Source organism: Suncus etruscus, chromosome 4 (assembly GCF_024139225.1).
Source record: "Suncus etruscus isolate mSunEtr1 chromosome 4, mSunEtr1.pri.cur, whole genome shotgun sequence".
Lineage (NCBI taxonomy): Eukaryota > Metazoa > Chordata > Mammalia > Eulipotyphla > Soricidae > Suncus > Suncus etruscus.
The window spans coordinates 87953906-88025994 of NC_064851.1; the positions used below are offsets into that span (position 1 = coordinate 87953906).

At 39.0% G+C, this 72089-nt stretch overlaps 1 protein-coding gene and 2 non-coding genes across 3 annotated transcripts; 2 read left to right on the plus strand and 1 right to left on the minus strand.

Annotated features, from left to right (window-relative positions):
• Window positions 1–16153: 16153 nt before the first annotated feature.
• On the plus strand, window positions 16154–45203 carry NUS1 (NUS1 dehydrodolichyl diphosphate synthase subunit). The gene is made up of 5 exons (XM_049771370.1): window positions 16154–16565; window positions 33480–33605; window positions 34768–34917; window positions 39389–39488; window positions 44429–45203. Exons 1-5 carry the CDS (start codon window positions 16163–16165, stop codon window positions 44517–44519), a joined length of 870 nt encoding a protein of 289 aa, XP_049627327.1. The 5' UTR covers window positions 16154–16162; the 3' UTR covers window positions 44520–45203.
• On the minus strand, window positions 25890–25994 carry LOC126007490 (U6 spliceosomal RNA). The gene has a single exon (XR_007495055.1). It is a non-coding gene; the product is annotated as a U6 spliceosomal RNA (small nuclear RNA).
• A 21523-nt stretch (window positions 45204–66726) lies between the features above and the next one.
• Window positions 66727–66859, plus strand: LOC126007859 (small nucleolar RNA SNORA51). The gene has a single exon (XR_007495336.1). It is a non-coding gene; the product is annotated as a small nucleolar RNA SNORA51 (small nucleolar RNA).
• Window positions 66860–72089: the final 5230 nt, after the last annotated feature.

The window sequence follows — 72089 nt, forward strand, 5'->3', positions numbered from 1 at the left end:
GTGTGTGTGTGTGAATATATACATATATATGTCTCATTTCTGTTTTTTTCTTCTTCCTTAACTCCACCTATTTTGGTTCTGCTTGATATAACAACCTACCAAAAAAACTCTTGTCAAGGATAATAGCTCAGGTCAAAACTAGGGCACAGAGATGATGGAGCCTGACACTCTCACCCCAAATATACCAGCAATATAATATACCACCATTTCTTCTTGCAAAAGCATACTAAAAAAGGGGAAATTTTACGTATCAAAACAAGCTCTTATCTACTAGGGATAGGAATACATATACTTTACAATACAGGGACATCTCCCACCTTGAACATATGTCATGTGGTCCTAATTTAGACTCCAAGTGATTAGACAGTGACCATTCAGCCCTGAACCCTAGATCTCAAATAAAGAACTGAAACAGTTCTCAGCAACAGCTCCAGGAACCAAACTCCACCTGGGACATTCTTACTACTGCTCTGACACCAACATGCACCTGAGGAAATGGGAACAAATTGGTCTAAGAGCAGGTTGTCTTACCTAACCTCCTAACAATAAGATGAATTCAGAGCACATGCCATTCTTTGATTGGTACAAAAACCAACTTCAATATCTACAGAAGACTGACTGTGATAACCATGACTGGGCAGAACTTATCCTGGGACTAATAAAAAAAGACTCTAGTCTAGGTAGTGGCCTATGATCTGTACAACAACCAAGATCTCTATCTCCAGAGGTTGACTGAAACAACTGCAACTGAGCAGATCTTCTGGAAACATAAGGACTCTATCCTATGCTTTATCCTAGGATCGGGGCAAAACCAAGACCACCAACTACAGAAAGCTATTTAAAACAACAATGATGGAACAGAACTCCTAGAACTGTAAAGAAAGACTCCATTCTAGGCTCCATCCTAGGCTCCATCCTTTGACCTGTGCAAATACCAAGATCTCTAGCTACAGAGGCAGGATTTTATCATCCACGAGGGAGCAGAAGGTTTCCAGACACCACCAAAGGACCAAGGGGAGAGTAAAAGAACATGTATGGAGCCTGTAGTTATTCCCATGACAGTATACTTCAAGGGCAGAGAAACCCTGTATCTCTTAGGCTAAGGAAATTCCCTTTCTAATTTCCCCAATATTTACTGTGCCTATGCAAGAACAAAAAAGAAGAGAGAGAAGCACAAATTGACTTTATTTTTTTGGTTTTGTTATTGTTCTTGTTTGTTGCCCCCCCCATGGGTTTTCTTTTCTTTTCTTTTTTCTTTTTAATTTTAGGACTGTGGTTATTGTGTGATTGATGTCTTTATTGCTATGGTGCTTTTTTGAGTTTTTTATTAAATTTTTTTAAATTTTTTTTTTTTTGGTTTTTGGGCCACACCCGGTAACGCTCAGGGGTTACTCCTGGCTATGTGCTCAGAAGTTGCTCCTGGCTTGGGGGACCATATGAGACACCGGGGGATCCAACCGCGGTCCATCCAAGGCTAGCGCAGGCAAGGCGGGCACCTTACCTTTAGCGCCACCGCCCGGCCAAAATTTTTTATTTTTTAGTATTGTTATGTTTCTTCCTTTTTCCCTTTCTTCTCTTAAATTGATATTTATAGCCTTTAGAAGGACTCCTCCCATTTTTTGCTTGTTTGATTTTTGCCCCATTTAATTTTATATTTTTCTTTCCTTCAAACAGAACCACATAATTTGAATCATCTTGTTTCGCCTCACAAATATTGAGGGGGAAATAATGGAGGGTACCAAGACCAGGCAGTCATATGAACATTAAGTAGAAGTAAAAGAAATGATCAGACTTAAACACCAAATACAAAGCCAACGACAACAGAATCAACATGCTAGACACAGAGGGGACCACTTACACTAGCAACCCAGAGGGTAAAGGAGGGGAATATGGGATGCATGCTGGGAACAGGGGTGGAGAGAGGACAACATTGGTGGTGGGAATGCCCCTGATTCAATGTCATTATGTACCTAAAAATTACTGTGGAAGATTTGTAATCCACTTTGATCAAAATAAAAATTAAAAAATATTTTAAGTGCTGAGAGAAATAACTTACAATTCTAATATTATATATCTTGCAATATTATTTTTCAAAAGTTATAGAGAGACAGACTTTTCAGACAAACAGAAATTGAGGGAATTGTTTCTTGTGGAATATCCTTGCAATGGTTAATTCTCCAAGAGAAATAACAATTCTTAATGCATAAGTACCTAACAACATTGTACAGAGTACCATGAAAGACAATAATGCTTGAAGTGCAAAGAAAAATAGGCAACTCTAGTATCATAGTTAGAAATTTCAATACCTCTCCAGTAGAAGTGACAGATTCATCTGGAAGAAAATCAGTGAAGACATGACTAAAACACCATATATTCAAGGTGGGAGGCGAGACTGTATTATAAAATGTATGGGTTCTTATCCCTAGTAGATAAGAGATTGTTTCTGTGTATAACATTTACCTTTATTTAGAGTGCCTATGCAAAAGGATGACAAATTATATTGCTGGTAGATTTGGAGGTGGGATTGATAGTCTGCACAGTCCCTGTGCCCTGGTTTTGACCTGGGCTTTTATCCCAGGCCAGACTTTTCTTGTAGGTTTTCATACCACTCAAAACCAAAACAGGTTAGGTTGGAAAGACAAAGAGAAAAATAAATATATATATATATTAGAAGAAATAAATAAATTACATTTAAAAATGCGTTCAAAAGCAATGCCACTTATAAGGCTAATTTACTTTTGGGAATAAACAGACTAGGAGGTACGAAACACATAAAGGAAATATAGGCTTCCCCAATGAGTCTTTTGAGGTATTCTTGTGGAGGGTGAAATCCAGGGCAGTTTTTCATCATACATCACATCTTGTTGGATTTGCAAAGTTATTTGTATCCATGAGGGGAGTGTCCTTGAGCTGGAGTCCTTCTAGGTCTCAGTAGAATGCGATAGTCCATGATTAGGAGAGTAAGAAGGGCCATAGAGCATGAGTCAGCAGGTGTGTTGGTTGTAGTTTCTTGCCAAGGCATGTGATGTGGGGCTGGGATAATGTCCTTTTGGTTTGGGATCTTGGTGGTAGTTTATTGGAGCAGGAGGTTGGCCTTGGTACCTAATGGGTCAATAACTGAGGGTAAAGAGGGTTAAATAAGGAAGGGTAATGGGTCAGGTTTAGGGGATGAGAGAATTGAGGAATTTCTGAAGGGGGAGGGGTAATATATGAGAGGGGCTATATACAGTTTAGGCATGGTTTTTTTACACTTTAGGTTTAGCAAGCAGAGAGGAGTCCATTGTTTACAAACTCATGCCCACTTAAAGGTAGAAATTAGTGTTCTATTTCTAGGTTGTTGGAGGCCTGACCCTCATAGGCTGGGTTTGAATTTTTGAGATATGATTGAGGTAAGAAAAGATAAATAATTAGTTAAGATTTGGCTTAGGATAGAAAGGGGAAAAAACAAAAGATTAGAGAGAAGAGAAAGTAAGAATAAGTAAATACGATAAAACAAGTAAAGAGGATTGGGCTAGTGCGATTGTTTTGTATTCTTAATATTGTCATTCTTTATGCTTCAATAGAAAGCAATTGAACTTAAATATGTTTCTCTATCATTTTTACTTGGACTTTTTCATGAGAAAAATATCTATTTTAAGGGTTATTTCTACTAAACATTTTACACACATACTATGGACTTAAACTCTATAGTAATTACATCAATGCAATTTTCCTATACATGGATGTACATGGAATCTATCATGCTCAGTGAAATAAGTCAGAGGGAGAGAGAGAGACGCAGAATAGTTTCACTTATCTATGGGTTTTTAAGAAAAATAAAAGTCATTTTTGTAACAATCCTCAGAGACAATGAGAGGAGGGCTGGAACACCAGCTCACTCCATGAAGCTCACCACAAAGAGTGGTGAGTAAAGCTATAGAAATAACTACACAGAGAACTACCATAATCAAGTGAATGAATGAGGGAACTGGAAGGCCTGTCTGGAGTACAGGTGGGGGTGAGGTGGGATGGAGGGAGATTTGGGACATTGTGGTGGGAATGTTGCACTGGTGAAGGGGGGTGTTCTTTACATGATTGAAACCTAATCACAATCATTTATGTAATCAAGATGTTCAAATAAAGAAGGAAAACAAAAAGAAATGTCATAATGAGATTAGTTCTTTGAATCAGAATTGAAATACTTATAGCTCTTAAACTAAAATAATTAAGAAAAAAAAGACACAAACAGCATCATCCCATTCTATCTTAAAAACGTGTTGAGGGTTTGCTAGAGCCTAGCCTCTTATCAGCCTGTTAGTCATTGGACTATTTTCTTTTCTGTCAAATTAAATTGGCTTTACTTGGCTTGCTAGGCAATAAATTTGGTTGTGAAGATCTGCTGCAGGCATCTTGCATCTCAGCACTATAGTGGGGACAAAATCTTTCTTTCTTTTTTTTTTTTTTTTTTTTTTTTCTATTAGGCTGTGGATGGGCAAGAAAGTATCCACTTAATTTTCCCAGCTTAGCCTGATCCCTTGGTGTTCCTTAAGCTTCTCTTCCATTTTCAGATCCTAGTATAAGGAAACATAGACTCTTATGGCCCTTGGCTAACCAAAGGTGTGTGACTCTCCCTTTAAGCAGTCCACTATGAGGCACCTCTGCTGGGGATCAGTTGGCCTAGGGATATATAAGCCTTGGGGGCTGAAGTGCTGGTGGGAACACCCTTGCCAATTGCTACTTCTGGTTGATGCTGGATAAATTGTTTGCTGGACTCTCTTCTTCTACTGACTTTTGCTGCTTCTGCTACTGTTTCCCTTTCTTTGGTTCTTTTCCTGGATGACTCCTTGCCCTGGTTTCAACCTTGATCCTCCCTAGGTCTAGGGCTGTAGGAGTAAGGTTGTTTTGCCTCTCCCTTAATTAAATCCTGTTTGTAACCTCTTAATGGGGTTTTGATTGGCCCTGACACCAGTGAAAATTAAATTATCTCTTTGAGCCTGTTTTTCCCAAATTTTAAATGTGTATAAAAATGTCAGCGTTAATGAATGTCAATGAATATTTATATATTTATATATATGTATATGAATCATAATCTATTACATATTAAAGTAGTAATTATTATTTCCCTTTTTCTTCAGCTTTTATTTATTTTTTTAAAATTTTTTTATTTTGAATTATGAGAACAAAAGATGCAAAGAAAGAGGACAAGGTAAAGTTACAGTGGAAGGACAATCACCCATAACATAATTCTCAGAAGAAGTCCCCTTGCTGATATCTTAACTTTGAACTTTCAGCCAAAGAAAGTTAAGATAAATAAAACAGAATCCATGTGCAATTACTTTGTCCCTCAAGTCCCCAGATTGTAGCACATTATATTTCTTAACAGCACACAAGGCAATCTAAAGCCATAAAACTTACGTAACTCCTTAAACATTAGAGGCATAGTATTTTTTACATTTCCATGTACATGCATATTAGCTTAAGTTAACCTCAAAATTTAAGTGGGTGCTTTTTAAGGATTAGAGTCAAAGGAGCACAGTAAAAACGGTGTTAGAGTGGCAATTGTTGTTTGCATAGGCCCACCAAAATATGAGAGGCATGGAAAGGAATAACATTGGCCTAAATACAAAGAGATCCTACCCCTGAAGTTTCCAGGCATAAGACCAGCTCTAGGCCTCAGGCAAGTTATCGTCCGATCCAAGACATTGTCCGTAGTGTCAACACACTTTTCACACAGTCGCTGTTGTTGGTATCATGTTTCTGTATTAAAGATTCTGGAATCTGCATGTCCTACATTGAAGTCATGATGTGGAGTGTCTTCTCGTTTCACCTCACCATGAAAGGGCAATGCAGGAAGCCCTGTCCTGTAAGCAGGTTGTTGTTTTTAAGTCTTCTCAGTGTTAAGGGAAGTTTCTTTTGAGCAGGACGATGTCTGAGCAGTGGTAGGGTCTTCCGTGGTGGAGAATTGCTTCCAGGTGATGTTATAGACAAACCTCACAATTAAGGGGCAATACAGCAAGCCCTGTCCAGTAAGCAGGTCATTGTTCTTGTTGTCTTCTCAGTATTAAGGGGTGTCTCTTTTGAGTAGATCGATGTCAGAGCAGCTGTAGGGTCTTCCCTGGTACAGGATTGCCTCCAGGTGATGTTATATACAACCTTGAATGTTTTGTAAATGTCTTCTGTAGATCAAGGGGTGAGTGGAGAATGCCTATTCTTCTGAGGCCTGTGCCAGGTCTTTATGTCAATGTTCAGGGTGTAAGGTCTCATTGCACTACAAGATTTGTGTGTTCCCATCTCTATTAGATAAGAACTTATTGGTATGTATAGTATTTTCCCATTTTAGTGTGCCTAAGCAAACAAAAAATAAAGCCATGTGGTGCTATCAGATATATGGGGGCGTAAGAACATTTCCAACAAGACCCATGACTTGGTTCAAATATAAGTATTAAACTGAGGGATTCTTTCACACCAAATTCCATATCGAGCAGTTCATAAAGAGAAGATAAAAAACATGGGGGGGGGATCGTCACTGTATAAGAAAATATTCAGCAAAAGTTTATAGAAGTCAAAGAAAACACCCATAAAATGTTGAAAATATGTGTCTTTTTTATGCCTTTTAAAATAGTTGGGTGGGTGTTAACTCCAGGGCACCACTTTGATCTGTGACTTAGGGACAAAAATCTTTCACGAGAAGAAAGTGTGTAACACGAGTGGCCAAACGAAATAATATTGAAAAAATGATTACCACACACGAAGTATAAGGACTCACATCTGGTGAGCATGTGACAAGTTTAATTTTTTAAGCAGGGGGATTTATAGGGGTAAAACCAGCCATAGGTATAGAGAAGAATGATTACAATCACAAAGCAAAGTTCAACAGTAACAATGCTTAAGCTATGAGTGTGAGCTGTAAGAATTCCAAGTTACAAAGGAGAAGGTTACATTCAAGGCAGTTCTTTGCAAGCTCATTTCAAATGCAAAATCAAGGATTATTAGGAAGTAGAAAAATCTTAGAACTTGATCTTCACTGAGCTAGGCTCTATTGTTTTAGGGATCAAGTAAAGGAGGAAACCAAATCCCCTAAGATGTGGTTTCCTTTTTCTGAGAAGAGTCAATATCCCAGGATCTGTATTCTGGCTACACCCTTGATTACTAGAAATTGAAGTTGCAAGGACATATTTGAAAAAGAGAAAAATATTGTCTTGCTTTTAGGTTCTAAAATTATTCAGAAAAGGGGTTCTCTTAGTAATCTTTGGTGTTGGATTTTCTGAGCCAAATTATTTGATAGAGGTCATAATTTTGCCTGAGATTTTACACAGGAGAGATAGCCAAATAATGACAGAAAATGTAATACCAAATATAGATTTTTCTCTTCGGGAATTCCTCAACTATCCCCACAAGGAAAAAGGCATCCACAGTGGGCCTTTTGAGGAACCGTATGGGGGTTATTTCAGTTCTCCCCACAAGGAAACTCTGGGGATATATCTGGTGTGCTGAGCTCCCCTAAAAGTCATGCATACCGTGGCAAAGATCAAGTTAAGAGAGTTAAAATAGAAGGTTTGATCCATAGTACTGCGGACAGGTCTCTTACCTTTGATGAGGCCAATCTGTTTGATCCTTGAACCTGATATGGTTCCCTGAGCCCCTCCAGAAGTGATCCCAGAGCAGCTTGAATTAAGCATTGAGCACTGGCATGTGTGATACCCAAAACAAAACAAAGCAACAAAAACATTTTTATAAACTAAAAGTAAATCAAGTACTCTGTCTCTCCTCCCAAAGCATTTGGGGATTTCATATCTTTCTGAGGTAGGCAATTTTTTTTTTTTCTGAATCCCTCTGCCCCTGGTAGAATTTGGGTTCTGAGGTGTTTTTTTGTTTTTGTTTTTGTTTTTGGGTCACAACCGGCATTGCTCAGGCATTACTCCTGGCTGTCTGCTCAGAAATAGCTCCTGGCAGGCACGGGGGACCATATGGGACACCAGGATTCGAACCAACCACCTTTGGTCCTGGATTGGCTGCTTGCAAGGCAAACACCACTGTGCTATCTCTCCGGGCCCGGTTCTGAGGGGGTAAGTATGCTTAGGAAGCTCAAAATCTAGATTATATGATGCACTTCTCTGAGGAAGACCAACAGATGGCCAACAGATACATGAAAAAAATGTTCATCATCACTTATTATTAGGGAAATCCAAGTCAAGACAACAATGAGATATTCTTATACCAGTGAGGATAGTGCATATCAAAAACTGGGAACAATCTCTGTTGGTGGGGATGTGATGAGAAAGAAACTCATTTTTATATAATAATAATAATTTTTATTTTGATCAAAGTGGATTACATATCTTTCACAATAATATTTTAGGTACACATTAACATTGAATAAGCAGAATTCTATCACCAAATTTGTCCTCCCACCACCCCCATTCCCAGCTTGCATCCCATATCCCCGACCCTTACCCCCAGGGCTGCTAGTATAAGTGGTCTCCTCATTGTCTAGCTTGTAGATTGGGTATCTATTCTGATGTTGTTGGCTTTGGATTTGGTGGTTAAGTCCAATCATTTTTGTTACTACTTAGTGCTCATACAACTATTTGGTCTTGGTACCCTCCATTATTTCCTCCTCAATTTGAGAGGCAAAACAAGATGGTTCAAGTTATGTGATTCTGTTTGAAGAAAAGAAAAGCAATAAAATGGGATAAAAATCAAACATGCCGAAAATGGGCGGAGTTCTTAATGGCTCTCAACATCAGTTTGAGAGAAGAAAGGGAAAAAGAAAAACACCTCAACAATACAAAAAGAGAAATCAAACAAAAAATACAATGAGCACTACATCAACAAAGACAAGCACCACATAATAACCATGATCCTGAAATAAAACAAAATAGAGTGCAAAAAATGAGAACAACAACAACAATAACAAAACCAAAAATACATAAAATAAAGATTATTTTGTCCTGCTTCTTTTTTTCTTTCCTGCATAGGCACAGTAAATATTGGGAAAATTAGAAAGGGAATTCCCTTGGCCTAAGAGATACAGGGCTTCTCCACCCTTGAAGTATACTGCCATGGGAATAACACAGGGGCTGTACATGTTCTTTTACTCTCCCCTGGGTCCTTTTGTGATGTATGGAAGACTTCTGCTCCATCATGGGTGATAAAATCAGACCTCTGTATCTAGAGATCTTGGCATCTGCAAAGGTCAAGGAATGGAGCTTATGATGAAGTCTTTCTTTATGGTTTTACAAGCTCTGTTTCTTCACTGTCGTTTTAATCCATCTTCTGAAGTTGGTGGTCTTGGTCATTGCGCTGATCCTAGAATGAAGCCTGGAATAGAGTCTTTTGTTGCATTTCCAGAAGACCCGTTCAGTTGCAGTTGTCTCAGTCAGACCTCTGGAATTAGAGATCTTGGTTGTTGTACAGATCATAGGCCAAAACCGAGGCTAGGAATTTTTTATTGGTCCCAGGATACATTCTGCCCAGTCATGGTTGTCACAGTCATCTGTAGATACCGATCTTGGCTTCTGCAAAGATCAAAGGATGATAAGTCTTCTGATTTTGTCTTATCGTTAGATGGTGAAATAAGACAATCTGCTCTTAGATAAAGTTCTTACTATTTTTTCATTGTCAGAATATCATATCAAAACTGGCACATGTTGGTGCCAGAGCAGTATTAAGTATGTCCCAGAGAGGATTTGGTTCCTGGAGCTGTTGTGGAGAGCTGTGCCATTCTAGGGATCCAGGGTTCAAGGTTGAATGGTCGCTGTCTAATCACCTGGAGTCTAAGTTGGGTCCACATGACATATGTTCAAGGTGGAAGGTGCCCCTGTAATGTAAAAAAGTATGAGTTCTTATCCCTAGTAAATAAGAGTTTTTTTTTTTTCTTTTTTTGGTTTTTGGGCCACACCCATTTGACGCTCAGGGGTTACTCCTGGCTATGCGCTCAGAAATCGCCCCTGGCTTGGGGGGAGCATATGGGACGCCGGGGATCGAACCGTGGTCCGTCCTATGCTAGCTCTTGCAAGGCAGACACCTTACCTCTAGCACCACCTTCCTGGCCCCAAGAGTTTGTTTTTATATGTAAAATTTCTCCTTTTTTTAGTATGCCTTTGCAGGAAGTAATGGTGCTCCATTATATTGCTGTTGCATTTGGGAGTGGGAAGAAAAGAAAACAGAAACAAGATAAAAAGTGAAAATATATATGCTCACATATATGTAAAGAAAAAAAGGATTTTTTAATGAATTTTAAAAAGTAATTAAAGGAACAAAGTGATGCAGGAGACTACCTTACATTTGGGGAAAAACAGGTTAAGAGGTAGTTATATATAGGTATTAAACTTATGAAGGAAGTATAGTCTTCCCCATTGTCTTTCGAGATTTTCTTGGGGGGTGTGGGGTCCAGGATACATTTTCATCACACACCTTGGTCTTCTTGAGATTGAAAAAAATTTGCAATAGAGAGGTCTTGGGTAGAGTTCTTGTGGTGGGGATCCTTTTGGAGCTGAGTTCGGTATCAAACAACAGTCTACGTTAAGGAGAGGTGAGAAGGAAGGCCACACAGGATGAGTCAGCAGGGGTGTTGGTTTTAGTTTTGCCGGGGACAAGGTGTGGATCTGAGTGGGTGTCCCTTCGCTTGGGTGCTGGGTAATGGCTTATTGGGGTAGGAGGTAGGTCTTGATGCCTAATGGATTAAGAAGTGAGGATAAAGAATTTTAATAAGGTGGGAAATCGGGTTGGGATTGGGGGGTGAAGGGATAGTCGGATCTGAAGGGGGGGAGAGAGGATAGTATATGGCAGGGGCTATATACACTATAGGCATGGGTTGTTTATAATTTAGATTTGGCTCTTATGGAGGAGCCCTATCTCTATGTGTTCATGCCCACATAGAAAGAAACAATAGTTAACTTAGGTATAGCTTAAGATAAAGAGGAGGGAAGAGCAGGAAATAAGATGAGAATAGAAAAATAGGTAAATATAGTACAAGTAAGAGAAAGAAACTAATAAATCAACTAAGAGAGGTTGGGCTGGTATGTCAAAGTTGGGAGGTTTTCTCAATTTCTAGGGATTTTGTTAGTGATGGTGTTGGGCCTCCCTGAATGAGGGTTTCAGGATTAGGTGATGACTGGAGCAAATTTTGGATCCACATAGGTTTCGCATCTCCAGTACTAAACAATGTGTTAGTGAGGTTTATCTATAAAGGTGGTTACCCTATGTAGTATTGTCCACAGCACCTTATATATCAAATTTCCTTTCTTAAAGAGGAAGTAACAGTTGTGGTTTTTATTTGACATGAATGGAATTGATGATAATGAGGAAAAGGTAGAAGAAGAAAAGGGAGAAAGAAAAAAGTGGTGAGAAGAAAGAAGCTGCCCCTGCTGCTACTGTTGATTTTCTCTTGGAAGCCCCTTTTCTCCTACTTCCTTTCGCTGTGGACTATTGCTTGCTACCAAATTCGGCTTTTGAGAGATCATCAGCTCAAGGAAATTTCCTGATTCGTGACTGCTGGAAGCCATTTTTCAGACTCCCACAAGATCATGTCGCAGGCTGAAGCTGTGCTCCAAATTTTATGCTCTCCTCTCACTAGACTATTTCAAAAGACTTAAAGGGGATTTGTATATTTCTTTAAATTCTTCTTTATATTATTTAGATTGATTAATATTTATACATTTTGGAATATATAGAATATGTATATATTTCTCTACAGGTATAATTCTTTTTTAATAACAGAATTTAGTCAAGAGACTATATATTTCACTTTTAACCTCTCTACAATCAAATATAATGCATGAGACACATCATTTGAGATAACATTGTACAAAAGATATCATAGGATAGTGTTGTTCAATATCTGAAAGCTTATTTCAAGTACCTTTTCCATTTTTAGGTAGGTTTATAATCTAATTCATATAATTATTTTAAATATATTTTTTATATACGTGACATGATCATAGTTGGGTTACAGTCACAAACAGAACACCCCCCTTCACCAGTGTAACATTCCCTTCTCTCCCCTTCCCATTCCCTGCCTGTATTCGAGACAGACATTCTACTACAGTTATTTGTTTTTAAGTTCAGTAAATTGTAATTTTTTCCTTAAAGAATAAGAGTAAAAATGTATAGTAAAAGTGTGATAGTGGCAATCGCTGTTGTTTGCATAGGTTCAGAAAAATGGGGAAAATGAAAAAAAAATCCTTGACTTGATTACAAAAAGGCCTCACCCCAGAAGTTTATTGGCATAAGACCGACTCTGGGTTCCAGGCATACCAGTCATTCTCCGTGGTCCCAGTGAAACTTTTTCACACTTTAGCTATTGTTGGTAGCAGATTCTCATATTTAAAGATCCTGGATTCTGTGCATTTCTTTCATTGATGTCAGGCTGATGTGGAGCATCCTCTAGTTTTAGCATACCATTAAATGCAGAGCGATCTGCCCTGCAAGCAGGCTGTTGCTGAGTCGTCTGGGTGTTGGGAGCACTCATTGGAGTAAGTCAGTGCCAAAGCAGTGGTAGGTCTTCCCTGGTAGAGGCTTGGATCCTGGTAATGTTATAGACAATTGTGGTTATTTCCATAGATGGTATCCATTGTTCAGGTGTGTGGGGGCGATGTCCATTCTTCTGAGGCCTAAGCCAAATCATTATGTCAATGTTCAGGGTATAAGGCTTAATTACATTACCAAATTTGTGTTCCCATCTCTATTAGATAAGAACTTGTTTGAATACGTATTATTTTCCCATTTTAATGTGCCTATGCAAAAGAGAAGCAATGCCACAAGATATTGTTGGTGCACCTGGGGGCTGACGAATAAAGTCCAACATTCCCCGTAACTTGGTTCAAACATGAAATCTGTACAGAGATACTCTTCTATTAGTATTGCTTATAAAACAGATCTCAAAGGGGGAAAATCAAACAATCAAATAACAAAACCAGTGGGCAAAATTGTCACTATATGAGGATGATTGAAAAGAGTTATAGATGTTAAGGGAATACATCTGAGATATACAAAGGAGATACACGTGTCTCTTTTATGTTTTAGAAATAGTCAAGAGGGAGGGTGTTGTTTCTGAGACACCACTTTGGTCTGTGTTTTGGACAAGTGAAGAGCACATGGAGCCATGTCCTCCCCTTGTTGCTTGCTGAAGCTTCTGACTCCCTGAGAGGCATTTGTTCCTAATTGCTGGAAGTTCACCAGTCCCCTCCCAGTCCCTTGTAGGAACTAGGAAGCCTGGGGCCTCTTTTAAATAGCTTCTCGATGGAACCCACTTGCTGGGACCCTGAGCAGGTGTCCAGGAATAACCCTGGGGACCGGGAGGAAGGAGAGAGAGGCTGTGTGTGTGTGGGGGGCAGCCGAGGTTGCATCTTCCCCTTAGCGTGGCCAAAAATTCTACAGCATGGAGCCATGCTGTCCACGTGTTGCCTGCTGAAGCTTCAGACTCCACCCAAAAAATCACTGTGAAAGATATACAATCCACCTTGGCCAAAACAAAAATCATTAGAACAGAAAAATCGTTAAATGTGGGGTAACAGGAGGTGGGAATGAGGGATTAAAGTAATAAAACGAGCTCCTGGATGGCTTTCAGATTATGACAAACAGATGAAACACAATCCTATCCAAATATTTGTCAATATGTTCCCCCTGAGGGGCACTAGCCCCCGCTTGGTTTCACAATGGGCAGGTTTAGTAAGGAAACTTCCCTGGTAATTCCTGAAGCCAGAATCTATTGTGCTGCTATTCCCACCTCGCTGGCTTTCCCAGGCATGTGTCCCAGGGGAAGCCCTGGAGTTCCGGAGGAAGGAGGTAGAGGGGTGCAGGGTGACCCATGTCCAGCACCTCTTCCTAGGCCTGGTTAAAGAGGCCTTTGGCATGGCTGGCAGAACCTCCCAGCTCCCAGGAAGGAAAGAGATCCTTCAAGAGCTGGAAGGCCGCCGAGGGTCAAAGTCACCACCCCAGACCCTCTCTCTGGAGCCGGGAGGGAAATGGGGAAAGCCTAGGGAAACCAATAAGCTCCTCCAAGGGACTCACCTCGCTGGCTTGCCCAGGCATGTGGCCCAGGGGAAGCTCTGGAGTTTTGGAGGAAGGAGGTAGAGGGGTGTGGGGTGACCCATGTCCTGCACCCCTTTCTAGGACTGGTTAAAGAGGCATTTGGCAAACCCCTGGCAAAACCATGGCAAAAGCCATGGCAAAACCCATGGCTGCCAAACTCCATGCTGGCACAACCTCCCAGCTCCCAGGAAGGAAAGGTATAATTCTTACTGTGTATTTCCTTATGTAGATGTAATTTCCCAGCCCTTTTTTGGATTTGTTTAGTAGGAAATTCTAGTATACAGAATTCTAGAATACAGATAGAAAATCATACATTTTATATTGTGGGGTAGGGAGGCCGTTTCTCCCTGAACATTTGTCACAGTGACTTGACTCAGGCTTCAGTTGATCTGACATTAGCTGTTCACTCTGAAAAATTGGATCCCATCTTTGAACTGGCACAGTTTTTTACAGCAGCACCAGGAGTCAACTTCTACTGGGGAAGGCCCTAATGCCACCCTACCACTGACTTGTTCCAGAGTGAGTTCATATGACATGCTGATGACTTGAAAAATGGCAACAATTTGTTTTCAGGGCAGGTGTCCCTGTATCACCACTTAACAGTGAGATGAAACCAGATGCTCCATGACACTCAGACTTCGACATAGAATCTTTGCAAAGACCAAGATCTCTACAGAAATCTGACTGGAAGAACCTTAAATGAGGAGAACTTTTACTGGGACCATGAAGAAAGACTTTAGGGTTAGACAACTTAGTATGCATGGAGCTTGATCTTATGGAAGAGTGCTTCATGGATGGTGTCTCCCTGTTTTTAGGTCAAAGATTTTTCCTTTTTATTTCCCCCAACTTTTGCTGTGCCTATGCAAAAATCTGCCACCTCCTTCTTATTTTCTTTATTTTCTTTTTTATCCTTTAAGTAGGGGTTCTTGCAATTTTTGTAAAACCTTGGGACACGGATTACTCTGTTTTACCTCATATTTCTGCAATTTCTATAAAATTAAGAAGAAAAGAAAAAAAAAGAATGGGGGTCAGGGGCCAAGTGATGTGAGGTATATTGGTGGAAAAAGAAAGGGGGGGGGGGACAGAATCAAATATCTAAGCCAAAGTCAACAACAACAGAATCAAGAGACCTAAACTTCAACAATCTAACCTTAAATGGGTATGTTATACTGGTAGGCCAGTAAGAAGAAAAACAGAAAAAGATTAAGGTGGAATCTCTCTGTCATAGGTACTTAGATGGGCTGCCAGGAAGAATTCTATTGAGGGGGATGGTATGAGCGGAAATGGATATTCAGGAGCAACATGGAGACCTCTTATAGCATCTCCAAAAAGAATCACTGTCTACAAGATGTGTTCAAATTGGTAACAGTATCTCCCTAAACTGCACTTGGCTGCCCCGCAGACACTTCCTTTGGTGGTGGTGGTGGTGGTGGTGGTCGATCTCCAGCATTACCTCTTGAGGGTCTTCTTCACCTCTAGGTTCTTTCTGGCGTTTGCCATTAAAAATCCACTAGAGCCGGCCCGGAGAGATAGCATGGAGGTAAGGCGTTTGCCTTTCATGCAGAAGGTCATCAGTTCGAATCCCGGTGTCCCATATGGTCCCCCGTGCCTGCCAGGAGCAATTTCTGAGCATGGAGCCAGGAATAACCCCTGAGCACTGCCGGGTGTGATCCAAAAAACACAAAAAAAAATCCACTAGAGCCAAGATGCTCAAGTGTCCCCGACCTCCGTCCACCCAACTTCCCAACCTCAACGTGTCCTGCCTGGGCTGAGGAACATGAAGTCCAAGCTGGCCAAAGGGCATCTTTGGCTCTTTCGCCCTCCGCACCACTAGAGGGCGCTGTAGGGGACTCCAGGTCGGCAGCGCGTGCCGTCCCTTCCACGTGTCAGTCTAGGCCACCACCTCGGCCCAGAATCCCGCAGGGCCAATCGCGGTCGTCCATGTACTAGCAGGGGGCGGGGCTTCCGAGTCTGGAGCAAGATGGCGGCGGGGGCGAGGTGAGGTGTTGGCAGAGCCAAAGGGGGTTCGGCGCGGGGGGCGGGAGAACGCGGCGCGATGGCCCGCGCCCGTCGCAGGGCCGGATAAAGAGACCGCCGTGGCCGGGAGGGGCAGACAGAGCCAAGGAGGCGCCCGGGCGCCGCGAGGAGCATGACGGGGCTGTACGAGCTGGTGTGGCGGGTGCTGCACCGATCGCTGCTCTGCCTGCACCGCACGCTGCTCGCCTTGCTCCACGTTCGCTTCGGCACCTGGAACTGGATCTGGCGGCGCTGCTGCCGCGCCTCCTCCGCCGCGGTCCTAGCGCTGCTCGGCTTCGCGCTCCGCCAGTCCCCGGCCGGGTCCCGGCACCGCCGCCTCGCCCGGCCCCCGCGCGGCAGGAGCGGCCCGGCCCGGCTGCGGTGGCGCGCCGAGGGCCGCGCCCTGGACAAGCTGCCCGTGCACATGGGCCTGGTGGTCGCCGAGGAGCTGGAGCCCAGCTTCACGGACATCGCGAGCCTGGTGGTGTGGTGCCTGGCCGTGGGCATCTCCTACATCAGCGTCTACGACCACCAAGGTGAGCCTGGCGCCAGGTGTGTGTGTGTGGGGTGGGGGAAGGCTCGGGCCGCTCGCCGAACCCCACCGTGGCCGCGGGCGTCTCCGGCCTCGGGAGCCTCCGCAGCACTTCCGGCAGGTGGATCCCGGACGCTTCTCTCCCGCTTCCCTAGATACAAGTCTCGGTCCCGCCACCCTGACTTGAGTGCAAGTTGCGGCGCTGGTGCCGAACGGGAGTGACCCGCTAGAATTCAATACACGATTAGGGGTTCGTTACCAGGCCCTCGCCTGCACCCCGGGGCCAGCAGTCTTCACAGGTATGAGATCAGCCGCACACACTGATTTATGCTGTGTCCACCAGGCATGCACTCTTATCTCGTCCCTGCTTAACAACTTCGTTTGCCCCCCTTGCTAGGCCATGCTTAGCTCTTGCTACATCTGCCTTGCTATGCTCTCTGGAGCTGTTCAAAAACACTTCTTAAGACATGGCCAGACCCTGCAGGGTTTATGCACAAAAGTCAAGTGGTGGAGGCCAGATGGTAATCAGACTGGATTTAGAGAGGCTGAAACTAAAGGTTAAGGAAAATCGTCACCCTCTGTCTTAATCAGTTGGGAATGGTGTGCTAGCCTCGGATCCTTAACACAGTACACAACTCTCAAATTGTCTTGATTGAAGGAATAAATTTCACCTTAAGGGAAATGTTTTTTTTTTTTTCCCCTCTCAACTTTAAACCCAACACTTAACTGGGTGGCTATAATCCACAATTACAAGTGCCAGGCGTATTCATTGGACTCTTACATTAAGTGCCATAGACTCAGACTTGTGGGAAATAGACCCGTAGGTGACATCGTGAATAACTATCAGAGCTAGTTGCAACGATGAAATGGGAAGAGACCTATAAACAGGACTTTGGAGAGTGAGTGAGTAGTAGATCTAGGGGAGGGAGGCTTGAAATACCAGGTTATGTTTTAATCAAAATCTGACAGCTCCTTGATTACAAAGATAACAATGACTTTTTTGGGGGTATTGGGATGGAAGCATAAAATTGATGTTTTTCTTTTCTGTTCAGCAACTTAAATGAGTGATGTACTCCACAGAAGCTAGGACTTGAGGTTTGTCATTTTTGTTTGTTTGATTTTGAGTCACACCTGGCTGCCCTCAGGGATTATTCCTGGCTCTGCACTCAAATCATTCGGGCCAAGCTCGTCGACCTTACAGGATGCGAACTGGTGTCCATCCAGTGTTGTCTCTGTGCAAGATAAACATCTATCACTCTGGCCCCTAGGACTTGAGTTTATTCATAGATATCAGCTCAGTCTGGAGTTTCATCAGAAAGAGTAGGTTGGAGTTAAACTCATTCTTACAGAGTATTAGAGTCCTCTGATGACCTATCACCTTCTTGCAGCAAATAGTCATGTGGTGACTCAGGCTCTTATCATAATTTATCCCATAGGCAAAAGTTCCATATATTCCGGAGCTGGCATTTTATGGAACTTGCCAAAGAACTCAGCAGACTAATAGAAATCATAAGACTCATGGGAGGCAATACAATCTTTGTTTAAACCAAAGTAAATAAGAAATGTAGTCTCCAGGGTGGGAGTGGAGGAGCGAAGCAGAATTGAAATTAGTTTAAACCATTAAACAATATGGTGAATTGACATCTAAGTGAATCACTTGGATCAGGTGATTTCTTTTAAGGCAAATTGTCTGGAAAGGTAGTACTGAGATTAAGGTGCTTGCTTTGCTTGCGACCAAGCCTGGTTTAATCCCTCCCCCAGTATGATTTCCTGAGCATCGCCTCTGGGTATGGCCCAATAACAATCCCCATCTGTTTATGAAATAAATAAAACAAGTGAGTTTACCTCATAATAGGGAAGAAAAATTATAACTCAATTTTACTTCATTACTGTGACTACTAACAAAAGATATTATTGCCACACTTCCTTGTTCTGGAAATTCCTGTTACTGAATTGCTGATATGATTCAGACTAATTCTGTGTCATATTCACTGAAAGATTTGTGCTATGTTGTGTCCTGTTTAAAATATATGGGGAGGAAGGTAAGGTGTGACTGCTAGGTTAGCCCACTTGGCTAGATGTTCACTCTTGAGAGGCTGTGCAGTCCTAGGAATTACCTGGGCCATCGAAGTGCTTAGGAGCCTCCAAAGATTGACCTGGAAATACTTGTAGACCATGTGTAAGGAATCAAACTGAGGTTAGCTGTGTGCAAGGCACTTTCCTTAACCCCTGTTTTGTCTCTCTGTCCTCAGTTTTATTTATCCATTTATTTGTTTTTGAGCCACTGCAGCAGTGCTCAGTGCTTACTGTTGATTGCTCAGGCCTCATTCTTAGTGGGCTCGGAGAGCCATACATGGTGTCAAAGATCAAACTGGGTTAAGTGCTCTACTGTCTCTCCAGCCTTATTTATTTATTTATTTATTTATTTATTTATTTATTTATTTATTTATTTATTTATTTATTTATTGTTTTTGGGTCACACCTGGCATGGCTCAGGAGTTACTCTTGGCTCTGTGCTCAGCAATCTCTTCTGGCAGGCTTAGAATTCTATATGGGATGCCGGGATTCAAACTGGGGTTCATCTTGTGTTGGCCACATGCAAGGCAAATGCCTTACCTCTGTGCTATCGCTCCGACCCCAACGATTTTATTTATTTTTAAGGTACAATTTTGTTGTTTGAAAAACAAAACTTGGGATTTATCTACTTTTATACTCAAGAGATGACAATAGGTTATTTTTAGGTGTAAGTACTTAATAGTATAGGAGATCTACTTAATAGTATTCTTGGTATAGAAGTGTAGTGGTTAACTGAACAAGATAGATGGCAAAAATCTCTTACATCTTGGTGGAAATATGGCAAATTATAAATTATTAAAATATGTGATATATTAAATCATAAATGCTATAAGGAAAAATAAACAGAGAAGGGGAAAAATGTTGAAAGCCAATAGTGGAAGAGGCGATACATGTTGAATAGAGTTCCAGGAAAAGAAAGCTTCATTGCTTTGAAGCTGAAAGAAGTTATGGAGCAAGTTCTGTAAATATATTAGAAATGCCCTTTTTCTAGGGAAAGTATAAATACTTTAACATTTTTAATTTCATAAAGAGTTCTATCTATGTATCATAAAAGACCTTTTGATATACTCTTACATGTTACATTGTACTGAGTACCTATTGTAGCCGAAAGTATTGGAATATAGAGTAGAATAGTAATATTGTCTTCTTAAGGAATCAAGTTATCTCAAGTTATAGATATCTTAAAAATTAAACCTTGCACACATCTGATCCAGGTTCCAACCCTGGCGTCCCATATGGTCCCGAGACCATCAGGAGTGATTCCCGAGCACAGAGCCTCTGAGCACCACCAGTATTGGCTCAAAAATGAACAACAATAAAAAAAATTAAGCTGGTGAGGTAATGCAAGTTGGTAGTAGAGATTGAGAGAAAGCTGTTTCATATTTCTGATCACTGAAATTTGAACCTAACGCGAATCAAAGAATATTACTTGTCTTAACATCAAATTATTCATCTTCCATGTTTCTTTTTTTAATGAGTGAAGATAATCTGACTAGATTCTTTTATTTAGTTATTGTAAATCACAGTTATTCATGATTGAGTTTCAGGCATGCAATGTTCTATTATTAGTCACTTCACCTGTGTCAATTTCCTTCCATGAAGGTTCCGTTTCTTACCCATCAACCTGCCTCTATGACAGACATTTTTTAATAAATTTTTGTCACCATGGCTTATATTATTGCTACTGATAGTGTTTCATACCTAATACTACTTATCATTCAGCACCTCCTCTCAGTTGACCATTTCCCTTCACTATTGTCCTAACCTCACCTACCCCCTATGCTACATACTAAATACTAGTTCTCATGTTCTTCACTTAATGATTTAAGGCATTTGTTATTTCCTTGTTGTTTCTTTATGAGGTAGAGAACATTCTAAGTTGGTCTCTTTAACTTCACTCATCATAAGACCAGATCTGTCCATGAAGCAGCAAATTACTGATTTTATCTTTTCTTAAAACCAAGTAATCAATTGTGTACGTAGTTTTATTTCTTAATAAATTCTTTATCCAGCCATCTATTCTGGGCACTTTGGTTGTTTCCAGATTTTGTCTGCTGTGAATTGTGTTTTTGAGGCCAGAGGGTATATTTATATTCCAAAAAGTGGGGATTGCTGACTCAAATAGAAGCTCAATTTCTAGATTTTTTTTTAGGAATGTCCATTTTTTAAAATATATTTTTATTTAAGTAATATGATCATAGTTGGGTTACAGTCATAAACAGAACACACCCCTTCACCAGTGTAACATTACTCCTTCCCCCCTTCCCATCCCCTGCCTGTATTCGAGACAGGCATTCTACTACAGTTATTTGTTTTTAAGTTCAGTAAATTGTATTTTTTTTTTCCTTAAAGGATAAGAGTGAAAAAATATAGTAAAGGTGTGATAGTGGCAATCGCCGTTGTTTGCATAGGTCCAGAAAAATGGGAAAAATGGAAAAAAAAATCCTTGACCTGATTACAAAAAGGCCTCATCCCAGAAGTTTTTTGGCATAAGACCGACTCTGGGTTCCAGGCATTCCAGTCTGTCCAACCCGCGTCATTCTCCGTGGTCCCGGTGAAACTTTTTCACACTTTAGCTATTGTTGGTATCAGATTCTTATATTTAAACATCCTGGATTCGTGCATTTCTTTCATCGATGTCAGGCTGATGTGGAGCATCCTCTAGTTTCAGCATACCATTAAATGCAGAGCGATCTGCCCTGCAAGCAGGCTGTTGCTGAGTCGTCTGGGTGTTGGGAGCACTCTTTGGAGTAAGTCAGTGCCAAAGCAGTGGTAGGTCTTCCCTGGTAGAGGCTTGGATCCTGGTAATGTTATAGACAATTGTGGTTGTTTCCATAGATGGTATCCATTGTTCAGGTGTGTGTGGGCGATGCCCATTCTTCTTTGGCCTAAGCCAAATCATTATGCCAATATTCAGGGTATAAGGCCTAATTGCATTACCAAATTAGTGTTCCCATCTCTATTAGATAAGAATTATTTGCATATGTATTATTTTCCCATTTTAATGTGCCTATGCAAAAAGAGAAGCAATGCCACAAGATATTGTTGGTGCATCTGGGCCAACGAATAAAGTCCAACATTCCCCGTAACTTGGTTCAAACATGAAATCTATACAGATACTCTTCTACTAGTATTGCTTATAAAACAGATCTCAAAGGGGGAAAATCAAACAATCAAATAACAAAGCCAGTGGGCAAAATTGTCACTATATGAGGATGATCGAAAAGAGTTATAGATATTAAGGGAATACATCTGAGATATACAAAGGAGATACACGTGACCCTTTTATGTTTTAGAAATAGTCAAGAGGGAGGGTGTTGTTTCTGAGACACCACTTTGGTCTGTGATTTGGACAAGCAAAGAGCACATGGAGCCGTGTCCTCCCCTTGTTGTTTGCTGAAGCTTCCAACTCCCCGAGAGCCGTTTGCTTCCTAATTGCTGGAAGTTGAAAGTTAACCAGTCCTCTCCAGCCCCTTGCAGGAACAAGGAAGCCTGGGCCTCTTTTAAATAGCTTCTCGATCTCCTTTCAGTTCATGATTGCCCCCAATTTAACGTTTTTTGCCTGTTTCACTAGTTTATCTCCCCCATTGTTTTACATTTGTTTCTTTAGTCCTAGTACCACTGTGTTTTGGTTGTTTTTATGTCTAAATTGACTGTTAGATCAAAAATTGCCTTATTACCTCTTAAATATAATCTTGTGTCTCTCCCCCGCTGCAGTACAAAAATCAAACACTGCCATCACCCTAGCCTTATTAAAAGGCCTAGGTGTTATTGGTGTAAGCACAAATATTTATTCATTGGTTCATACTCTAGAATCTACTAATGCCTTATAACTGTTGCTAAAAATGTTTACAAACTTAAAGAAGTTTACACTACTGTTGATTTCCTAGCAAAGAATGCAGAATAACCGCCGTGGTTCAAAATTAACATTTTTTTTTGAGGGAGGGGGGAATTTGTGTCATCCTTAGAGTAAAATGTTGCTTTTTAAAATAAATTCGGCTTAGCTAGAGATAGCATTTAACACATAGAGGATAATTTAGTAAATAGACAAAAAGATATAGAGCAGAGTGAGAGCTGGTACAAAAATTGGTTTTCTACCACTCCATGGATAACAACAGTGCTCCCAGCCTTTTTGGGGCCCTTTATTGGCTTTATGTTGCTAGTTTCCTTTGGTCCTTGGGCTTTTCGCAAACTCACCACCTTCGTGAAGAATCAAGTGGATGAAGCAACCAGAAAGGACTCAAAGGTTCTGTACCAACAACTATGCACCTCAGAAGACCAACTGACACCTGACATCTCCCCTCCTGCCAACTCTCCGCCACTTAAGTTTGAAGTTATCGAGGAGCTGGCGCATAGACCTCAATCTGTGCGCTCGCGCCTTGCCAAGCTTTGGAAACGACTGACTCAAGGGTAGCAGATGCGGTGACTGGAAGCCCCACACCTCTTCACCCAGTGTGGCCAGTCCACCGAGGCACGTCTGTCCCTTCCATATTGTATACTAAACAGGGGGAGATGTGGGAGACCGAGCACCCCACATATCAAAGGAACTCTGAATGTATTTTCCACCGCCTGCCTGATTCAAGCCACAAAAGTTTGCATAGCCCCGAACCAACAGAAAACTCTGCAAATAAATTTAGCTCAGCACAAAGAATCTGGCTTAACCAGATTCCTTAACCTTTCCATGGAACCTGTTTTTGTAACTGCTCTCAAGCATGTAGTTATAGATATGTTTTTGTAAAGTTTAAATTATGATCCTTATTGCTTGCACAATAGATAGATCTAAATGGAAAATAGGCTAAACAAATAATTGTATTTGCGTAAATATCAATTAGCTATTTGTTTAAGAATTTGCTTCCCCTCCCCCCATCCTGCCAGGTTCCTCTTTATCCTTCCCGCCATCAAAATGTGTTTATGCTTCCATTGGTTAAAATTGTTGTACTTGTACAAAAAAAAAAAAATGTGAGACATAAAAAAAAAAAAAAAAGATAACAATATCCAGAGGCGATAGAGAAAAGTCCAGGAAGATCAGTCCATGGTAGAAAGCCACAAGTTTTGGAGCAGTGCATTTAGGGTAGAGAAGGTTTCACTATGACAATCATAATTGAAACTGATCGTTCTGAACAAAAACTGGGTGCTTAAAGGAGATAAAGTGATATACAATGTACCCCTTCGTTAACAATTGTGTAAATAATAGTGTCTGGAAGGAAAGAAATGAAGAGAGAGAGTGAGAAAAAGAGAGAGAAAGTAAAATATCTGCCTCAAAGGCAGACAAGTGCAAGTGTAGGAGGGAAACTGGGGACACTTGTGTCAGGAAATGTGCATTGGTGAAGGGTGGTGTACATTGTATAATTAAAACTCAATCATAAGTAAAAAAAAAAAAAAAGAAAAAAAGGAGGCTGAAAAGTACTTATTTCAGGGAAATAAAAAAATAAAATAAATAGCTTCTCGATGGAACCCACTTGCTGGGACCCTGAGCAGGTGTCCAGGAATAACTCTGGGGACAGGGAGGAAGGAGGGAGAAGGCTGTGGGGGTCAACCGAGGCTGCATCTTCACCTTATCTTGGCCAAAAAGCCTATAGCGTGGAACCTTGCCGTGACATGTTGCCTGCTGAAGCTTCAGACTCCACCCAAAAAATTACTGTGAAAGATATGCAATCCACCTTGGCCAAAACAAAAATCATTAGTACAGAAAAATGGTTAAATATAGGGTAACGAGATGGGAGTGAGGGAGTAAAGGAATAAAATGAGCTCCTGGACGGCTTTCCGATTATGACAAGCAGATGAAACGCAATGATATCCAAATATTTGTCATTGTATTCCGCGTGGGGGCACTAGTCCCTGCTCAGTTTCACAATGGATAGGTTTAGTAAGGAAACTTCCTGGTAATTCCTGAAGCCAGAACCTATTGTGCTGCTATTCCCACCTCGCTGGCTTGCCCAGGAATGTGGCTAGGAAAAGCCCTGGAATTCCGGAGGAATGAGGTAGAGGGGTGCTGGGGTGACCCATGTCCCGCACCCCTTCCTAGGCCTGGTTAAAGAGGCCTTTGGCATGGTGGAGGGCTGCCAAGCCCCATGTTGGCAGAACCTCCCGGCTCCCAGGAAGGAAGGAAATCTTTCCAGAGCTAGAAGGCCGAAAGGTCAGAGCCCCCACCCCAGATGCTCCCTTTGGACCAGGAGGGAAATGGGGAAAGCCTAGGGAAACCAATAAGCTACTCCAAGGGACCCACCTCGCTGGCTTGCCTAGCCATGTGTCCAGGAAAAGCCCTGGAATGTCCATTTGTTTTGCAGAAAGGCAGGACTAGTTAACATTCCTACCAGGAGCAAATGAAAGTTCCTTTCTCCCTACATCTGTGCCAGTATTGTTTTTTGTTCTTTTTTGATTGTGCAAGACTCTGATGTCAGATATCTCATTGTTTAGATTTCCATTTTCTGATGATTAGGGACACAGAGCATTTTGGTCATGTGCTGCATGTATTTTTGAGGGAAGCTTCTGTTCATCTCAGCTTTCAGTTTTTATTAGGGGTTGGATTTTTTTTCTCTTGTAAAGTTCTATCAGTGCCTTATGTATCTTGGATATTAGCACATTATCAGATGAATGATAGGCAGGTATTCCAGTTTTTGCAGTGGTGTCTTTTTTTTTTTTTTTTTTGGTTTTTGGGCCACACCCGGTAACGCTCAGGGGTTACTCCTGGCTATGTGTTCAGAAGTTGCTCCTGGCTTGGGGGACCATATGGGACACCGGGGGATCGAACCGCGGTCCGTCCAAGGCTAGCGCAGGCAAGGCAGGCACCTTACCTTTAGCGCCACCGCCCGGCCCCATTGCAGTGGTGTCTTTTGTCATATCCTTTTAGGTACAGAAGTTTTTTAATTTAACAGTCACGTGGTTTATCTTTGTTTCTGTTTTCTTGGCCATAGCAGATTCTTCATATTATTCTAAAGTGAAGCACTTTCTGTTGGAGAATACAAGACTACAGAGTTTGTAGATAGCCTAACAGTCAGTGTTAGGCTTTCAAACAATGACTTGGGGTTATAGGTTCCTTACTCATAATCTTTAAAAAATGTCTGTCCTATGTACTTTCCAAGTCTGCCGCCCATTTCTTACCATATTTTTCCATCGTATAAGACGACCCCCTAATAATTTTTTTGTATTTTAAGGAAGCTTTTAATGTACAAGGAAATCCTTATTGAGATTCCAAAACATTAAATATGAACAAATAAAGTCCAGTAATTTAGGATTACTTTTGTGAAAATATAAAAATACAGAACACTTAACGAATTTGCTTGTCATCCTTGCACAGGGGCCATGTCAATCTTCTCTGTATTGTTCCAATTTAATGTATGTGCTGCTGAAGCGAGCATGACCCCCTAATTTTACAATTAAAACATAGGTTTAGGCCTATATTTGCTGTATAAGACAGAACTTTCCTGTGCTGCAACTGTATGTACCACAGTGAGCCAATCACAATAAGCAAAGGTTCAAAGGTTATTCTGTAATAGACTTCCTCTCTGACTTTGGCCAATCTGAGCAGGCTTTTTACAGTGTAGATTCAGGTCCAGAACATTGTCTAATTTGCATGCATAAAAAGCCTACTTGGATTGGCTGAGTTAGAGAGGCGGTCCAAGCAGCCTTGCACTGATTGGTGCAGGATCAAGTTCGTGGCAACATCCAGATAATTTTCGTTTAGCGGCATATCAGAAGGTTTTTCGGGAATACTCGTTGTATAGGACGACCCCCGATTTTCGGTTGACTTTTTTTTGTTTCAAATGTTGTCTTATGGGGCGGGCGAGGTGGCGCTAGAGGTAAGGTGTCTGCCTTGTGAGTGCAGCACCGCAGTTAGATCCCCATGGTTCCCCCTAGCCAGGGGCAATTTCTGAGCGCATAGCCAGGGGCAATTTCTGAGCGCTTAGCCAGGAGTAATCCCTGAGCATCAACCCGGTGTGGCCCGAAAAACCAAAAAAAAAAAAAAAAAAACCAAAACAAAACAAAAATTAAAATACGATAGTAATTATCTATCCTTTTGCTGCATGTTTAGTTTAGTTTATATTCTTTTCTCTTGGAATGTTCCTTTTCCAGGCATATGTCAACCTGTCATAAGGCTATTATTGATTCTCCTTAAGTCTATCTTGTCACATTACCGCTTCCATTCTTTCCTAATCTTGCTAAATCCTTGGATTTGCTCAGAACTTTATACACCAGTAGAGGCACTTCTATTCTCATTTTGTAAAGTAACAGCCATATGTCTATATCCCTGAATATTTTTTTTACAAGATTTTAACCTCCACTGATGTTCTCTGTCCTCATTTTTATTTCTCCTGTAGTATATAACTTGTTGTTTCTCATGTAAAGAATAGTCAGTGTATATTGCTTGAATTGAAAGAAGAGCTGCATTTCCTCTAGAATCTAGATAATGGAATTATAAACTGAATTGTACTTTGTTTGCCAACAAAAGTTTCCAGAATTAGATTTTATTCCAAAGCTTTTGTACCTAACATTTATGTTACATTTTCAGGAGAATTCGGTCACTTTTAGTACCATTCTGGTTATGTTGATTGTTACATTTCTGGCAAAATATTTATCTACAGGTGATGAAAAGTAGTGGTAAAAAAACATACATTCCGGGGCCGGGCGGTGGCGCTAAAGGTAAGGTGCCTGCCTTGCCTGCGCTAGCCTTGGACGGACCGCGGTTCGATCCCCCGGTGTCCCATATGGTCCCCCAAGCCAGGAGCAACTTCTGAGCACATAGCCAGGAGTAACCCCTGAGCGTTACCGGGTGTGGCCCAAAAACCAAAAAAAAAAAAAAAAATACATTCCAAATGGCATTTAACTAAGGGCCCTAAAGTGGTATTTCTGTGCAAGTTAAATTATTATTTTTTGGGGGGGGGTTTGGGTTTTTGGGCCACACCCAGCAGTGCTCAGGGGTTACTCCTGGCTGTCTGCTCAGAAATAGTTCCTGGCAGGCACGGGGGATCATATGGGACACCGGGATTCGAACCAACCACCTGAGATCCTGGATCGGCTGCTTGCAAGGCAAACGCAGCTGTGCTATCTCTCCGGGCCCGCAAGTTAAATTCTTAAAAAATAATATAAATATGGGACCGAAGAGATAGCCTGCCTGGAGGTAAGGCATTTGCCTTGCATGCAGAAGGTCGGTGGGGTTCGAATCCTGGCATCCCATATGGTCCCCTGTGCCTGCCAGGAGCGATTTCTGAACGTAGAGCCAGGAGCAACCCTTGAGTGCTGCTGGATGTGACCCAACCCCCATCCCCAAATGTTGTTGTAATATACAAAAATACATGTTTAGATGTCCCTTATTGGTGAGAGAAATACTACCATAGGGTATAATCAGATATCTGGATAGAGTTCAAGAGGCACTAGGAAACCTCTTCTGTTAATCTACCTTATTCATATCATACTTAAACTAGTTTATTCATGCTTTAGCACTTCTCAAAAACTGGATTTTTAAATTTAACTTATTCGAATCAACCAAGACGAAGGTTTGTTTAAAATAATTTTATGAAATTTTTCTTTCATTTATCTTTTTACATGATTTTACTGTATATGTACTGTGCATCTAGTAATACTTTCATTTAAGTAAAATTTCTGCCTTTGTGCAATTTGGAAGTTTTTGCTTTTTCTGTGAGAGATTCCTAGAAACATCTTGAAAATTCTGCTTAGTAACTTGTCCCTTTATATTTTGTTATTAGGTGGCACTTTGTGCATTAACTCAATTTACTAGATAAATATTGAATTCCTGCAATGTGAAGGGTGACTTTGGGCAAAATAGATAAATAAGACACAAATTTAGAATAGTCTACATAATTTAGTAGTGTGGATAAGTTATCACTGGAATTAAAACATGTCTATAAAGGAATCTTAACAAAATATGTATACTTGGAAGGAGAAAGGATGAATCAGAAGGGACTGAGCACATCTCACTGGGATAGACTGTTTGCAATAAGTGTGACATTGAAAAACTGGCCTATGAAGAATTCGCAGAGATGTACACGAGTGGGATTGGGACGGTCTAACAAGAGATTAAGTTGCTGTTACTCTGTGATTTGTGGAAAAGATTTTATTTGGGGAATAAGACTATTACCTCTCACCAAGTGGTGAAGTCTCTGCTAGAATTTATTGCAAGTAGTTTGTTCTTGATACCTTACATTAACATTTTGGGAGCCACTGACAACTGTCAAGTTAGTATACAGCATGCTTAAAGGTCTGTTTGTTAATCTACTGGTACGTATTAGCTATAATCGGCAGGAAGACCATGTAGCAAGTGGTTGTAACATTATAAAAAAAAGATTGCTTAAAAGTACGAAGCATTGCATTAGACAAGTACGTGTCAGATTGATAGAGCATTGTGGGGCTATTAGTGGCAAAGCTAGAGAGTGCTGAAAATATCCGAGTGTACAGATAATGATGTTTGTATTGGACATAGAACAAGAGGAGTTGTAATTATTATATAATGGTTTAAAGAAAATTTTTGTTTTAAATTACCTGTTTTGTCTACACTTACACATTTACTTTTCTCATACTGCCTTTTCTCTATAGAGCTGGAAAGAGGAAAAGATGTGAGTTCAAAGTGAAATGAGACTTTTCAAGGAGTAAGTTGGAAGTTGAAGCAGGAGTGGAAATGGACAAAGTGTAATAAGCATAGAGTTTTGAGGAGGAAGGAAGGTCTTCACTAATGGCTGGCCACACTTGAGGAATATTGAGCAGGACAAGATAAATATTGAGATGAGGTAGCAACAAATTTGGCGCAGAAATTGTCATCCTTTGTTTGGAGAGAGCAAGAATTTATGAAAGGGCCTGGAGAGATAGCACAGCGGCGTTTGCCTAGCATGCAGCCGATCCAGGACCAAAGGTGGTTGGTTCCTGCCAGGAGCTATTTCTGAACAGACAGCCAGGAGTAACCCCTGAGCACCGCCAGGTGTGACCCAAAATCCAAAAAAAAAAAAAAAAAACAATTTATGAAACGTTTTCCTGTTTTAATCTGGTGGCTAAGAGAAAAATGAGTGAAATGTTGAGAAGAAAGCATTTCGTCTTTTAGACTATCAAAGAAGGGGTCATGGGGCCAAAACAACAGACAGCAGCCAGTAGGGCATTTGCCTTGCAAGCAGCTTATCTGAGTTCCAGCCCCTAGCATCTATATGGTCCCCCTAGCCTTCCAGGACTAATTTCTGAGCACAGAGCCAGGAGTAACCCTTGAGTGCCACCAGGTGTGGCCTCCCCCCCCCCCAAAAAAAAAGAATCAGTGTGATGTAAATAAAAGTAAGGGTTCCTAGTGCTGCTTACTACTAAAATGAATCTTAAATCTATCTGAGAAATATAAGTAACAGTTTGTATTAGAGTTGTGATTTTGTGTTTTTATTCATATACTTTTGTAATTTATGTTTACAGGTTAGACCAAAGTATGGCCTAAATTATTTTTTTACTTTCATAAATAATTGAAGCTATTATATTTATAAGCTTATATATTTATATTGTAAAAAAATTCTTGTGAATTTTACAATTAACTTTGAGTATAATGGTTCTCTTCCATACATCTGTATTGCTATACAAATATTATTGTTGTAAACATTGTTATTCAGGTTGCTTTTGGCAATAATAATCTTCCATCATAATTTGTATTTGGAAATACATATTTTTATTTGATCTGGATATGGGCGCTAGGAGTTATTTTTATATTTCCAAACTTAATTTTTTTTTTTTTTTGGTTTTTCGGGCCACACCCAATGCTCAGGGGTTATTCCTGCTAAGTGCACAGAAATTGCCCCTAGCTTGGGGGCCCATATGGGACGTGGGGGGATCGAACTGTGGTCCTTTCCTTGGCTAGCGCTTACAAGGCAGACACCTTACCTCTAGCGCCACCTCGCCGGCCCCCCAAACTTAATTTTTATGATTATGTACTTTAATGCATTTCATTGGAAGTTTCTGGGGCAAGGTATCAGTCAGATGTTTCTTTGTTTGGGGGAAGGAGGGTATGCCTGGTAATGTGCTTCTCCAAGTACAGTGCTTGGGCTATTTCTAGCAGTTCTTTGAGGCACTGTGGTGTTAGAATTTGTACCTGGAGTTTCTACAAGCAAAGCATATGTGCCAGACTTTTCTTCTCCTCTCCTCTCCTCTCCTCTCCTCTCCTCTCCTCTCCTCTCCTCTCCTCTCCTCTCCTCTCCTCTCCTCTCCTCTCCTCTCCTCTCCTCTCCTCTCCTCTCCTCTCCCCTCCCCTCCCCTCCCCTCCCCTCCCCTCCCCTCCCCTCCCCTCCCCTCTCCTCTCCTCTCCTCTCCTCTCCCCTCCTCTCCCCCCTCCTCTCCCCTCCTCTCCCCTCCCCTCCCCTCCCCCCTCCCCTCCCCTGCCCTCCCCTCCCCTCCCCTCCCCTCCCCTCCCCTCCCCTCCCCTCCTCTTCTCTCCTCTCAGGAGTTACTCAGGAGTTACTCCTGGCTCTGCACTCAGAAATCGCTCCTAACAGGCTTGTGGAATCATATGGGGTGCCAGAGATTGAACTTGGGTCCATCCTGTTCACCGCATGCGAGGCAAACATCCTACTGCTGTTCTGTTGCTCTGGCCCCATGCTCCAGCCTTTTCTATCTTTAGCTTGCAGTGGACTTGGATACATCCTTAGCCCTCTTGCCCTCTCCCTGTGTGGAGATTTTAGTTGTCTGTTTTGTTTTGGGGCCACGCTGGGCAAAGCTCAGACTACTCCTGGCTCTGTAATAGTAGTTGCCATTTGTTTATCTGTGACTTCCAGTTTAAGTTGGAAGTGAAAGATGATGCTCAATTGGTCACTTTCATCTCCATCCTCCATTCTTTACCATGTTACCTTCCCAGACCCATACCTGTAAAAACTTTTCTCATTCTTTATGCCCTATGAAAATATCATCCTAACAAAGACCTTTTCAGTCCCCCATCCAGTCACTGGCTTGTCATTCAACAGACTGTTTTTGTTCTTAGGGGGCCACACCTGGCTGTGCTCAGGGCTTACTCTTAGCTCTGTACTCTGGGATCACTCTTGGCAGGGATTGGGGGACCATGGGACTGCTGTGGCTGCCTGTACTATTGCTTGCTCTGGCCCAACAAGACATTTTCTTGATGATTGTCATTTCTTTGTCAGGTGCCTTGCTAGCTGCCTGAGGAACAAAACTCATCAGATTCCAGCCCCTGTGGTAGAGGACTTTGTTTGAGACCTCTTCTCAGGTCTCTTAAGTCACTTGTTTATTAACAGCTGCCTCCACAACATACATGGCAATGCTCTTAATAGCTGATTCAACAGAAAATTTATCTTTTTTCTTCCAAGCAGTTCTTTTTGTAGCATTTCCACTCTAGGAAATTAACAGTTTTCAATTACCCAGGAGTAAATTAAGAATTGTCTATGTTCACCTCTAGTAAGTCATACTCTCCATTCTCTCCATTCTTTTATTTTTAATATTTTTTTTTTGGTTTTTGAGCCACACCCAGCGGTGCTCAGGGGTTACTCCTGGCTATCTATCTGCTCAGAAATAGCTCCTGGCAAGCATGGTGGACCATATGGGACACCGGGATTCGAACCAACCACCTTAGGTCCTGGATGGGCTGCTTGCAAGGCAAACATCACTGTTCTATCTCTCTGGCCCCCATTCTCTATTCTTGTTTTGTAGAGAATCCTTGAAATTCCTTCATCAAATTACTTATGGATTATACTCAGTTGTTTGCTACTTCTCTGTTGACTGGTTAATTTTCTTCAAGATGGATATTTCTACACACTTTCACAGTGCTCAGAAATAGTTGCTTACTAATATTTGATAGTCCTAATTAGGTCTAGTTCCTTGAACCTTTTCTAAAATCCTTTGCACTGATAGTATTGCTTATTTTTTAAGTATTCAGTAGTTTTGTTTACTTTTTTAACTTAATATTTTATTTTCTTTATGTATCTGTATTCAGCACAACTTAAATATTCCTTATTTTACAAAATCTTCCCTTACCAAAGGAGATTGCATTTTTTTCTTTGAACTTTTTTCTTTTTTTTCTTTTATTGCACAGTCATTAAGTTAGCATTTGTATAAGCATATTTATCAGATTCTTTGTTTTATTTTATCACTACTTACTATTCTCTTTCCCCAGTTAATCTTTTACCTGCTTCAAAGTCAGGTTTGACGGAGTCAGGAATAGGAACAATTAAGAAATGCTACAGAAGTAGTGGCCACTGGAAAGCTTTCTGTCTGAAGATAACTCAAAATCTTGTCCCTTCATTTTGGTTAGAGCTCCCTATCTTAGTCTTATAAATAAATGTATTTAAAATAGATCTTTTTTCTTTCTCAATTATCCAATTTTGTTAAAACTTTTAACATTTCTGTGCATGATTGAAGGGTCAAAGACAGTTTGTAGTGTATTTCCATATTTTGAGTTCATGTTGGTGTTCTGTTCTTGTAACATTATTTTAGTGCCTTTCATGATTAAAAAAATCTAGCCAAATTAGGTGATAGTGTTGAATGCACAGAGTAAGTAAAGAGGGAATCAGGGACATAGGATCTATAGTTTGTTCATTTAAAATATTGGGCCTCAGTTTCTTTTTATCTAAAGTTTCCAGAAAACTAGTTCTTAAGGTTGTTTTTTAGGTTGAAATTTTTATACATATACTGACACCTACTGGTTTTGCCATGTCTTCTTTTTGACTTTAGTCTGAAGCTGGACTTCAAAGTTTTGTTATTATGCTTTTCTTTTAGATTCTAGTTTTTATGACTTGTCAGAATTGCTTTATTTGAGATAATTGTTTTGGAATCCAGTGTTGCGTGTATACCAAGAAGCCATAAATTACTGAAGAGGATAAATTTGCCTAGTTGGAATTTACTTTGCTTTTTTCTTCTTAAGGTATTTTCAAAAGAAATAATTCCAGATTGATGGATGAAATCTTAAAACAACAGCAGGAACTTCTGGGCTTAGATTGTTCCAAATACTCACCAAAATTTGCAAATATTAATGACAAAGATGATCAAGGTAAGCATGAATATAACATTGAGTATTTAACATACAAAGGTATTTTGTCTTTTAAGACAGATTCTGTCAACTCATTTAATTTGTTATCTATCACATTTAGACTTTTCCTTTATCTTATTACAAGATTATTTTCTGAAAAAAAGTGAAGTCATAACTTTTAGATATTAAAAATTGAATAATATGCTAAGTATTTTATTTAGCCCATAAATAACCAGGAATCAATCAGGTTTTAGAATAGGTTCCAAAAAAAATCCAATGAACAGAAATTTATAGGCCAGGAATATTTAAATGAATTTGTAAATAAAAGCAAAACTGGTTTTCATGGAGTTAGTTAAATGTAAGATAACTGACCCTTTACAAGGCAAGAGAGAATTTACATGTCTGAAGACATGAATTTGGTATTGCTTACTGTTGATTAGAATACTATCATAAAATAACTCCCTTGGAATCAGTTTGATAAGGAGAATCCTTTAGATAATGTATATTCCATTGATTTTATTAAGGAATTAATGGAATAATGAATATTGAATGGAATGGAATCATTTCAGTCACTGGAATTTAATGAATAATATTGAAACTGTCGGTTTTTTCCTGTGACCTTCATTTTCATTCTTCTGTGTTTTTATTAACTGTACCACAATTGCAAACGACATTTTTAAACCAATAGCTTGAAAGCTTACCTATAATTAAAATTCCGACTGTAGAATATGTATTCATAAATACAAGGTCTCTGAGCACTCTATAAAGAAAGCAGTATATAGGGGCCAGAGAGAGAGCACAGCGGCGTTTGCCTTGCAAGTAGCCGACCCAGGACCTAAGGTGGTTGGTTCGAATCCCGGCCCCTGCGTCCCATATGGTCCCCCTTGCCTGCCAGGAGCTATTTCTGAGCAGATAGCCTGGAGTAACCCCTGAGCACTGCTGGATATGGCCCCAAAACAAACAAACAAACAGAAAAAGAAAGCAGTATATAAATATCCAGTGTGATATGTAAGCTTTTCCAGAACATAGCTTATATGCTTTGATACTGAATTTAAAGAATTTAACTGGTGTTTACTATAAAATTGTACCTATTTTAGTCTGAACTTACTATTTCCTGAAATTGGGTTTGAAGTCTAACTGGAACAGGGTGGTTTGTTTTAATGTTTTGTTTGTTTTCTTCCAGTTTCCAATTACCAGTTGCCAGTGAAGGTGCTGTCCCCAGAAGATGGAAAAGCAGATATTGTGAGAGCTGCTCAGGACTTTTGCCAGTTAGTAGCCCAGCATCAAAAGAAATCCACAGATTTGGATGTAGATATGTTAGACAGTTTACTTAGTAAGTCACTTAAGTGTTTTTGATTATTTGTTTGTTTTTTGGTCTTCCCAAGTGGTGCTTAGGATGTCCAAGGTACTGGGGTAGCTGGGCAAGCGGACTGGCAGTTCAGTGCTAGGCATGGAGGCACAGTGCTGATTGAACCTTGTGATGCTACACACCACCAGTGTCACCTGGCACTCATGGGGCATCCAGCACAACACCTAGTGGTGCTTAGTGTGCCTTCAGGGCTACAATCAATGGGTGATGTTCAGGAGGCCATACGATACTGGGGATCAAATCTCTGGTCCCTGATAAGCATTTAGTTTTCTCCCACAAATGTCTTAAACCCATTACTATGTTTCTGGCCCTGAATAATATTCTTGAAAGTAAAACTTCAGCTTGTCAGCCTTCCTCTTTCTAGAGAGTTTTCCTCTACTGGCAGTGCAATCTCTTAATTCTCTAGACACCAAGTCAACCCATTTCAAATCTGATATTAATCACCCAAAGTTAAAGCCAGACTCAGCTTCATTGCTCAAGTCACGCAACTCTTCCAACAATTCAGATCCCAATTGCAATTCTTAAACAGCCTGTATACTCTGACCAATTGCTCATAACTTTCTCCTGTTTTTATAGTTTGCTAAAATTATTCACCTAAAGCACTATATTATATTTGCTTATTTGTTTTGAAGGATAAAACTTGGGAACAACCACATGTTAAGAGAGCAAGAGAGAGGCTCTGAGTGGTAGTACATTGGGTCGGGCACATGCCTTGCAAAAAGTCAACCTGGTTTCGATCTCTGGCACCCCATACTGTTCCTTGAACACCATCAGGAGTAAACTCTGAATGTAGAGTGAGGAGTAAATCCTATACTGCTGGGCATGGTCCCAAATCAAAAGAAAGGGTTATCACAGATTTTTCTTTCTTTTTACAGGTACATCACTGTTCATCAACCTAGAAACTTTCTGAACTCCTATTTTTTGGGTGGGTAGGGGAGGCATATCCTGTGGGCTAAGAAATTACTCCTTACTCTGCATTCAGGGATCACTCCTGGCACTACTAGGGGACTATATGCAATGCCAGGGGTCATCGCGAGTTGGCCTCATGCAAGGCAAGTGCCCCTACCCCACTGTACTGTTACTTTAGCCCCTCTAAACTCCTTCTGAAAGGGTTTTTTTTAAATAGATGCATGATTGGTTAAATCCATTCCTATTAGTGATTAAGCCCACTCCAGTCCCTCTCCCTTCCTAAAGGTTGTTGTACTTTTTTAGTTACATGCATTTTCCTTTGCCACTCAGCCCAATCCTGAAGCTAGCTTGAGGTCTACCATAGTCATCTCATTGGCAAGCATAGGGATAGTGGGAAGAGGCTTAAAAATCACAAAAGGGGCCCGGAGAGATAGCATGGAGGTAGTGAGTTTGCCTTTCATGCAGAAGGACGGTGGTTCGAATCCTGGCATCCCATATGGTCCCCTGTGCCTGCCAGGGCGATTCCTGAGCGTAGAGCCAGAAGTAACTTCTGAGCGCTGCCGGTGTGACCCAAAAACAAAAACGAAAAAAATCACAAAAGGTATTTCTCTGTCATTCAAAAGTTCTTAGGGCTTTTAGGAGTTCAGTGCCATGAACCTGGGCAATGGCAAAATCTTTTTTGGAGAATGGGGCACATCTGGCAGTGCTTAGCGGGTAACTCCTGGCTCTGCACTCAGGAATTAATCAGGTGGTGCTCAGAGGACCATATATAATGCCAGCAATTGAACCGGGTTGACCCTATTTCCTGTTACTATTGCTTCTGCCTCTAAAATGCCTTTTATAAAATGATAACATCATATTTTCCTCCTCCCTCTTTATTTTTAACTTGAATTCTGTTTGAATTAACAACTAAAATATAGGGGATAATCCTAAGAATATTCATCCATAGGTTCATCCATAGTATCACTTTTGTTACATTATATTAAATACTATATTATCTTAATATGATATATTTCAACTGTTTATAAAAACCTTTAATTTGCTCTCTCTATATGTGCCCCAGGAACTTCTTGCTTTTAACTTTACAATTCTTCTACTTAGTAAATTATCTTTGGTTCTTTTGAAGAAAATTAGTACTCCGGGTTGGAGTGATAGCACTGTGTGTAGGGAGTTTGCTTTGCAAGTAGCTAACCTGGGTTGGATCCCTAGTATTCCCTCTGGTCCCCCAAGCCTGCCATGAGTGATTTTTTTTTTTGGGGGGGGGGCATACCCGGTGATGCTCTGGGGTTACTCTGGCTCAGGGACCATATGGGATGCCAGGGAAACAAACTGTGGTTTGTCCTAGGTGAGTCGTCCTGTGCAAAGCAAACTCCCTACTACTGCTGTGCCACTGCTCTGGCTGCCCAGGAGTGATTTTTGAGCATATGGTCAGGAGTAACCCCTGAGCACCACCGGGTGTGACTCCTAAGGAAAAAAAAAACCCAGTACTTCTATAGTTAATATGTCTAATTTCTTATGTATTTTTCTTTATATACTGCCTTCATTTTTTTCTGAAGGGCTTAAAGCCAGGAGTAAACTTTTGCACTATGGGATGTGGGCCTACATTAAAATAAATAACTAAAGTAATAATAAAATAATAAATAAATAAAGGAATTACTCCTGGTGGGGCTCAGGGACCATATGGGATATCAGGGATCAAACCTAGGTTGGGCACATGCAAGGAAAGTGCCCTACCCACTGAACAATTTCTCCAGCCCCAACATAATATTCATGTTACATGTAGGTCATTACTTTTTGATAATGAATAGTGTTCTATTTTGTGAACATACACATTTTTACTTACTCATCATTGATGCAGTTGTATACTTGGCTTATTTGAATAATGTTGCTATGACTATTCTCATACAGGTCTTTCTCTTGGGTAAATAATAGTGGAATTGATTTGTGGTTGAGTAAATGTTTAACTTTTAAGAATTGCTGAACCTGGGGCCAGAGAGATAGCACAGCAGTAGGGTGTTTTCCTTGCAAGCAGCCAACCCAGAAAGATGGTGGTTAGAATCGGGCATCCCATATGGTCCCCCATGCCTGCCAGGAGCGATTTCTGTGCAGAGTGCCAGGAGTAATCCCTGACTGCTGCTGGGTATGGCCCAATTCCCCCTCTTCCCCCAGAAAATAAAGAATTGCTGAACCTTTTTTCTAAGGTGGCCATACTTTTAACATAACATAAGCTTAAGTATTCCTGACTCTCCATTTACTTTTAAGACATAATATTTTATTTTCAGCCATTCTAGTGCAATAGTATCATTGTGATTTTAGTTTGTAGTTTCCTGTTGACTAATAACATTGTACTGTCTCCAGTCCCACCTCATTATTTGAGAGTCTGCTTGTTCTCTGAGGACATCTATTTTTTAACAGTCTTAAATATATAATTTGCAAAAGTTTTCTCATAATTCACAACTAATCTTTTCTTAGTGATTTCTTTAAAATAATTTTACGTTATATTTTTTGAAATACAACTTACTAACATTTTTTATGAATCATCTTTAGTGTCTTTAAGTAGCTAAGAAGCCATTGCTGGGACTGGAGTGATAGCACAGCAGATAGGGTGCTTGCCTTGTACATGGCTGACCCGGGTTCAATACCCAGCATACCATATGTTCCCCAAGCACCGCCAGGAATGACCCGAGTGCAGAGTCAGGAATAACTCATGAGCTCTGCTGGGTGTGGCCCATAAGCGAAAAAAGAAAATTTATTATGCATTATATTCTAACACAGTTCTAGATATAGAGGATACAGTAAACAAATAATTATAAAATCTCCAGGTTCTTAGCATTTATATTATTAGTTAACAAATGTGTAGAAGGTACCAAAGCACTTGGATCCTTGGTATAAAATCAGGGGCATAGGAAAAGGAAAGAAAACAGATACTTTTTACCTTTGCATTCATTTTTTTTAAAGATACCATGTTTACATATTTTAATTTTATTATAGTTTGGGTTAGTTATATTAGTACCAAAGTATATGGTATATCCTAAGGATCTACCACTGCAGTCCCCACAATCCTCCAATAATATCCTTATATTTTCAAGTCCAATTATTAATCCCTCCCTCTGACCCTGGGTTTGATAATCAGTATTTTAAACCAAGTTTCTTTTCATCACTGAAGTTTTTTGTTCTGTGACTAGAAATAGCACTAAACCACTGAAGGCAATGTAGTTTCCAGGATGGCAGGAAAACATTTGTTCTTGGTTAATGGTTCGAGTTTGGGAGTTACCTGTATGGTTTAAGGTAGTTTATTCTTCCTTTTGACACAATCAGCTTTATTTTATAGTCTGTAAGAGTAAGAAGTTTTCAGAAAAATCTGTGTAGTTGGAGCAAGGATAGACTTAAAAAATATGTTTGGCAGTAGGGTGAAACAAAGCTGCTAAAGAAAATACATAAGTCATTTGAAACTCTTTGATCAGTTTGTTTTTAGTGATGTATTTGTAAGCAATGCATAGTAAGATTTTGCATGTTTCTCTCATAGGTTCTAATGGTTTCCCTGATCCTGATTTAGTCTTGAAGTTTGGTCCTGTGGAAAGCACATTAGGCTTTCTTCCCTGGCACATCAGATTGACTGAGATTGTGTAAGTAGTTAAAAGTTCACTTTGGTTTCAAAACTATAATAGATCGAATGGGAGTTCCCATTTAGTTTTTTGGGGGCAGGAGTAGGTAGGTTGTTTGCATTGTATGCAGCACATCCCTAGCATCCCTTTGGTCAAAGGTCCTTTGAACGCTCAGGGAATGTTCCCTGAGCCCAGAGTAAGAGGTGTGACCCAGAAAAGAAACCAAAGAAAGGATGGAATTATAGTTTGTACTGAATCTTTCTCCTCAGATTCAATGCAAACCTGTGAAATTCCCTCAGATATTTCACATTATCAGTGATGCAATAAAGACATTTCACTGATGCCAATACAAAAGTGTGGTGCGATGCTGATGCTTGGTATTGACATCAATTATCATAAATTAGGAGTGAGAGATAATATCTCATGGACCAGCATTATTGATTCTACAGAAAAAATGAGAGTTGATCAGGGATGTATGTATAAAGATAAATTTTTGTAATTAGAAGGTAGGACATTTAGGGTTTAGGAAAGAGCAGCCTTGGAGCTTGGGGGTACAAAGCTGGAAAATGTGGAATGATCATCAGATTTTAAAGAAATATGGAGGTGGTACCACCAGTTCTGACACTGAAGGTGATATGTAATGTGAACTCCTGTAGTTCAGGGTGTTCGCTTGTTTAGACAGTAGCATAGTTTGGGAATGGTGGTTTTAAAATTTATTTGGCAGCTGTGTACTAGAGTGACTGGATTTGGAAATTATAAGGTAAAATAAGTATAAAGATTTCATACTTTAATTTAGGGGAGAATGAAAAATGGATTATCTTGAGCAGAGTACAACACGTGTTTTATTAGCAGAGTAACACAGGCTGTAAATACATAGATGTGCAGGATTGCTGTAGAGAAACTTTATTTACGAAAAGAAAGAGGCCAGAGCGATAGTACAGTAACTTAAAAGTGTTTGCCTTGCACACAACTGAACCAGGTTTGATCCTCAGCATCCCATATGGTACCCTGAGCTCAGTCAGTAATGATTCCTGAAGTGTAGAAACTTGAATAACCCAGCTATTTCTGGTTGTGGTAAACTAAAATAAGCACACAAATGAAACCAAAAAGTTTATAGGTTATATATTTAAGTCTTGATTTTAAATGATGTAGAGGGCCAGAGAGACATGTAATTAGGTTCATTCTCTGTATCAGGAGGCCTGGGTTGATTCTCTGACACTGCTTGATTCTCTAGGCTCCGAAAATCTGGGTGGGGAGTGGCAAAGGAGACACTTAATTAGATGTAATTAACTTTCTATGGGGCCAGAGTGATAGTACAAAGATCCCATATGGTCCCCTGCCAGTAGTGTGCCTTAGCTCAGAGCCAGGAGTAGTAACCCTTAAGCACTGCAGGGTATGGCCCAAAGACCAAAGGAAAAAAGTATTTAAATTCTTGTTTTTTTTTTTTTTTTTGGTTTTTTTTTTTTTTTTTTTTTTTTGGTTTTTGGGCCACACCCTGTGACGCTCAGGGGTTACTCCCTGCTATGCGCTCAGAAGTTGCTCCTGGCTTCTTGGGGGACCATATGGGACGCCGGGGGATCGAACCGCGGTCCGTCCTAGGCTAGCGCAGGCAAGGCAGGCACCTTACCTCCAGCGCCACCGCCCGGCCCCCTAAATTCTTGTTTTTATCTTGGAGAGATAGTACAGGGGTTAAGGCACTTGTTTGTTATCCCATTAACCTCAGTTTGATCTCTAGCCCTACATATGGCTCCATATGATCACTCCTGAGAAGAGTCAGAGACAGCCCCTCAGCACCTCTGGTTGTTATCAGAATCTTTACCTTGAAAGAGAAATCCTGGGTCTTAAGAAAATACTGCAAATCTTACCCTTTTTGAGAAATGTTTGCCAAATGTAATGGCAGACCTAAATTCTTTTTTTTTTTTTTTTTTTTTGTGGTTTTTGGGTCACACCCGGCAGTGCTCAGGGGTTATTCCTGGCTCCAGGCTCAGAAATTGCTCCTGGCAGGCACGGGAGGACCATACGGGACGCCGGGATTCGAACTGATGACCTTCTGCATGAGAGGCAAACACCTTACCTCCATGCTATCTCTCCGGCCCCGACCTAAATTCTTAATAAGATAAAATTAAGAGTAGATATGAAATTATTTTTTAATATTTTTTAAGTTTCAATGAATAGAATGTGATTGAAAGAAACCATAAAATCAAGAGAGCATTGGTTTTGAATTGAAAGTTAACATGGTTTTAAAGCCATTGTCTGTTTAGATGGAAGTATGTAGAATGTAAATAAAATGGAATATTAAGGCTGAAGATAGCCATTTGGGTGATTGTCAATACACAAGAGAATATGTTGAACCAAGAGTTAAAAAAATAGGGCTGGAGAAATAGCATGGAGGTAGCACATTTGCCTTGCATGCAGAAGGATGGTGGTTCTAATCCCGGCATCCCATATGGTCCCCCCACCACCTTGAGCCTGCTTGCCAGGAGCGATTTCTGAACATAGAGCTAGGAGTGACCTCTGCTGAGTGCTGCTGGGTGTGACCCAAAAACAAACAAAAAAGTTAAAAAAAAAATAGACTTGACATCTCTATAAAGTATGCACACAGCCCACCCAGTACCATAGAGCCTATAAACACTCTCCTTCTCCCCCTTTATCTTCCCCTCCCCTCCCCCTCCTCTTACCCTCCCCATCTCTCTCCCTCTTCCTCCCTGAGACTTGGGGCCAGAGTGGAGTAAGATGGCAGATGAAGAGATAGAAAAGATCAGGTAACATGAGACTTGGATCAAGCTTGTACAAAAGTGGTTTTAGAACTAGATCTCCAGTCTGGGATTTCCTTACTCAATGCATATTTCTCTTGTCTCCTTTTCTCCTTAGGATTTTCTCATCATTTTGGCTTCCTTTCAAAATGGGTATCATTGATATATTGTAAAGGATGGGAGTAGTTAGGAGGGAAGGGCATGTTTTAGATCAAATAGAGGGTGATTTTAATCATGGCTTTGGAAAATTAAACTTTGATAAATTTGTAAATTGGTATTTTAAAATTGAGAACAGGCTAGAAAATTGCAAGGTTACTTCCCAGGTACTGAGCTTTAGTGCTAAGTAAGCTTTAGTGCTAAGTATTTCTTGAAGAGTGATAGGAGATGAGGCTATATATAAATGAGGAAGACTTAGGAAAGTGGTTATTTTGAGGGAGGGCCTTTAAGACAGACTTAGCACAAGAGTGTTATTAGTAAGTGCTTTCTGTGATGATACCATGCTTTAGTGTCCTTAAGATGATTGGCAGCAGAGATTATTGAGATAAGAAGATAGAGGACTATAGGTAAATTATTTCAGAATTATGGGAGTCAAAGCAAGTCAAAGATTATAGATCAGTTCTCAGTAAAGTTGGGAAGGAAAAAGAAGAAAAAGAAAGCATTGCAGGGCTGGAGTGGTAGCATGTGGTAGAATGACATGTTACACATGTTTGCCTTGCACACAGTTGACCCAGCTTGGATGCAGGTTTGATCCCTAACATCCCATATGGTCCTCCAAGCCAGGAACCATTTCTGAGTGCAGAGCCAGGAATAACCCCTGAGTGCCGCTGGGTTTAGCTCCCCCCTTAAAACAATAAAACAAACGAAAAAGCATCACAGTAGAAAGCCATGATGGTGGTAATTGATTTGACAGCTGCTCTGAATGTGATGTTTGCATTCTGACCAGGTGATTAACTTTGTTCTGTTGGAGTGTACAGAACTTCACAGAAGGTTGTATGAATTATAACTTTCAAAATGTTAATTATATATCAAAGTTGTATTTATAATACTTAGAGGAAAACCTGTGTTCACTCTGCCTTTATTTATTTATTTTGGTTTTGGGTCACACCCATCAGTGTTCAGGGTTTATTCCTGGCTCCACGCTCAGAAATCGCTCCTGGCAGGCCTGGGGGACTATATGGGAGGCCGGGATTCGAACGAATGACCTTCTGCATGAAAGGCAAACGCCTTACCTCCATGCTATATCTCCGGCTCCCTACTCTGCCTTTATTTTTTAATGGTAGGGTGGTATACTGGGGGAATTGGGCCACACCCAGCTGTGCTCAGCGCTCACTTCTGTCTTTACACTCAGGGATCACTCCTAGTGATGCTAGGTAGCAAGGGTTGGGGTGCTGGGGAAGTGGAGAAGAGTGCTATGTGTGTGCTGGGGATCAGACCTGGGTTATGTATAAGGCAAGTTGTGCTCTCTAGTCTCATCACTCTGTTTTCACATCATAGGTTGTGCTGCCAACAATAAACTAAGTAGAACTGACTTTACTCTGACATAGACTTGTTTTAAAAGTGAATTTGAAGGACATACTTTATAAATCTATTTCAGTTTTGCTTTAACTTAGTATTCTTGCACTATAATAGGTTCAGTTTTTATTTACTTTTGTTTTTTGCTTTTGGGGGGCTGCACCCATTTGTGTTCATCTCAGGTGTCTGAATTCAAACCCAGACTTCCTGTAGGCCAAACATGTTCTTAGCCTGCTGAACTACCTTCAGACTGCTGTGATAAGTTCTGAATCTTCTTTTCAGTACAAATTCACTTTCTTTTCTTGTGGAGATGAAAGATCATTTTTTATTTATACTACCTTACTGTGTTAAAAATCATTTTATAGTGGGGCTGGAGAGATATTACAGCGGTGTTTGCCTTGCTAGCAGCCGACCCAGGACCTAAGGTGGTTGGTTCGAATCCCGGTGTCCCATATGGTCCCCCGTGCCTGCCAGGAGCTATTTCTGAGCAGACAGCCAGGAGTAACCCCTGAGTGCTGCTGGGTGTGGCCCCAAAACAAAAAACAAACAAACAAAAAAATCATTTCATAGTACAGATTTGATATACTTTATGCTTATAACTTTTAATAATCTTAATTTTTTCTATCATTATCTTTCTGGTTACTGCTGTGAACTATAATATATTCTCTAATTGTTCTCCCTTGTTCTCTTTTTCAGCTCTTTGCCTTCCCACCTAAACATCAGTTATGAGGAATTTTTCTCTGCCCTTTGTCAATATGCAGCCTGTGAACAGCGTCTGGGAAAGTAGTCGTTCCTGGTTGCATCATTTGAGCCAGGCTTTTGGAGAAAAGGACCTGAGTGACTCTGATGTTTACAAAGTACCTATGAAGCCCTGTACACACCTAGTTCATAATCCTCATAATTTATCAATAAACACAATAAAGTGTCTTACTTGAGAGTAAGAATGAGTGTGTGTGTATGTATGTATGTATTTGTATGTGTGAGAGTGAGAGTGTGAGGAAATGAAGTTAGAGCTGAGGGAAGTATTGGAGAAGGAAATACATAAACCTGCACTTTGAGCAAATGGTAGCAGTGTTTTAGAAACTGAAATTTCAGGTTTAAATGCTTCAATCTCAATCACTTCCCTGTTTTTGTGGGAATTGTTGAGGTGATTAGTGCTGCTTAGTGTTTTGAGGGGTTGGAATCATTTCTGTTCAGTTTTACCTAGTAACCAGGTGACCAAACTTTAATTTTTAAGAATAATAATGCTGGCTTATTAAATAAAGCATTTTGGGAGTAAGTGGTTTCCGGTTTTTTGCTTTGTTGCTCCTGTGACACATTTGGAGCCAAGGGAATACTCACTTTCAGGTATCCATCTGTTCTATGTCTTCATTATAATCAAACAATGTGACTTGATTATGTTGCTCTGTTGTTGTGTTGTTTTGGGTTGTGAAGATGTCTTGAAAAAGAAATCTAGATATGGTATATGAAAGAAATTAAAGAAAATTAGGCCTAGTCAGAAAAGGTATACACCTAAAAGCAATTGAAAATTCCCACTACACAGGGAAGTTTTGAGTTCCTTTTTACTTTTTTAAAGGTAGTCAGTGAACTATATAGTACCCAAAATTGATTTAAAAAGTATTCCCATTGGCTGTTTTTATTTCAAATGAGTGTTTGAGGGAAGTGACCAAAGCAGCTGTTTTCCTCAAAAATAACCTATTCCTTTTTGGAAAAGCACATTGAGGGTCATGTTAGTACCTGGATTTTTATTTGATAAATCCTAATGGTGACTTTGCATACAAGTAAAATTGAAGCTAGTGTAGGTAATAAAATATTTTCAGTCTACAAATGCAACTTAATTTTACATGTCCTCTCATGGCAGAGAACAAACAGCACTGGTTCTGTTATTTTTTTTAACAAATAAATGATTTTTAATAAGTATTTAGTGTTTTTTCCCTGTCTGTTGATACTTGTTGAAACTATTATTTATATTTGATGAACTATCTCAGCAAAGTTTTATCAACAAGTTATAACCTAAAATTGTACATTGAGAATGAATTTGTTTAAATACTAGATTTCAGAACTCTGAAAATTAGCAGAGTATGGTTTGGAAAGCAAGAATTGAAACTGCTTGTCAGATTCACAAGTTCTGAAAGAGATGAAATGATTCTGCTTTTGAATTACAAAACCCCATTTATGATTTTAAAAGTACACTTGAAATAAAATGATTAAACTTAAGCATGGTCCAGTGACATTACTTTGCATCTTATAATTGTTTGTACATTGCAGTTTTTATTTTTTCACTTTAGTTTATTGCCAAGTTTTATGTGAAACTAGAACATATATCTCTAAATGTAATGAGAATTTCAGATTTCTTTTCTCCTATACTGTGATTCATGTTCTCTATTCAGGATTTTTTTTAGCCTTAGTTTAAGACAGAATTAATGCTCTAATTTAAATATGTGTCTTTTGTAAGCATTCTGAATATATAAAGCTTTAATGAAAAAAATGAATGGGCCCAATTGAAAGAATTTTGTGTTAAAATGAAGTTTGTCAAATAATTTTCCCTGGGATATAGCCAAAGTACCCAAAAATTTAATAGTTGAGTCTGTGTACTTTTGTTTTCTCTTTCTATTTCATGCCATTATCTTACATGCATATCAAAGTAAATGTATAATTGGTGACCTAAGTCTGATATAGTCCTAGAAAGAAACCTTTAATAAGTTGATAAGGATTCTGAAATCAGAATTACTGATTGAGGTATCATTCTAGATAATTCTCATGAATTCAGTTATGATTGCCACATCTGAATGGCGTGGACATACAATAATTCCTGCTAACATCACAAATTGTGATTCATTAACCACAAATTTTATCAGAACTGTTTTTGTATCCCCCCCATGATACTTTTAAAGAAAAGTGTCATATGTATGTGTGTGAAAAGATACTGTTTTTTTAAGTTGTTTCTTACTCCCCCCCCCCAAATGAAAAATGATCAAATTAAACCTAGTATATGGATGGCAGCTTGAAATCTATAAGAAGTTGGAGGATTTAAATTCCAGGTGTTATGATGTTCATGAACAGTGCCAAACACACTGTGCATATTTACAATCTAATCTTTGAATGTATGTTACTTGATTAGCTCCCTCTATGTGATTCCATGTATAGAGTCAAGTCCTTATGATGTTTTGTATGGCTGTGGAGTTCCAACTGTGTATATAATGTATAAAGCAAGTTTTTATTATTATGGAATCAAATTTATTGAATTTTATTATTGAAAGTTGAAACTTAACATGTATGAACAAAAATAAAAAATACACTTTTCATGGACTGTAGTATATGAATGCCACATTTATTCTAAACACTTAGGGTCTGCAGAAATGTAATGAGAAACTCATGATTAGATAGCAGTGCTATATTTTTAGATGGTATGTTCTTGATCAAAATATATCATTTTTATTAGGTTGAACCTTTGGAATCAAATATGACTTTTTTTTTTTTTTGCTAGAGAACAGAGATAAAAATCATTACCAAGCTAGGATTGTCAAAATTCCATAATAATTAAAATTTGAATTGATTTTTACTGAATATGGAATGCAAAATTAAACATGCACATGACTTCTCTTTTTGAAAGAAGTTTAAGAGTTCTTGTCAAACTGGAAATAGAAGGATAAAAGCTACATTTCTCTCAGAATAATTACTTTCTAACTTGAGTGTCTAATTATAAGGCAGTTGACTTCATATATATATAATTTTTATTCAAAGTTAGGTTTTCAAAGGTCATATACACATTTTAACTTTGGTTAATGCTTTTTACAAAAATTAGTGTAAAAATGTGAAATGTTTGAGTTCGAAAGAAGCTGCAAGGGAGATTAATATTAACAGTATACAAAAACCTAATTGTCAGGCAATATATTGTGCTAAAATTGATGGGATGAAGGAAGACACACTAAAAAGGATTTTTTATGGAAACTACTACAGAGATTAGAAAAGGAATTAGGAAGGGAAGTTATACCATAATACTCATTGCTCTTTTTTTTTTAAATGACAATCCTAGTATTTTTTGTTCTTGAAAAGTTATTTCTACTGTACCAGGTTAATAAAGCAATTGTTTTAAGCCACAGAGTGAGAGTCTTGTTTTGTACTTATTTAGTCATGATGTCTTAATATAAGTAGCATAAAAAATAAAATGGGAAAAGCTCCAATTTAGATTAATTTTATTCTTATTCCAAATTGAGAATTTTCAGTTTAGATTCCCAAGATTATCTGCTAAGTCATACTTAACATTATAAAATAAAGTTGCTTTGGGCCCGGAAAGATAGCACAGCGGTGTTTGCCTTGCAAGCAGCCGATCCAGGACCAAAGGTGGTTGGTTCGAATCCCGGTGTCCCATATTGTCCCCCGTGCCTGCCAGGAGCTATTTCTGAGCAGACAGGAGTAACCCCTGAGCGCTGCCGGGTGTGGCCCCAAAACAAAAAACAACAAAATAAATAAATAAAGTTGCTTTAAAAAAACTTTATAAGCCGGAGTAGAATGAAAAGATCAGAAGTATAGGGATATGTTGCTGATGAGGATAGGCTTATGTAAAGCATGTAAATTTGCATCTGATACTTGGTCATTATGGATTTAGTTCTGTAAACCCTGCCTTTATTTCACTGCCTTTACTATTTTAATAAAATTTGATGTAGAACTAAGGGATAATAGTGAATACTAATTTCTCCATAGAGGAGTAATGTTTTAATTAGATTTTATGTAATTTATTTTAATTAGATTTTATATAATTAGAAAATGGGATATGAAAACTATGTCATGGAGATATTTGACATTTGTCTAGTGCTATGGTTCTCAAGTTGTTATGCCCCAGTGAACATTTGACAGTGGAGACTTTCATTTGTCATGGAGAAGGAAAGAAAAGGTAATTGGAAGAGGCCTAGGATCTTTGCCTAACATACACAATAGTGTTCATTTTAAAACATGCGTATTTTATTTGAATCTGTAGGTGAGGTTTAGAGATGAAATAAACATACATATTTTAATGGTACGAAATGCAACCCCCTTCCCTCACTTTTTAAATATAAGTTTATTATTCTTTATCTCTGGCCTTTCAACTTTTAAGTTGATTTGAAAGAAAGTTTGTTTTTTTGTTTTGGGCCACACTCAGCAATGCTCAAATTATTCCTGGCTTTGCACTGGGGAATTAACTTCTGGCAGTGTTCAGAGACCATGTGGGATGCCTGAGTCGCCAGGCAAGTACTGTACTATCAGTCCAGCCCCTGAAAGAGAGTAATATTGTTAAAAAAAAAAAAACTATTATAAGTAAGTAGGCAATTGAAACTCCATGATACAGGATATTGAGATCTTTTACTTGTTGCTTCTGCCTTTCGCCAATGTCAGATACTTGTATCAATTGTTAGTATTGAAGTAGGAATTGCCAAAACAGGAAAAGAATCATCAACCTGTCTTTGACGATTTCCCAGACACAGACCATGATGAGTGTCAATGTTGCACAGTGATTATTTTACAAAGAAGACTTCGGCATGCTGGGGTGATTTTATCAGACTTTTGAAGTCAGCAGGATACTGGACCTCTTCTCCCCCACCTATCTACTCTCCTTTTCTGCTTTTGCCTACTTCTTCCTCCAGCCTTTTATAGAGCTCAAACTCCAGCCTGTTAGTAAGATGATTTGGGCATCCTTCGTTTTAGGTTGCCAGCATGTTTTTCTTATACTAGCTCTTGACTTTTGATTAGTGTTCTTCAAGTAGTGAGCAACCCAGTTAAATTAGAAACACCGTTCTTCAAATTACCTAATTGTATACACACCAAGTAATTATTTTCACTTATTCTGTGTTTAATCCATTTCCATATTGCAATCACCTATATTGTTCTAATGGTCTTTAAAAGGCTGTATGTAACTGAGCAGAGTGATAGTACAGTGGTAGGACTCTTGACTTGCACAGAGTCAATCAGGGTTTTCTCCATGCACCCTCTGCCAAGAGTGATTACTGAGCAGAGCCAGGAAGAATCCCTGAGTACTGCCAGGTGTGACATAAACCCCGGGGGGTGGGGAATGCTTCTTATATATGCTTATTTTTGCAGTTATATTTCTAAAAGTATAATGATGAAGTTATTGTTAAAAGTTTGTCTAATATATATATTGGTTTTTGGGCCACACCCAGTGACACTCAGGTTACTCCTGTCTATGCACTCAGAAATAGCTCCTGGCTTGGGGGACCATATGGGATGCCCAGGGTATCAAACCTCGGTCCGTCCTTCCTAGGTTAGCCATGTGCAAGGCAAACGCCCTACCACTGCACCACCGCTCTGGCCCCAAAATTATGTCTAATTTTTAAGTAACTCATTAGGTGTCTGTTTTTAGTCCTTTAAAGACAAAATGATAAAGGACAAAAGATCTCTAAGAAAAATATTTCATTAATATGAGTTGCTTAGGGGCCAGGAAGGTGGCGCTAGAGGTAAGGTGTCTGCCTTGCAAGCGCTAGCGTAGGATGGACCTCGGTTAGATCCCCCGGCATCCCATATGGTCCCCCCAAGCCAGGGGCGATTTCTGAGCACATAGCCAGGAGTAACCCCTGAAAGTCAAACGGGTGTGGCCCAAAAACCAATATATATATATATATATGAGTTGCTTGAAGCTAAAGGTCACCTAGATATAAGTATGCAGAATATAAAATTCCATACAGCTTATCAGATGGGATGTAATATTAGCCTTGTATTATAATGCTGATAATATTTCAATTGATGTTTTTCATTCAATTCAAAGACAGGAACTCCACTGGATCCCCATTACCTATATTTTTGAGTCCTGGAAAACTAGCAGCCCAGGGGGGCAAAGGACGGGCAATATGGGATGCATGCTGGGAACAGGGGTGGAGGGGGGACAATATTGGTGGTGGGAATGCCCCTGAGTCAATGTCACTATGTACCTAAAATACTACTGTGAATGATTTGTAATCCACTTTAAGTCAAAATAAAAATTTTTATAAAAAACATTTTGATACAAAATAAAAGTGGAATTACAAAATGGAGCTGATGTGTTTTGGAATGTGAACCCTTGTTGATTTAAATGAATTACTGTGGCTGGAGAGATAGCACAGATGTAAGGCGTTTGTCTTGCACATGGCCAACCTAGGATGGACCTGGATTCAATTCTCAGCATCCAACAAGAACCCAGGAACGATTTATGAGCACAGAGCCAGGAGTATCTCAGAGTTTCGCCGCATGTGGCCTCCCCCCAAAAAACTCCCAAAATAAAATAAATTACTATTGAATGATACAATTTGGCTAACTAAACTGGTGATTATGCCCAGAAATTGCTTTATATTCACTTTTTTAATCTAGCACTTTGTCCAAAACAATGGACCTATAGAGTAGTTAAATTAGGCCAGGAGGTAGGCCCTTTTACATGTTAGATCATGGGTTCAATCGTGTTCACTGAAAAACACAAAACAAAAACACCTTGGTAAGCAGATCTGCCACATGGAGACCTTTTTTAAGTCCAGATCTCACCATCATTCACTCCTCTACCTTCTGTTCCCTGTAATGAAGAAATGCTTTACTACTGAGTGTTTCTACTTCTTGCCCTCACTTACAAATGCACTCAGGTTACCAACCTTTTCAAATCTTCAGGTTATGGTCTTTCTCTTTTTCCCTTCATTACAAAACTATTGAAAGCTTTTAACTGCCTATGTACTTATTTTCTCAAAAATTTTGCTCTCCTTACCCTGCAACCTTTTTTTACTTACCAGCTTCTTGTATACTGTAATTTTTTTATAGCCTGCCTCTCCCTAGAATGTAAGCTCAATTGGCAGGTGTCCACCTGTGTTTAATATTGGTTTGTTCAAATAAGATCCACATATTACATTTGTTTGAGGTAGCTTTAAACCAGTTATTCTTGAAGTTCTCTATTTTTTAGACCCTTGAACTATATTAATTAAAACAACTAATTAATGTGTTACTTTCTGCTTACATTACTTTCTACATTCTGGAATTTGCTAAATTTGTTTCCATGTTGTTTAATATATTCTGTCTTTTATTGCCTGTAAATTAATTAGAACTAGAAACAAGCTAACTTGACTTTTGGAGGTACGATTTTTGTTAATTGCTGTATTTACTTACCAAGTGATCAATATATATTTGTTTAATAAATTTATATCTGCTATTTAAAAATCTCGCGTTGACTAAACTATTAAACAATCAAAAAGCTACTAATGTCAAATATAATAATTTGCGTTTCCTACTACCAACCCTGGTTCAAATCCCCAGTACCACATATGGTCTCCTAACACTGCCAGAAAGATTTCCTGAGCATAGAACCAGGAATAGCCTCTAAGCATCTCTGGTTGTCATTGTCCCCCTGAAAAGTATTACCTAATAGAGTAAGGATCTTACAAACTAAAGGAAACATGAGCTCTTCCTAATAGTTTTTATGAAGCCAACATTACCTTAAAAAAAGGCAGTAAAGATATTATTACAAAAGAAAGTTACAGACCATTATTTTTAATAAACATCAATGCAAAGATCAACAAATTCGTAGTGAACTAAATGAATAATCAAATGGACCAAGGGTGAGTCATTCCAGGGATGCAAGATAGTTTAATATATATAAATAATATATAAATAATGTGATACATCATGCCAATACACTGAAAGAAAAGTTATATGATCATATCAACTGATGCAGAGAAAACTTGGTCAAGACTCAACATCCATTCATTTAGCAACAATAACCTCAACAGAAGGGATAGTTTTGAGTCACACCCAACAGTGCTCAGATGTTATTTCTGGATCTGCACTCATGAATTACTCCTGGCAATGCTCAGGGATGCTGAGGATCAAATCTGGGTTGGATCAGTTCAAGGCAATTGTACTGTACTGTGTTTCTACTACTGTACTAGTGTTTCTAGCACAGTACTATTTTGTAGAGTGTTTTCTAGTGTTTCTAGCACTGTACTGGGGCTGGAGAGATAGCACAGATGCTTTGTGCCCCATAAGACATATATCTTTAAAAAAAAGTTTAAATTTAATTAGAGAACCATGGTTTACAAAATTAATGATTTAGTTGAGATTTAGGCATATAATATTTCAACACCAATCCCATCATCACTGTCAACTCCCATTACCAGTGCACCTGTTCTTCATCTCTTCCCACCCCCAACCTCCCCCCCAATCCCCACCTGCTTTTTTAGCAGGTACATTAATGTTTTGCAGTTTCATCTTAGATCTCGTTTTCAGTGTTGAGTCTGTGCTTTGGATATATAGCTATACTATTATCTCTCATCCCCACTATAACCAAAGTCCAAACTCCTGTTGCCCTATTATTTTCCTTTCTAATTTTTTCCCTCCCCCCCTATTTTTGTTTTTGGGCCACACCCGGCGGTGCTCAGGGGTTACTCCTGGCTGTCTGCTCAGAAATAGCTCCTGGCAGGCACGGGGGACCATATGGGACACCGGGATTCGAACCAACCACCTTAGGTCCTGGATCGGCTGCTTGCAAGGCAAACACCACTGTGCTATCTCTTCTCTCCATTTTCTCCCTAGACTTGGGTCAAGAATGACCTAGGTAATCTAGGTATCCCTCTGTAATACTACATTGCATTTCCAAGTGCAATTATTTTATATATCATGGATAATTGAGATCATTTTGTGTTTGTCTTTTCTTCTTCACTCAATGTGGCATCTTTCAGTTCCAAATCATGTTGCAGAAGATTACTTAATTTTATCATTCCTTGCTACTGCATAATATTCCATTGTGTATATGTACCACATCTTCATAACCCATTCATCTGTGATTGGACACCTAGGTTGATTCTATATGTTAGTTTTTGGACACATTGCAGCAATGAATAATGATATGCAAATATCCTTTTGAAAGAATGTTTTCAAATTTGGAGAATAACCCAAAGTGAAATTTCTGGGTTATATGGCTGAGTTAGCTAAGTTACTGAGGACTCTCCATACAGTTTTCCACAGAAGTTAAACCAGAAAACATTCCCAGCAACAGTTGATGAGAGATACTTTTACACAACATCCCCTTCAGCACATATTGTTTCCTACTTTTTTTTTTTTTTTTTTTTTTTGGTTTTTGGGTCACACCCGGCAGTGCTCAGGGGATACTCCTGGCTCTGCAGTCAGCAATCACCCCTGGCAGGAACAGGGGACCATATGGGATGCCAGGATTCTAATCACTGTTCTGCATGCAAAGCAAACACCTTACCTCCATGCTATCTCTCTGACCCCTGTTTCCTACTATTTTTGATTTGTGCCATCATCACTGGTGTGAAATATCTCATTGTTGTCTTGATTTAGATTTTCCTAATAATAAAGGATGCTGAGCACTTTTTCATGTACCAATTGGCAATCTGCTTGTCTTTCTTTGAGAAGCATCTGTTCATTTCTTTTCCTGTGGGTGCCCTTCCTGCAGGGACACCAGTTAAGATGTGGTTATTCTTTCTTGGAGGGTGACGCAAACACAAAGACACAAAGACACATGACAGACAGACAGACAGACAGACAGACAAAGACAGACATGGAGATGAACAAAAGTGGGAAAAGGATTTCAGCCAAGACTGAACCCAATTTCATTTATTGAAACTCAAGGCCCAATTTAAATACTATTTTGTGGGCACAGCTCTGCTCGTAAATATGTCAATAAGAGGTAGATATATTGAACAGGACGAATGACAGGATCCATTGGCAGCTGAGATGGAATGTTCAGATAATGAGCCCTGTCTCCATCAGGTCGGGGATGTACTGATAATGGAACCTATCTCTGGCAGGTGGAATATACAGATAAAGGGATCATAAATGTTTACATTTACTTCTCGAGGCTACCTGCTTTATGGCTCTCTGTTTGGTGCCCTTAAGTCTTAAATGGTTAACAATCAATTCTCAAATCTGCCTGCTTTTAGCAAAATTCTATGCCTGCATTTTAATCCTGTATTTTCTGTCAGTTCTTAAAGAGGCTATACTTTCCCCATTTATTGATCGCATTTTTAAAATATGTTTTTGCCATCTTTGTTAATATTTTATGTATCTTGGATATTAATAGCTTATCTGAGTGTTGAATGAGAATATTTTTCCTAATCAGTTAGCTATATTTTAGTATTATTCTGTGTTCCACTTGTCATACAGACTCCTTCATTTGATATAGTCCCACTTGTTTATTTTATTGCTTTTGCCAGTGGTATCAAATCACTGAAGATGCCTTTGAGGTCCAAATCTTGGCACTTTCATTTTTGTTTGTTTTGTTTTGGGGCCGCATCAGGTGACACTCAGAGTTTTACTCCTGGCTACGTGCTCAGAAATATCTCCTGGCTTGGGAGACCATGTTGGACTCCAGGGATTGAAACTCGGTCAGTCCTAGGTCGGCCACATGCAAGGCAAATGCCCTACTGCTGTACTATTGCTCAGAACCCAAGGTCCAAATTTTGGCGCATTCTGCCTACGTTTTCTTCAATGTACTTTACAATTTTTGGTTGGGTCTCTAGATTTTTGATCCACTTGAATTGTGTAAGGTGTGAGATATCAAGTTTTAATTTCTTACATACATTTGTCGAAGAGGCTATCTTTACTGCATTTCATGTTCTTAGCCCCTTTATCAAAAAATTAACTGTCCTGGGCCACACAGCAGTAGGGTGCTTGCCTTGCATGCAGCTGACCTGGGATGGAGCCGGTTGGATTCCCTGTCATCCCATATTGTCTCCCGAGCCTGCCAGGAGAGATTTCTGAGAGCCACCAGGTGTGACACCCCCCACCCCAATTAACTGTCTGTAAAAATGATGCAAGTTTGCATTTAGCTGAAACATTGATGGAACTGGAGGATATTATGTTTAATTAAGCAAACCATAGAAGGATAAATACATGAAGATATCACTTATATATGTGGTACTGAGAATAACTGCATGAAAGAATACAATGATTTAAATGGGGGTTGTCTAGAACATTCTTGGCCCCAGAGTATAGTGAGAATAAAATAAATTGAGTAGAGGAGGAGAAAGACAAGTGTGAAATAATAGGACAGGAGTCGAGGGGATTCAGCTTCATTGGCAATGCTAATAAAAGACAGGACAACATATCCAAGCCATGGAGTCAACAACAATGAAATTATGAGATCCAAACTTTAACAACCAAAATTAATAAATGGGACTTTTATGAGGGCAGGCTGGGACAGGGTGGTGGAGGTATGGAATGCATTCTGGGAACATTGGTGGAGGGTGACTGACACTGGTAATGGGATTGGTACTGAAACATTATATGTCTAAAACTCAACTATGAATACCTTTGCAACTCACAATGCTTTAAATAAAAAGCTTAAAAAAAAACCTGCATGTATATGGGTTTTTGCCATTGGGTATTTGATTCTAATCCATTGATCAGAGAGCCTATCTTGTTCCAGTGCCAACAGTTTTAATTATTATAGCTTTATAATATAGTTTCAAGTTAGGTAATGAAATACTTCTACATTTCCATTTTTTATTATGTCGTTGGCTATTTGTGGTCTCTTGTGATTCCATGCAAACATTGTTATTGACTTTTCTAGGTTCTTGATGAAAGCTGTCTGAATTTGGGTGGGGATGAATTGAATATATACAATAGTTTAGGTAGGACAGTTATTTTAATAGTATTGATTTTTTTCAATCCATGAGCATGCAGTATTTTTCCACTTTTTTAGGGTCTTCTCTTTGTTAAGTAATTTAAAGTTATCATACATATATCTCCCATGTCTTTTGTCAAGTTGATTCCTATATAATCCATGTTCTTGGATACTAGTGAAATATATACATTGATCTTCTCTTCTGATTAATTGTTGCATATAAGAATGCAATCAATTTTTCTGTATTGCCTTTGAAGCTGGCTACTTTGCTGTATTAATTTATTGTTTTAAAAACTTATGTGGACTCTTTAGGGTCTTCATTGTATGTTATCATGTCATCTGCAAGTAGTGATAATTTGTTTGATTTGTTTTTTTTTGCCTTGTCAAAAAGAATATATCTTAAGGTACCTTATACCTTGCATTTGGCCAACCTTGGTCCTATCCCTTTCACCACATATTATTCATCAAGCCCTGCAGAAGTAAGAAAGAAGAAAAAGAGAGGAAGGAAGGAAGGAAGGAAGGAAGGAAGGAAGGAAGGAAGGAAGGAAGGAAGGAAGGAAGGAAGGAAGGAAGGAAGGAGGAAGGAAGGAAGGAAGGAAGGAAGAAGGAAGGAAGGAAGGAAGGAAGGAAGGAAGGAAGGAAGGAAGGAAGGAAGGAAGGAAGGAAGGAAGGAAGGAAGAAGGAAAAGGAAAGAAAGATTTTTAAGATAGTAATAGGCTTGCACAACAAGGACATAGTCAATAGCATACTGAATGGCAGTAACTGAAAAGCCTTTACTCTAAGAATGCCCGCTTTCTCCATTACTATTACAAATTGTATTGAAAGTCCTTGTCACAGCAATTATACAAGAACAGGAAATCAAAGTGATCCAAATTAAAGCCTTTCCTCAAAGTATGTCCACATTTCCCACTATTATTACATATGGTTTAGAAGTCATTATCACAACAATTAGACAAAAAAGAGAAATCAAATGGATTCAAATTAAAGTCTTCCCTCTAAGCATATCTGCCCCCCCCCTTGGTCTTTGGGTCACACCCAGCAGTGCTCAGGGGTTACTCCTGACTCTAGGCTCAGAAATCGTCTCTGGCAGGCACAGGGGACCATATGGGATGCCGGGATTCAAACCAACGTCCTGCATGAAAGGCAAACGCCTTACCTCCATGCTATCTCTCTGGCCTCTCTTTATTGGCCTCTCTTTATGATTATTATTTATAGTCTTGGGAGTCCTTGTCACTAGAATTAGACAAGAAAAATCAAAGATTGAATTTAGAAAAGAAGTTAAGCTATTATTTGGATGGGGGTAGGCCACACCCAGCAGTGCTCAGGGGTTTCTACTGGGTCTGTAGTCAGGAATTACTCTTGGCAGGGTTGAGGGACCATATGGACGCTGGGGATAAAACCCAGGGTTAGCTGCATGAAAGGCAACTGCCCTACCTGCTGTGCTATTGCTCCAGCCCCCTATGGGATGCTGGGGTATGGCCCCAAAACAAAACCTGAATAGCTACATGTAAAAAAATGAAACTGGACCTGTACTCACACCATACACAAAAAGTTATGTGTACACAGAAAAAGACCGTAAGATTGGAGAAGAATCCATAAATACACTGGGAAAAAGTATGGGCAGCCTCTCTAAAATATGGGCCTCAGGTCTGGAAAAACTCCCTCTCCCTACCTCCCTTTCTCCTTCCTCCTTCCTCTTTCCTCTCTCTCTCCTTTCCCTCTCTTCCTCTCCCTCTTTCTCTCCCTCTCTCTCCCCCTCCCTCTCTCTCCCCCTCCCTATCCTTCTCTTCCTCTCTCTTTCTCCCTCCGTCCCTCTCTCTCTCTCCCCTTCTTCCTCTCTTCCTCTCCCTGTCATTCCTTTCTCTCTCTCCCTCTCCCTCCCTATCCCTCTCCTCCTCCTCTCTCTCCTTCCCTCTCTCCTCCCTCTCTCTCCCAAAACGAAACAAAAAAAAAAAAAAGAAAAAAAATATGGGCCTCAAATTGTGTTCAATGATTTCACTCCAATGGTAAAAATAAAAATAAATGAGACTGCTTTAAATTAAAAAGATGTTACACGGCAAAAGAAATGCAGACTACTATGCCCCCAAATGCAGTCACCAGCTCCATAGACGACTACTACTATTACTACTACTACTACTACAACTTCTTCTTCTTCTTCTTCTTCTTCTTCTTCTTCTTCTTCTTCTTCTTCTTCTTCTTCTTCTTCTTCTTCTTCTTCTTCTTCTTCTTCTTCTTCTTCTTCTTCTTCTTCTTCTTCTTCCTTCTTCCTCATCCTTCTTTCTTTTTTTGTTTTTGGGCCACATCCGGCACTGTTCAAAGGTTACTCCTGGTTCTGTGCTCAGAAATCCCTCCTGGCAAGCTTAGGGAACCTTATGGGATGCCAGGGATTTAATCCAGGCCTGTCCTGTGTTGGCCACGTGCAAGGCAAAAGCTGTGCTGTCACACTGGCCCCAGACTCACTATCTTCTCAAATGACATGTAAACTGAGCCATGAATGATCATGAGTACACTGATCCACATAGCAGAAAGCTGGTCATCTTGGGATGAGAAGGTGGGCCAAGCCCCTCAGCCCCTGAAGCCATGCTTGCTGCTTTCATTACCCAGAATCACTGTTTCCTTGATGGCCCTGCATCAACATTGACCCTCTATGGTTCCCCACAGAGTTATAAATCCAACCACAATTCAGGTACATGAGTTTGAGGGCTGATATCATCAAAGATTTCTGGATTGAATGTGGGCATCCTTCCCACGCATATCTTCATTCTTCTAGGAAACCTTCCAGCTGAGTACATGCTCCTAAAATTCATGGTATCCAAACAGTGCTTTGAATTTCTGGACAATTTTATTTGTTTTATGCTGTCATCCCTAAAGGAACATTCAAAATGTTCATTTAGCAGAATGAACAGCTAATAACAAGTGCTTACACAACCTTCTGTCATTGTATTAATGGCTTCATTAGAGATGCAATAATTTCACAAATGTGCTCGCTACTTTACATTTTCTTATTTTTTCTTCTCTTCCATCTTTTTCTACTTCTTTTCCCAATAACTTTGCTTTCACTTACCTGAAAACAAATATATTATGATAAACTATTTCAACTATTGTGATGAATTTTCTTTAAATTAGAAAAATAAAGTAAAAATAGATAAAAAGAAATGCAGACTGATAAAACACACTGTGGTATAGGAAAATATATTTGGAGACAGCTTCCAAGGGCCAATATATATGCGATATAAGGTACTCACAAAGCTCAACCTCAAAAAAGCTAGCAATCCCTTCAAATACTGGGAAGAAGAAAGAAGACAGAAGGTAAGAGGGGCAAAGGTTAGGGGTATAGGGCCATCAGAGGTGTTGAGATGTGGTATATGTATATATTTTAACTACAGTGCCAACAACAGTGGACATGAGATCCAAGTTATAATAACAGAATTTTAAAATGTTCTTGTTGGAAGCAGATAGGGCACTTACATGTGACTGGCTCAATCTTGACGCACCATTTCATACTCCAAACCCTACGAAGAGTGATCACTGAGCACAGCATCAGGTATAAGCCCTGAACACTGCCTGATGTGGCTCAGAAATCAAAAATAAATAAGAAAGAAAAAGTACTTGTTGAGTCAGACTGGAGAGAAGAAGGGACATTGGAGAATGGAGGTTGTCACTGGTGGTGGGATTGATGTTTGAACATTATATGCCTGAAACTATGGTTAACAACTTTGTAAAAAATAAAATGGGGAGAGAACATAGACACTTCATCGAAGAGGACATAAAGATAATCAATAGCTGCATGGAAAAATATTCATCTTGTTATCAGGTTAATGGAAATTACCTCACACTGGTGAAAAATGGCATATATTCAAAAGACTAGAAACAGCTAATATTGGGCTATGTAGTGAAAATAGAACCCTCATTCACTATTGATGAGAATATCGTCTGGTTCAGACTCTAAAGAAACCAATATAAACTTCCATATGACCTAGTGACACCACTTCTAGGATTCTACTGCTTTAACACAAAACATAATTTCAAAAAGATACATACACACCTAAGATAGCTGTAGCATTTAATGCACAAACCAGGATATAGAAATAATCCAAATGTCCAACAAAGACACAGCTTTAAGAGAAGATACAATTTTTTTTTGTTTTTTTGTTTTTGGGTCACACCGGGCAGTGCTCAGGGGTTGCTCCTGGCTCCATGCTCAGAAATCGCTCCTAGCAGGCTCAGGGTACCATATGGGATGCCAGAATTCAAATCAATGACCTAAGAGAAGATAAAATCTTAAACACTTTATTGCTTTGGATGATACTGGAGGGCATCATATTAAGCAAACTAAACCAAAGGGAGTACAAACAATAGATAATTTCAACTTATCTGTGATATATAGAGCAAAGCACCAGAGGCTTGATAGTATTGAACTATGACAAATCCTTGACCTTGGATTGCAAAATTAAAATAAGCAATTAGGGCAGAAGCTGTGAAAGGGAAAAGAAAGAAGAAAGAAGAAAGGGAGACCCAGTTCACAGGAACTGGGTCTAAGGACAATTGTGGAGTCTTGGGAAATTTAGTGGGTTTGGGCTGCATTAACTTTTATGTCAAAGCAATAAATTTTAGCAGTTATAACCATGTTACTTGAAATGCAATAATAATTAAAAATAGAACACACTCAAAGTTTTCAAACTGCAAAAATGCTGAAAGAATTGTATAGTGAACTTCTATATACCTTTTTTAGATTTAACAATTATTAATTATATTCCAGTTTGTGATTTTTCTATGTACCCATTGATGCAGGAATATATATGTATATACACATACTTACATATATATTATAAAAGGTATGTGCATCTATACTTATGTAGTGTCTTTCTTTTACTGAACACTTTGAGAGTAAATTGCATACATAAAATTCTGTATACATTAAATACCAATGCAAATACCTCCTAGAAATAAATCCATTCTCCTGTATCATCGTAATATCTTTCTTATATTAAAAAATTTAAATAATTGTACAGTATTATCTAATGAATTCTACATTCAAAGAACAAAAAACACACAGAAACAAATATAAGATCCAGGTATCAGAAAGATAACTCAGTGGGTTAAAGTGCATTCTTAGCATGTGATCCCTGTACCACATGGCCCTCTTAGAATCACCAGGACTAACCCTTTATGCACCAACAAGTCTATAAGCACTGTCTGATGAGATCCTCCAATGTCAAAATAATAGAGTAATTAAAACTAAAAATTAAAACGAAGATCCAGGGTCAGAGCAGTGACGCAAGTTATGGTAGGACATTTGCCTTGCACTCGCTAATCTACGGTGGACTGCAGTTCAATCCCCCGGCATCCAGTATGGTCCCCCAATCCAGGAGTGATTTCTGAGTGCATAGCCAGGAGTAACCCCTGAGTGTCACTGGGTGTAGCCCAAAAACGAAAAATAAAAACAAACCAACAAAACAAAAAACTAGGATCCAATCAAGATTCAATATGGTCATAATTATTATTTGTGATAAATTTAATGAACCATTTTTAATATTTAAATTGTCCCCAGCAAAGTTGACAAGATATTTTTCAAGTCGTCTCTAGTGTTTTCTTAACATAATCATTAGGTTCAAACACTTTCTTGGTATACAGTATGAAATTTTCTAGGCTCATCTTTTATGACCCCTGATGTATACATGAAATTCCTCTCTTAAAGTGCATGGATATTTAGAAACCAAGAAATGGGCACTAAATATGTGTATTACTACGGACATTATTTCTAAGACCATTCAGTGAACTACGAAGGATAACTTGCTTCTATTGATTTTAATTTATTCTGAAAATACTTCTTTACCATTATCTGGAAATCTTCCTAATTATGGTCGCTTGGTACTGTGCTCTTTGCATTTTTCATGAAAATTTATTAAAATGGCTCCTGATTAATACATATTTGAATGAATTAATGTTTTGTTGTTATAAGCTATGCTGTAAATGTTATGAGCATATTCTATTCATGAGACAGAAGCAGGATTGCTTCACAGTATCTACCTTCATTTCCACCTGCAGTATCCAAATATCAATTTATCTAGAGTATGTTGTCATCATTCAAATTTTTGCCAATTTGAGGGATGGGAAAATTGTTTTTATAGTTTTCTTGTTTGTTTGTTTGTTTTGTTTTTGTTTTGGGTCCTCACCTAGCAGTGCTCACAGGTTACTTCCTTGCTTTGCACTCAGGAATCACTTCTGGTGGGGTTTGGGGGACCATACAGCTGCGGCATGCAAGGCAAAAGCCCTGTCCACTATGCTATTGCTCTAGCTCCTGTTTTTATAGTTCTAATTTGCCTTTTATGGTATAGTATGTTTCCAAAGATGGCAATATAGTAGTTTCCACCCTACATGTCTTTTTTAATGTTACCATGCCAATTTTCCATAATGAAGTAGAATCTATTTCCCCTTTCCTTGAAAATGGGCTGACCTTATGACTGACAATGATTAATATATGTGTTGGAAATGACACTTGGCAATTTGCAAGACTATATCTTAAAGATCTTTCTTCCTCTTTCTTGATCCGTCACATACATGTCTGTTTCTCTTAGAGAGAGGGGAAATGAAGGAAGAGAAAGAAAAAAGGAGCTTTGGGTAAGAAGGAAGAGGAGAAAGAGAAAAAGAGAGGGTAGAAAAAGGAGAAATGAGGAAAGGAGAAGACGCAATTCATATACAGAAGGTAATGTGTATGACTGACATACATTGTTCACAATGTGTTCCAAATCCTAGTATCACCTTGATAAAGTGCTTGGCTTCCTAAGATATTTAGCAAAAATTTGACTTGTGCTTTGAGAGATATTATAGGAGATAAGACACTTGCTTTGCTGCAGTGTTGCAAACCTTGGTTTGAATCCTCAGCCATATATGGTCTCCTAAGCACTACCAAAGCTAAATCTTGAGCACTAAGTTATGAGTTGCTGCCTGTCTGGCTACTTTAGTTATTAGAAAGAACATGAGACTCTAAATGCAAAAGTGTGAATTTGAGTCACATTTTTGCTAATTTTATTGCCAGTTGAGGACTTTGAATGAAAGAGAGAAGAGGAGAAGAGAAGGTTTATTGCTGCTCTCAAAAACCCCAGCTGTTTGCAACCAATCTTGTACAGAAGCAGAGACATGTGCTCACAGGCACACACAGAAACACATGTGATGTGGTGACAAAGTTAGACTGGAGAGATGTAATCACAAAATGTGGCATTTCAGTAAATTGTCAGAAGCAAAACATAAGAAAAAGATTTCCCATCTTATGTATAGAAAGTTCTTATTTAATAGGTATAGAAACTAAAAATTTATAGTACAAGGGCTCCTTTCACCCTGAACACTTGTCATAGAGACTCGACTTAAGCCTCAGTTGATGGAACATTGACCATCCAGCACCACATCTTGGATCCCATCCGAAGAACCAGCAAGGTTTTTGCACTAACTCCAGGAATCAAACTTCCACCTGGAAAGGCCCTAATGCCACCTTGGCACCTACATGCTCCAGGGTGGGTTCATATGACACCCTGACAACTAGAAAGCAGCAACAACTTGCTTTCAGGGCAGGTTTCCCTGCCTTGCCATCTAATGGTGAGATGAAATCAGAAGAGTTTCACAACATCTCGGCTTTGACATAGGATCTGTCAAAAACCAAGATCTCTAGTTACAGAAGCCTGACTGTAACAACCATGACGGAGAACTTTTCCTGGAACCATAAAGAAAGACATTGGGGTTGGATTATTAGTATGCTCAGAGCCTGTGGTCTTATAACAGGATGCTTCATGGGTAGAGACACTTTTTTTTTTTTAGGCCAAAGGTCTTTTCTTTCTTTCTTTTTTTTTTTTTTTTTTTTTGGTTTTTCGGGCCACACCCATTAGATGCTCAGGGGTTACTCCTGGCTACGCGCTCAGAAATTGCCACTGGCTTGGGGGGACCATATGGGACACCGGGGGATCGAACCGTGGTCCTTTCCTTGGCTAGCACTTGCAAGGCAGACACCTTACCTCTAGCGCCACCTCGCCGGCCCCAGGTCTTTTCTTTCTAATTTCCCCCAACTTTTGCTGTACCTATGCAAAACAAACAAACAAAACAAAACAAAACAAAAAAACCCTCCCACCTTCCCCTTTTTTCTTTCCTTAAATTTTATTTGTATCTTCTAGATAGGGGCTCCTGCCTTTCTCAAAGAACCTTGGGACATGAATTACTTTGTCTTACCTCATATTTCTTTACTTTTTTTCTTTATCTTTCTACCAAATTGAGAAAAAGAAAAAAAGAAAACGGGGAAAGGGCTAAGTGTTCTCAGGTGTGTTGGTGGGGATAATAAAAGAGCAGAACTAAATACCCAAGCCAAAGTCAATAACAGTGAAGTTAAGAGATCCAAACTATAATAATCTATACTTAAAATGGGCCTCTTACACTGACAGACCATGAGGCTAAGGGTGAAGGAAAAGAATGCACTCTGAGAACTTTGGTGGAGGGAGGTCAACACTGGTGGTGGGAATGACCCAAATTCACTGTCACTGTATGCCTGAAATCCAACAATAAAGGAACTTTAATTCACAATGTTTTCAATAAAAATTATTAAAAAAAAGAAAAATATTTCCCCTCAAGGCATCTAAAGGGACCATGTTACTACTGATGTCTTCAACTTCTTCTAGGGGAGCATTTTGTACATCTGGTCTGCAGGATTTTGAGTATAAATTTCTGTGATTTGTGTTGTTTATATATATATATATATATATATATATATATATATATATATATATATATATACTTTTGTAAATAGCACTAAAACATAGGTATGCAGATACTTTTCTGAAATAGAGCTTTTGTGTTTTTTAAAATAGATAATAAGGAACAAACTAGCTGGATCATTTTTAATTTTTAATTTTGGAGAAGGAAAAATTTTTCTAGAGATGGAGTCAGTTTACATTCCCACTAACAGTGAAGTTTTTTTTTTTCTCCATATCCATGACAATTCTTGTTTCTGGTCTTATTCTTATAGACCAGTGGTTGGCAAACTTTTTTTTTTCCAACTGAGCCAAATCTCGCCGAAACCACGATTGAAATTTATTTTGAGAGCAACATTTTTTTTTTTTTATTTTTGGTTTTGTTTTGTTTTGTTTTGGGCAGCGCTCAGGGGTTACTCCTGGCTCTATGCTCAGAAATTGCTCCTGGCAGGCTCAGGGGACCATACGGAATGCTGTGATTCAAACCACCGACTTTCTGCATGAGAAGCAAATGCCTTACGTCCATGCTATCTCTCCGGCCCCGAGAGCCACATTTTTAAAACCAAAAATACATAGGATGGTACACTGTTTTAATAAGTTTTTATTGAGACTATTCTGCATAGGTAGGGAGGATACAAATAACACAACTAATAAATAAAAAACTTTAGAATGATATTATTTATCGATAACGTTAAATTCCATAAAATTTGCCTACAATGTAGAGAAAAATTACATCCTGACAAATGACCGAGAAAGTCACAAACACTAATGTGAACATTGGCCTTGCATTTCCTTGGATAGTTTGAGTAAGTCAGGTTTGTAGCTTGTTGTTTTTAATTTTAGGCACGATTCCAGGTTCTCATCAATGAGACGATTTCTCAATTTACTCTTGATAAGATTCATGCTTGAAAATGATTGTTCTCATAAATATGTAGACCCAAACAACGAAAAAACAGCAAACTCTAGCTTTTTTAGTTGATTATATGAGTCAGGAATACTATTCCAGGTGTTAAAAATCAACATATCTTCCTTCTTCAGGTCTTTCAAAGCAGACCACTTGTGCTGTGAACTAAGTTCATATTTGTGTTTCTCCAATCTTTCTAAATTAGCACAAAGACATTCAAATTTTGAGCTCCACAGTTCTTTGTTTTTTAAATCCAGAAATTGCATTTCAAAGTTGCCAATGTTGATATTAAAGAGAGAAAAATTAATTCTGTTACAGTGGCATCCAGAGGTTTTTTTTTAACAAAGGCCAATGTTGCTTTGCTGTTTCTGAAATCCTGAAACCTCTTGAGAAAAGCTTCCCTCATATTTAAAATTGTTGTTTTAAAATAGGTAATTTCAATATCAGAATTATTTTCTTGGCAATGTTTCAACATGCTTGGAAGGTGAATCAAAGTCTCTGTCCTTCCTTCCCACCCCACACAGGCCTGTACTCTAGACAGGCTTTCTACTTCCCTCATTCAGTCATAATTTTTTATGATTGTTCTCAGTGTAATTATTTCTGTGACTGCACTAAACGATCCCTGTGGTGAGCTTCATATTAGGAGAAGGATACTTGGGATATTGGTCATGGGAATTTTGCACTGGTGAAGGATTATATATATATATATATATATATATATATTTTTTTTTTTTTTTAATTTAAAAAATCAAAAGAAAAGAAAAGATAAGGCCTCCCAATTCTTACCACAGGCTTTGTTCTTTACACTGACTGTATAGAAAGAGGAAGTACAGTAAATGCACCCCATATACACCTCAACACAGGCCCTTTGCCTGGTCTGTATTGTGAATTGGGGGACAAAAAACAAAAACAAACCAAAGTTTCTCTGTCAAAATCTTTAGCAAAAACAAATAATTTGTTTTTAAATAAAATAACTTCTTCTAAAATAAAAAAATTTGTTTTTTCTTTCCCTGTAGTTTATGATTAAGCTGATTTAGATGTGAAGTAACATCCACCATGAAATACAGTTTTTGAATCCACTGATCATTTGTTAATTCTGGATAGTGAACACCCTTCTTGAGGAAAAATGCTTTGATTTGTGATAATAAGTAAGCAAAACTTTTCAAAACGTTTCCTCTTGATAACCAAAATGTACTGAAAATTTGAAACCTTACAATATGGAGATTAAACAGGTAAAAGAGGAAAACCTTTTAACAATCTTTAAAACAAAGGACAGTGTTCCTGAGAAAAGTAGTGATTTCACTGAAAGGAAAAAAATCTATTGACACTTTAGTGTGTGCTGCAAGAAACCAAACTAAAATACACACAAAAACAAAAACGGCACTTTGTTAAAGGCATGTGATATATCATAAAGGAATTATGATTAAGTGCCTGAAACATATAAAAATAATTTTTTATTTAAGCATATTTGTTACAAAATTATTCATACTTGCATTTCAATCATGGAATGTCCACCACCCTTCACCAGTGCACTTTCCCCAAGACCAATGTCCCTTGTTTCCTTCTTCTTCACACTCCTCTGCCTATGTCAGGGGCAGGCATTTTGCTTTTTTCTCTCTAACTCTCTTTTCCTTTATCGCACTGAGGTTTGAAAATTTTCCTTTATGACACCATGGTTTGCAATATTGTTAATTAAAGGGGACCATGCATGTCACTTATCCATTTTTAGCATCCAGTTCTTGTCCAGAGTGATATGTTCCAACTATCAATGTCATAATGTACATTTCTCTATTCTAACTGAACTCACCACTTTTTATGGCAAGCTTCCTATCATGGACTAGTCCACCTGTACCTCATCTCTATTTTCTTTACATATTATTAACATATTGCCATTTATTATTCTTATATGCCACAAATGATTATTCTGTGTCTACACCTGTCCTTCTGACTCATTTCACTCAGAATAATAATATGATGTGTTGATGTATGTACAGATGATGCACTGTGCATGGCTCAGTGTTTTTGTGTAGTCACAAAAAACAGAAGTTGCACACTTGTACATTGTATGATAAACTGGATTTAAAAAAAAACTCCCTGCTAAACTAAACTCTGTGACAGATGACACAGTAAAGATAATTTGTGAAATTCACAATTATGATCAAATCCAGGCTATTCACCACCCTGGGTGAGAGTATGGATGCCCACTACTAGCATCTTCTCCATGAGGAAATGAAGTGGCTATTCAGGGGAAAGGTGCTCTCTCACCTTGTTGGCAAGAGGGAAGAAGTAGTGCAGTTCCTGTGAGAGCAGAACTCTGACTTTGTACAGTCCCAGTTGGACAAGGAATGGGTAGCTAAGCTTGTGTATTTGGCAGACATTGTTCATTTTCTCTATGAACTTAATATTTCTCTGCAGGGAGTTTCACAAGTAGTTTTTACAGTGAGACATAAGATGGATGTGTTCAAAAAAGAATCTGATTCAGGGATAGCTGTGTCTGAGAAGGAGATATTGAAATGTTTCCACTCTTGCAAAAAATTTCTTATTGCCACTTATATTATGCAGAAAGTCATAATCAATATGAAAAACAGCATTTAAGGACATTAGCTCACAACTTTAATTATGAGTACTCTGAACATGAGAATCCACGGAAAAGAAAACTCTGGGTTGAGAATCCCTTCATGGAAGATGCCCACTCCTGTGCAAAATAAAATATGTGTTTTAAGATCACTCCAGGCACTATATTTCTAAACCCCACCTAACCTGGTCTGAAGAAGCAGGGTAGAGGCCTGCTCTTGTGCAAAATAAAATATGTGTTTTAAGATCACTCCAGGCACTATATTTCTAAACCCCACCCAACCTGGTCTGAAGAAGCAGGGTAGCAGGAAAGAAATAATAAACCAAGCTAGCCAGGAAAGGATGATCATGGAGTCCATGGTCTTTTACCTTGTACTCCCTGCCTCGAGCCCAAAAAGTAAGAATACCTCTTTCTTTATTAAAACCAATTCCCAATACCAGGAGGCTTCAGGTCAAGAGAGAGAGAGAGAGAGAGACAAAAGTACATATTCAGTGGACTTTTACATATCAAAGGAAGAGGTTTAAGAAAAGCCACATGTGACTCGAGAGTCGTCATTGTTCTGTCAAGCAGACCTGGGAGATACCCTCTGGTGCAATGATACAGTATTTGTGTCCGGTGGCATAAAGTTTCAATAAGTATGAGCGTCAACCAGATGATCACAATTATAAGTGCACCACGTTCTAGTGATTGGCAACCCCGAAGTTGCTCTGTTGTGATTACACAAGCCTACAGATGATAAGGTAAGCTGGGGAGGGGGCGGGGGGGGGCGGGAGGGGTGGAGAAACCGGTTTAAAAAGGAGGTTTCTTTTGCATGATTGCTCTCCTGCTAACTGCTTTGAGAGTTTTGCAGAATGCTTTCTGACTTCTGACATTCTCTTGGGCTGCTTGCTACCATTCATTACAACGTGGGTTGGTAGGAGTTGTGAGTGAATTTGAGTGAATTTGGCTGAAATTAAGTCTATCCATTCTTAGCTTGGATTGGGGTGATGGGGCGTGTTTCACTACAGGAATTTGCTTTCAAGATGTTTCTGTATCTATGAGAGATCTAAGATGACCTCTTCTAGCAAGGCTATTAAGTTACAGGTCACTGAGGTAAAACCTGCTTGGGTTCAGATCTTTTATATCTTGTCTCGATCTAATGTAATAATAGAACAACTGTGTAGTTTAGGTGCTAATTTTTGGCTTAACTTTTTTTAACTCCATTTTCCAGAACAAAGTTCTTCATACCTTAGAGATCTCTCAAAATAGTGCTGCATGCTGTAACTTCAGATTCCTTGTAGCTTCTTAGCTTGGTGATTCACAAAGGGGTTTCTTTCTGTGGGTGATAGCTCAGTTTATCTGTATCCTTTTGGTTCTGCCTTGGACAAAATTTTGAATTTAATCCAATTTTTGGCATAGATTTTGCCATGATCATAGGACAGTGCAGTGCAGTTTCTTCCTACTTAGCAATATTTTGGGTCAGCTTTTAAATTTTTTATAGTTTGCTTATTAATGAACCTGCACAATTTAGTTATTGTTTGCTTAAATACCTGGTAAAATGTGACCCTCTATTGTTTCAGTGTTTCTGGGAGATATTTGCTGTTTTACATTAACAACTTTAGAATAAACATACAGAAATAACTTTTGCTTTATAGTTTTCATTTACTTTAGGTTAGGTTTACATATCAACTAGGAAAGAACATTTAATGACATTTCAATGACTTTTTAAGACTGAGACATCATTACATTTATTCAATTTATTTTTGAATTGTTTTCAGTACTTCAAAAGTGTTTTGAAATTTATAACTCATTGGTAAAAATACATGCCTTGCATGCACAAGACTTATGTTCACTCTTGCAACATGTACACACAAAATTATATTTATGTCATTATAAATTTTCATTAAATTTATAACCTAAGTTTTTATTTTTGTTTTCTTTAAACTAAATTTGTGTTTATTTTGTAGTTGACTCTTATATGGAATTTTTATATTATTTATATTATTTTGCCATTTTTTTTTGTTTTTTTGGGGGGCCACACCCACTTGATGCTCAGGGGTTACTCCTTGCTAAGTGCTCAGAAATTGCCCCTGGCTTGGGAGGACCATATGGGACACCTGGGGATCGAACCGCGGTCCTTCCTTGGCGAGCGCTTGCAAGGCAGACACCTTACCTCTAGCGCCACCTCACCGGCCCCTATTTTTGCCATTTTTTAAAGTTTCTAGGTAGTATATCAATAGCAAACTAATAATCTTATCTATTTACTTTGGATGTTTTATTTTTTTAAACTATTTTTTTACTTTTCCATTTATTTTAACTATATTTTCTACATATAGTGTTCATAAATTGATGTGACACATTATTTTTAAAATACAGGAATGCACACATATAGGGATCACTACTGGTGGTGTTCAGGGGACTTAAATGGTTCTGGGAATCAAAAACCTTGCTACAAGCAAGGTCAGGACTAATTAAACCCGTGTACTATCATACTGGTTCCTAAAATTTACTTTAATTATAATGCATTTAATATTTTCTCTCTTATCAGATGCTCATCTGAAAGCTAAGTGTATATATTTTTAAATCTATATACACTTAAGTGTACAAACATATGTACCCACATAATTGTGGTAACAAAGTCACCACAATTTTGTGCTAATGAAGTTTTCATCACTTCCATAAGCTAATAAACTATGTGTGTTTGATGCCAAGTATTAAATTGAGGGATCCATACATGCAAGGTAAATGCTTTATTGTTGAACAACATCTCCTTTCCAAAAAATGTCCTAAAGTGCTTTTTAGTCTGAACACACAGGAATATATATGAGTTCCTACAGGGTTTTTGTTTTTTTTTTTGATTGTTGGGCCACACCTGGCAGTGCCCAGGGTTTACTCCTAGCTCTGTGGCTAGTGTTCATTCTGGTGTCTTCAGGAGATTATAAGATATGTAATCATCCTACCTGCTGTACTATCACTCTGGCCTTAGGATTTTTGTTTTGTTTTTAATAAATGTCAGAAATAACTTATGAATTAAATTACTAACTTCATGGAACCACATAGATTTTAGATTCATTAGCAAAATCTCCAAACCAAAAGAAGCATTTAAAAAGTAAATAAAATAGTCATTAATATCCTACTTTAAACTTAAACTATGACATCCAAAACATTTTTGAATACAAAATTAAAAGGTATAATTTAATTTTATATTTCATAATAGTTTTTATCCTAGGTACATTCTAAGAATAATATCCTGTGTATAATTTTATATTATTGAACTGTTCAGGTATCTCTCTTGGTTTATTATCACTCTCCTAAACAAGAGTCCATATTGCTTAGTTATTTAATTTTGTCTTTTCTTTCTATAAACACACTGGCTAATTGCTTATATAATTATATATAATTATAAACAATTGTTTATAGTAGTAACTCATATTGTTTTTTTTTTTTAATTTTTATTTTGATCATAGTGGCTTACTTATCTTTCACAGTAGTATTTTAGGTACATATTAACATTGAATCAGGGGAATACCCACCACCAAATTTGTCCTCCCCACTTCCCCGTTCCTTTCTGCAACCCA

What these genes read in the sequence shown, in the direction of transcription:
- NUS1 (XM_049771370.1), top strand. Translation starts at nt 16,163, where the DNA reads ATGACGGGGCTGTACGAGCTGGTGTGGCGGGTGCTGCACCGATCGCTG. An exon ending in CAGCGTCTACGACCACCAAG is followed by an intron (nt 16,566 to 33,479) that starts GTGAGCCTGGCG and finishes TTTCTTCTTAAG; the next exon opens with GTATTTTCAAAAGAAATAAT. An exon ending in TAATGACAAAGATGATCAAG is followed by an intron (nt 33,606 to 34,767) that starts GTAAGCATGAAT and finishes GTTTTCTTCCAG; the next exon opens with TTTCCAATTACCAGTTGCCA.